The following is a 72089-nucleotide window of genomic DNA, read 5'->3' on the forward strand; positions in this document are numbered from 1 at the left end:
CAGGAAATGATGGCTGAAAACCTCCCAAATCTACTGAAAGAGACAGATGTACATATCCAAAAAGCACAGCACACCCTAATCGTCATAAACTCCAACAGGCCCACCCCAAGACAAATACTTGTCAAATTATCCAACACTCAAGAAAGAGAAAATTCTAAAAGCACCAAGAGAAAAGAAAACCATCACATACAAGGGAAGCTCCATAAGATTAAGTGTTGATTTCTCATCTGAAACCATGGAGGCAAGAAGGCAGTGGTATGATATAGTCAAGGTACTAAAAGAAAAAATTTCCAACCAAGAATACTCTATCAAGCTAAACTAGCATTCAAAAATGATGGAGAGTTCAAAATATTCACAGATAAACAGAAACTGAAAGAGTATGCTAACAAGAAACCTCCCCTTCAAGGAACACTAAACAGAGTTCTGCAGGAAGAAAGGAAAAAACAGGGCAGGCAGAGTTGGAGGAGAGTGTAAGAGCAACAAAAAAGACAAAAAGAGAAGAAAAAACAAACAAAGAAAATATGACAAACACAAGTCAAATCAAAATATGGCTAGCATAAATAATTCCTTGAAAGTAATAACACTGAGTGTCAATGGATTAAACTCACCTATCAAAAGATTCAGACTGGGACATTGGATAAGGAAATATGACCCATCTATATGCTGTCTACAAGAAACACATCTTAGACCCAGAGACCCATGGAGGCTGAAAGGGAATGGTTGGAAAACAATCTTACAAGGAAACAATAACCTAAAAAAGGCAGAAGTAGTTATACTAATATCAGACAAAATAGACTTTAAATGCAAAACAATTGTGAGAGACAAAGAAGGATAGTACATATTAGTGAAAGGGACAATCTGTAAAGAAGAACAAACAATCATAAATATTTATGCTCCTAACAAGGGCGCCTCTAAATACGTGAGGCAAATGCTGGAAAAACTAAGTGAAAGAATAGATGCATCTACAATTATAGTGGGGGATTTTAATACACTATCAACTCTGGACAGAACATCTCAAAAAAGAATCATTAAAGAAATGAAATATTTGAACAGTATATTAGAGGAGCTGGATCTAATAGACATACACAGATCATTACACCCAAACACAGCAGGATATACATTTTTCTCAAGTGCACATGGATCATTCTCTGAGATAGACCATATGCTAGAACACAAAGAAAGGCTTAATGAATTCAGAAAGATCGAAATCATACAAAATAATATCTCTGACCACAGGGGAGTGAAACTGGAAATCTGCAAGGGCCAGAGGCCCAAATGTCACACCAAAATATGGAATTAAACAGCACACTCTTAGAAAAATAGTAGGTCAAAGAGGAAATCTCAAAAGAAATATTGATTACCATGAAACAAATGATAATGATAACACAACATACCAAAATTTATGGGATGCAGCAAAAGCGGTAATGAGAGGGAAATTTATAGCCATAAATTCATACATCAAAAAAGAAGGAAGAGCAAAAATTGAAGAACTAACTGCACATTTGAAGGAATTAGGAAAAAAACAACAAAGTAATCCCACAGGAAGAAGAAGGAAGGAAATAACAAAGATAAGAGCAGAACTAAATGAAATAGAAAATAAGAAAGCACTTGAAAAGATAAACAAAAACAAGAGCTGGTTTTTTGAGAAGATCAATAAAATTGACAAACCTTTAGCTAGACTAACAAAGAAAAAAAGAGAGAAGATGCAAATACACAAAATAAGAAATGAGAAAGAAGATATCATAACTGACCCCACAGAAATAAAGACTATCATAAGAGGATACTTTGAAAACCTATATTCCAACAAAAATGACAATTCAGAGGAAATGAACAAATTCCTAGAAACATATAAGCAGGCTATATTGATGAAAGAAGAAATTGATGATCTCAAAAAACCAATCACAAGTAAAGAGAAAGAATCAGTCATTAAAAACCTCCCAACTAAGAGGAGCCCAGGGCCAGATGGCTTCACAGGTGAATTCTACAAAATACTCCAGAAAGAACTAACACCAATCCTGCTGAAACTCTTCCAAAAAATTGAAACAGAAGGAACATTGCCTAACTCCTTCTATGATGCCAACATTACGCTAGTACCAAAGCCAAAGACACCAAAAGAAAGGAAAATTACAAACCAATTTCTATAATGAACTGAAACACAAAAATACTTAACAAACAACTTGCTAATCGTATTCAACAACACATTAAACGAATTATACACCATGACCAAGTGGGATTCATTCCAGGTATGCAAGGATGGTTCAACATAAGAAAATCAATCAATGTAATACACCATATAAACAGATTGAAGGAAAAAAATCACATGATTATATCTATAGATGCAGAAAAAGTATTTGACAAAATACAGCACCGTTTCTTGATAAAAACATTCCAAAAGATTGGAATACAAGGGAATTTTTTCAACATGATAAAGAGTATATATCAAAAACATACAGCCAACATCGTTTACAAGGAGAAATTCTAAAATCCTTCCCTCTAAAGTCAGGAACAAGACAAGGATGCCCACTCTCTCCCCTTCTATTTATCATTGTCTTAGAAGTACTTACTCGAACACTGAGGCAAGAACTAGATATAAAAGGCATTCAAATTGGAAAGGAAGAAGTCAAAATTTCATTATTTGCAGATGACATGATCCTATAGATAGAAAACCCTGAGAGGTCTACAACACAGCTTCTAGAACTCATAAATGAGTTTAGTAAAGTCGCAGGTTATAAGATCAATGCACAAAAATCAGTAGCATTTCTGTACACCAAGAATGAGCACGATCAGGAGGAAATCAAGAAACAAATACCATTCACAATAGTAAATTAAAAAATCAAGTATTTAGGAATAAATTTAAATAAAGCTGTAAAAAACTTATACACCGAGAACTATATAAGACTGTTCAAGGAAATCAAAGAAGACCTAAATAAATGGAAGAATATTCCCTGTTCATGGATAGGAAGACTAAATATTATTAAGATGTCTATCCTACCAAAACTGATCTACACATTCAATGCAGTCCCTAAAAAAAATCAACACAGCCTTCTTTAAGGAACTAGAAAAACTAACTATGAAATTTATTTGGAAAGGAAAGAGGCTCTGAATAGCCAAAGACATATTGAAAAAGAAAAACGAAATTGGAGGAATCACAATACCTGACTTCAAAACGTACTACAAAGCTACAGTAGTGAAAACAGCATGGTATTGGCATAAGGAGAAGCACACAGACCAATGGTATCGAATCAAAATTTCTGATATAGAACCTCATATATATATCCATATAATATTTGATAAAGCCACCAACCCTCTCAACTGGGAGAGAATGGCCTATTCCACAAATAGTGCCTGGAGAACTGGATATCCATATGTAGAAGAATGAAAGAGGATTACCATCTCACACCTTATACAAAGATCAACTCAAGATGGATCAAAGACCTAAATATAAGAGCCAAGACCATAAAGACCTTGGAAAGCAGTGTAGGGAAACATTTACAAGAACTTGTAATAGGAAATGGCTTCATGAGCATCACACCAAAAGCACGAGCAACAAAAGAACAATTAGATAAATGGGACTTCCTCAAAATTAAAGCCTTCTGCACCTCAAAGGAGTTTGTCAAGAAAGTAAAACGGGAACCTACACAATGGGAGAAAATATTTGGCAACCATATATCCGATAAGAGACTTATAACTTGTATATATAAAGAATTCCTATATCTTGAAAATGAAAAGATAAACAACTCATTTAAAAAATGGGAAAAAGATTTAAACAGACACTTCTCCAAAGAAGAAATACAAATGGCTACAAAGCACATGAAAAAATGCTCCAAATCTTTAGCTATCAGGGAAATGCAAATCAAAACTACAATGAGATACCATCTTACTCCCATAAGATTGGCAGCTATGAAAAAAACAGAAGAATACAAATGCTGGAGAGGATGTGAAGAAATGGGAACACTCATCCACTGCTGGTGGGAATGCAGAAGGATCCAACCATTCTGGAGGACATTTTGGCAGTTTCTCAAAAAACTAACCATAGATTTGCCATATGACCCAGCAATTCCACTGCTGGGTATATACCCAACAGAAATGAAAACAAGCACACGAACTGATATATGCACACCAATGTTCATAGCAGCATTGTTCACCAAAAGTTGGAAGCAACCCAAATGCCCATCAACAGATGAGTGGATCAATAAAATGTGGCATATACATACAATGGAATATTACTTGGTTTTAAGAACAAATACACTACAAACACACGTGATAGCATGGATGAATCTTGAGAACCTTATGTTGAGTGAAACATTGGCATTGTCCAGGCATTGAAGGACAAATACTACATGACCTCAATGATATGAAATAAGCAAGCTGCCTCATAGAGCTAGAGACTGGAAGATAGGCTTACAGGAAATCGGGGGGTAGAGGAAACATGTAAGCTGACATCTACATGGGTGAAATCTATGATAAGCTGGCGGTAAGTATGTGCACAAGGAAGAGATAAAATGGGGGCATAGGGTTACCTTTGGGTGGAGCTTTGGGGATTTGAGGAGAGCTAGCGATAGGCGGATGGGTAATATTGCCCAAAAAATTGGGGGGAGGGAGGGGCAACATACGAACATAGGAGATTCTCTGGTGTCGGTGTTGGTTGAAAGTAAAATGCTGAGAAAAGCTTTTCAAAATATAATTAGAAAAGTTACCTGTTTAAGATACTCAAAGGGGATAATCTGACACAGGACAGACTCCTAGGGAATATCTGAATGCTCATTTTGCCAGAGTGGGTTATACCACTGGGTAGAGACCCATATAATGAGAGTGAAGGTAGACCCACATCCTGGGGAGGACTAATGCCATCAAATAGAGGGAACTGTATCTCTCAAGAGAAAGGGTGGCTCCCAGGGCATTAGGGCAGTTGAGCAAGTCAAGCCCTCAACACTGTTACAAGTATCTCTGAACATGGCTCCTTAAGAAATGAAGATTGACTGTCACTGTGGGCCCCAAGGGGAGGGGGAAATAGATATTGAATAGATGGAACCAAAGTAAATGTGAGGGCAAAAGAAGTGTTTCACCAGAGTACACAAGGATGGATATAAAACATGTAATATTACACCAAAAACATATAGGGGATGACAGACTAATAATGTAAACCATAATGTAAAACATAGGATAACTAAAAAATTTAGAAAACTGTATAGCCTAAAGTATAAACCACAATGTAAATACAAATGTCACCTTGTTTGAAAGCTATTGTCTCAATATCTGTACATCAGTTTCAGTAAATATGATATGAATAAGTTAAAATATTATCGTTGTGGAAGGGAAAAGGTTTTATAATGGATATGTGGGAGTACTGTATATTGTATATATGAATTACTGTGATCTAGGGCTCTTGTGAAGAGAAGCTCAATAATTAGGAAAAGAAAAAAGAAAAAAATAGGATGTAGAATTTTTCCAAATCAATATGTATTCTATATCTAACCTTTAAATTCATCACAGTATTCCATTTTACCAGTAAGGGAACCTGACATTATATTGGGCTTCACTTTTCAGGAAGTTTTGGATCACAGATGGTTCGACAATGGCAGCAGAGGAATACTGGTATGGGATGTTATTGACAGGCAATTATGGTTGACAGGGCATGTGTCCAGGGTGCAAGGAAATGTTTGGATATACTCATAGTGAAAACATTAAGAACAACAGCTGGGGGGGTCCTGGGTTCCTGGCCAAGGAGGGCTCTGTCATGGTCCCTTGGGGAGCAGCATCAGTTCCCCAGGTGCAACGGTAAGGACCAGGAAGGAATGAGGGTCCAACAGTGAGCTCCTGATACTAATGACTATGCTTGTGAGCCTATACACCTGAATAAGAACAAGGCCTAGAGCAGCACTGTGCCTAATAGTTCCCTCCTGATAGCCTCTGTGTTACTCAAATGTGGCCAGTCTTGAAGCCAAACTCAGCATGTAAATGCAATGCCTTCCCCCCAGCGTGGGATGTGACACCCGGGGATGAGCCTCCCTGGCACTGAGGGATCACTACAAAGTACCAGTAGATGATGTAACTAGAAAATGACCTTGAATTAAAGGTTCAATGTGGACCAGCAGAATATCCCTGTCTACATATAACAGGAGTTAAAAATGCTGATTGACCTAAAGTAAGAGGGAAATGGAAAAGACAAATGAGTTCATATGGCTATGAGTCTCTAAAAAAGAGTCTGGAGGTTGTCAGAAGGATTGCCCTTATGCATACCTGAGCAGAGTCTCAGAGACAGATAAAGTAGATACAACCCCAGATATTGGTCCTTTTGAGGGCTAAAGAGACCCACTGGTTCTATGGTCATGGCAGATGGGGTTCACTGCCATGTCAGTTGGCCTTTGGAGCTGGTGTTTCTGTGTGATGGAGCTGGGCTCAGATGGGATCTCTTTTCACAAGCCTTTCATGCTACTTTACTGGAATTGTATTTGGTGCTGTGGTTTAAGATATATCTAGGGGATTTGAATCTCTGGACTGACAATATGACAGCCAGGCCCTGAGCCTCAACAGACTTCAGCTCCTACATTCTGATTTATTGGACTTATCCCACTCAGCTAACATGGAGTTGAAGAATGTCAACCACCACACAATGGAGCCTAGAGTGCCTACAACTGAAAGCAGGAGGATTGAATCCAATATCCATGTGGAATCTAAGCCCCCTCTTGACATAGATGTGGAATGGACACAACCAAGCCAAGGTCCACAGGAAGGAGGAATACAGTAAGGATCAGAGTGGACTTAATGATATCCTATTCATGAACTATTGTGGTTAATAATCGAGAAAATGTGGCATTGGTGTGGAAAAAGTGGCCATGGTGGCTGCTGGGGGTGGGGAATGGGAGGAAGAGATGAGATGTGGAGGCATTTTCCGGACTGGAGTTGTCCTGGGTGGTACTCCAGGGACAATTGCCGGACATTGTATGTCCTCCCATGGCCCACTGGATGGAATGTGGGAGAGTGTGGGCTATGGTGTAGAACACGGGACATGGGGTGCAGTGATGCCCGGAGATGTACTCACCAGACGCAATGGATGTGTCATGATGATGGGGGAGAGTGTTACTGTGGGGGGAGTGGTGGGGTAGGGGCGGTGGGAGTGAATGGGGACCTCATATTTTTTTAATGTAATATCTTTTAAAAAATGAATAAATTGAGTAGAATTTGGAAAAAAAAATAAGAAAGAAAGAAAAGGCTACAGGGTCCACCATTATTGTTCTCTGACCAAAAGGATGCCCAATGAGTAAAAAAAATGATTCCCTCCCCAAGGAATATACACTCCAGTTTCCACAATGTCTTTGGATAACCAAGAAGTAATAACCGTGTTAGTAAACATTCATCTAATCCCGTTTTAGTAGAAATGGGGCCAAGTGCAAATGCAGCAACCATGGTTCAACAAAGAAACAGTAACAATAAACAGCGCTCAGAATCATCCTGGATGAAGATCTGGGTTACTGCATTGGAAAAGCCAGTTAGACCAGAACTGCTGGCCAAGAGAGCTATATGAAAGATGGACAAATTACAATGCTGCCAAATGGCAATGCTATTGATTCTTCTTCTACCCTTGGTTGGTACTCTCAGTCTGACTGCACTTTCCTGAAAGACATTTCATGTGAGGCCTGAGGCTTTTAAACAGCATGTATCTAACTCTTAGGGCAGGTCAGACCATGTGCTAGTCCACTATTTCTGATATGATCATTACCTATTTCTTTTACTTGATTTTTTGTCTCTGTACATCTATCAGACAGCCAGTTGAACTCTTTAATTATTGAGAAGTCTGTGCACAAAGAATTCCAAGATTTTTAGTGTGAGAGGCTATGACTCAAACAGAGGCATTAAGAATTGGAATACATGGGGTAGAAACCCAAGTAGTGAGAGTGGGGGTGGACCCACATCCTGGGGAGGACTAATGCCATCCAATAGAGGGAACTGTATCCCTCGAGAGAAAGGGTGGCTCCCAGGGCATTGGGGCAGTTGAGTAAGTTAGGCCCTGAACACTATTCCATCTATCTCTGGAAGTGGCTCCTCAGGAAACGGAGGTTGGCTATCACTGAGGGCACCAAGGTGGAAGGGAAAATGGACGTTAAATGTGTGGAACCAAAGTAAATGGGGGGTAAGAGAGGAGTTTCTTGAGAGTACACAAGGATGGATATAAAACATGTAATATTACACCATAACATATAGGAGATGACAGACTGATAATGTAAACCATAATGTAAAACATAGGATAACTAAAAATGTAAAGAACTGTGTATCCTAAAGTATGCACCATAATGTAAGCACAGATGTCACCTTGTTAGAAAGCTAATGTCTCAGACTCTGTACATCACTTTAAGTAAATATGATATGAATAGGGCGTAAGAGTATCACTGTGGAAGGGAAAAGGTTTTCTGGTGGATGTGTGGGAGTGCTGTATATTATATATATACATTGCTGTGGTCTAGGACTCCTGTGAAGAAAAGCTGAATAATTAGGGGGGGGGGGGGAAAAGAAAAAAATAGGATGTGGAATTTTTTCAAGTCAACATTCTTTATCTAAGTTCTTTATCTAACTTTATCCAAGTTCTTTATCTATCCTTTAAACTCATCGCTATATGCCATTCCCTAGTAAGGGACCATGACATTATATTTGGCTTCAAATTTCGGGGAGTTCTGGATCACAGAGTGTTTCAACAATGGCAATGGAGGGATACTGGTATGGGATACCAATGACAGGTGATATATGACTGACAGGGAGCTGTACAGAACATATGTCCAGGGTGCATGGTAATGTTTGGATATACTCATAGTGGCAAAAATTAAAAACCACAGTAGGGGGGGGTACTGGGTTCCTGGCCAGTGGTGCTCTGTCGTGGTCCCTAGGGGAGCAGCGACAGTCTCCCAGGTACAGTGGCGGGGACCGGGAGGGAGTGAGGGTTCAACAGTGAGCCCCTGATGCTAATGACTATGCTTGTGAGCTGATAAACCCAAAATAAGAACAAGGCCTAGAGCAACTTTGTGCCTGGGAATTTCCTTCTGTCAGCCTTCACGTTACTCAAATGTGGCCAGTCTCGAAGCCAAACTCAGCATGTAAATGCAATGCCTTCCCCCCAGCGTGGGACATGACACCCAGGGATGAGCCTCCCTGGCAACAAGGGACCACTATCAACTACCAACTGATGATGCAACTGGAAAATGACCTTATACGGAAGGTTCAATGCGGATCAGCAGAATATCCATGTCTACATAAAATACCATGACTTTAAAATGCTGTTTGACCTAAAGTAAGGGGGAAATGGAAAGGAGAAATGAGTTTATATGGCTACGAGTTTCTAAAAAAGAGTCTGGAGGCTGGCAGAAGGTTTGCCCTCATGCACAACTGAGCAGAGTCAGAGAGACAGATAAAGCAGATACAACCCCCAGATATTGGTTCCTTTGAGGGCTAAAGAGACCCATGGGAGTTATGGTCATGGCCGATGGGGTTAACTACCAGGGCAGATGGCCCCTCTTTGGAAATGGTGTTTATGTGTGATGAATCTGGACTCAGATGGGATCTCCCTTCATAAGACTTTCATGCTAAAGTGCTGGAGGTGCAGTTAATGTTGGGGTTTAAGATATATTTAGGGGATTTGAATCTCTGGACTGACAATGTGATAGCCAGATCCTGAGCCTCAACAGACTCCAGCACCTACAATCTGATTTATTGGACTTACCACACTCAGCTAAGATGGAGTTGAAGAAGGACAACCACCACACCATGGAGCCTAGAGTGATTACAACTGAAAATGGGAGGATTGCATCCAGCATCCAGGTGGAATCTGAGCCTCCTCTTGACATAGAGGTGCAATGGACACAACCAATCCAATGTCCACATAGAAGAGGTGGCATTGGATTGGGAAAAGTGGACATAATGGACAAAGGGTATGGGGAAAGGCAGGAAGAGATGAGAGGTGGAGGCATCTTCGGGACATGGAGCTGCCCTGGATGGTGCTTCAGAGGTAATCACCGGACATTGTAAATCCTCACAGGGCCCACTTGATGGAATAGAGGAGAGTATGGGCCATGATGTGAACCAATGTATATGAGGTGCAGAGGTGCCCAAAGATGTACTTACCAAATCCAATGGATGTGTCATGATGATGGGAACAAGTGTTGTTGGGGGGGGGAGAGGGGGGGTGGGGGGGTGGGGTTGAATGGGACCTCACATATATATTTTTAATGTAATATTATTACAAAGTCAATAAATAATAAAAAAATTTAAAAAAAAAAGAGAAAATCTCAAAAAAAAAAAAAAAAACACCAAAAAAAAAAAAAAGAATTGGTATAGATGAGGTGCAGAGGTGCCCAAAGATGTACTTACCAAATGCCATGGATGTGTCATGATGATGGGAACGAGTGTTGCTGGGGGGGGGGGGGGAGAGGTGGGGTGGGGGGTGGGGTTGAATGGGACCTCATATATATATTTTTAATGTAATATTATTACAAAGTCAATAAAAAATTTAAAAAAAACATAAGGGGAAGGATGCAACACTTGAAAAAGTAGATACTATTATTCTATAAGTGGAACAACTTGCATCATTTATATAAAGGCAGTGAAATGATGGATACAGGCCATTACACATTTTGTTAAAACTTATAAAAATGTGTGGTTGTTTTCGGGACGTGGAGTTGTCCTGGATAGTGCTTCACGGACAATTACGGGACACTGTAGATCCCCCCAGGGCCCACTGGATGGAACGTGAGAGAGTCTGGGCTATGATGTGGACCATTGACTATGGGGTGCAGTGATGCTCAGAGATGAACTTACCAGGTGCAATGGATGTATCACGATGATGGGAGAGAGTGTTGCTGTGGGGGAAGTGGGGGGCGGGGGCAGTGGGGTTGAATGGGACCTCATATATTTTTTTTAATGTAATTAAAAAAATAATAATAATAAATAAATATTAAAAAAAAAAAAAGAAAGTGTAAACTATAATGTAAACTATTGACCCTGGTTAATAGCAATGTTTATATGTGTTCATCAATGTTAACAAATGTACCACACTATTCAAAGATATTATTAATGGGAAAACTGTGGTAGGGGAATGGGGTGGTATATTCCACCCCTATATTGGGATTCCCCCTATATTGTCAATGCATGTAATCTAAAGCTTTTTTACGAGTAACAAAAATGAAATGTAAAGAGGCTATAGCATGATGGTTAATAATACATAAAATTGGATTATCAAAAAAAAAAAAAAAAGAATTGGTATAGCAGGACAGGCTCCTAGGGAATATGTGAATGCTCATTTTGCCATAGTGGGTTATATCATTGGATAGAGACCCATATAATGAGAGTGAAGGTATACCCACATCCTGGGGAGGACTAATGCCATCAAATAGAGGGAATTGTATCTCTCAAGAGAAATAGTAGCTCCCAGGTCATTAGGGCAGTAGAGCATGTCAAGTCCTCAACACTGTTGCAAGTATCTCTGAACATGGCCCTTCAAGCAATGAAGATTGACTGTCACTGTGGGCCCTAAGGGGAGGAGGAAATAGATATTGAATAGATGGAACCAATGTACCTGTGTGGGCAATAGAAGTGTTCCACAAGAGTGTGCAAGGATGGATATAAGACATGTAAAATTACACCAAAAATATATAGGGCTGATAGGCTAAAATGTAAATCATAATATAAAACATAAGATAACTAAAAATTTAGAAAATTGTATAGTCTAAAATATAAACCACAATGTAAACAGAAATGTTACCTTGTTTGAAAGCTATTGTCTCAATATCTGTATATCAGTTTCAGTAAATATAGTATGAATATGCAAAAAGATTATTGCTGTGGAAGGGGAAAGGTTTTATGTTCATATGTGGGAGTACTGTATATTGTATATATGAATTACTGTGATCTAAAACTCTTGTGAAGATAAGCTTAATAATTAGGAAAAAGAAAAGAAAAAGATAGGATGTAGAATTTTTCCAAATTAATATGTATTCTATATGTAACCTTTAAACTCATCACTATATTCCATTTTACTATTAGGGAACCTGGCAATATATTGGGCTTCACTTTTGAAGAAGTTTTAGATCACAAAGAGGTTGAACAATGGCAGCGGAGGAATACTGGTGTGGGATGTTATTGACAGGGGACACATGGTTGGCAGGGAGTTCTCCAGGGCATATATCCAGGGTGCATAAAAATGTTTGGGTGTTTTCATAGTGGAAATAATTAAAAACAACAACTGAGGGAGTGCTGAGTTCCTAGCCAGGGGAGCTCTATCACAGTCCCTAAAGGAACAGCAACAATCCCCCAAGTGCAAGAGCAAAGACCAAAAAAAAATGAAGGTCCAACCATGAGTCCCTGATACTAATGACTATGCTTGTGAGCCTGTGCACCTGAAATAAGATCAAGGCCTAGAACAGCAGTGTGCATAAGAGTTACCTCCTGAGAGCCCCTGTGTTGCTCAAATGTGGCCACTCTCAAAGCCAAATTCAGCATGTAAATTCATTGCGTTCCCTTCATCATGGGACATGACTCCCGGGAATGAGCTTCCCTGGTGCCAAGGGATTACTACCAAGTATCAGCTGATGATGTAACTAGAAAATGACCTTGAATAAAAGGTTCAACTCAGACCAGCAGAATATCTCTGTCTACATATAATAACAGGAGTTAAAAATGCTTTTTGACCTAAATAAAGGGGGAAATGGAAAGAACAAATGAGTTTATATGGCTATTAGTCTCTAAAAAAGAGTCGTGAGGTTTTCAGAGGGGTTGCCCTTATGCACACCTAAACAGAGTCCCAGAGACAGATAAAGTAGATACAACCACAGGTATTGGTTCTTCTGAGGGCTACAGAGACCCACAGGTTTTATGGTCATGCCAGAGGGAGTTCACTGCCATGTCAGTTGGCCCTTCTTTGGAGTTGGTGTTTCTCTGTGATTGAGCTGCACTCAGATGTGATCTCTTTTCACAAGACTTTCCTGTTACTTTACTAGAATTGTAGTTGATGCTGGGGTTTAATATATACCCAGGGAATCTGAATCTCTGGACTGACCATATGATAGCCAGGCTCTGAGCCTCAACAGACTTCAGCTCCTACACTCTGCTTTATTGGACTTACCCCACTCAGCTAACATGGAGTTGACAAATATCAACCACCACACCATGGAGCCAAGAGTGCCTACAACTGAAAGCAGGAGGATTGCATCCAGCATCCATGTGGAATCTAAGCCCCCTCTTGACATAGATGTGGAATGGACACAACCAATCCAAGGTCCACAGGAAGGAGGAAAAGAATATCGACTAGAGTGGACTTTCTGATATTCTATTCATGGACTACTGTGATTAGTAATCAAAGAAAATGTGGCATTGGTGTGGAGAAAGTGGCCATGGTGGCTGCTGGGTGTGGAGAATGGGAGGAAGAGATGAGATGTGGATGCATTTTCAGGACTTGGAGTTGTTCTGGTGGTGCTGCAGGGACAATTACTGGACATTTTATGTCCTCCCATGGCCCACTGAATGGAACGTGGGAGAGTGTGGGCTATAATGTGGACCATTGACCATGAGGTGCAGCGATGCTCAGAGATGTATTCACGAAATGCAATGAATGTCTCATGATGATGGAGGAGAATTTGCTATGGGAGGAGTAGTGGGGTGAGGGGGCTGGGGGGTAAATGAGTACCTCATATTTTTTTAATGTAATATTTAAAAAAGGAATTTAAAAAAGATGAGCAATTTAAAAAAATAAAATAAAATAATAAAATAAAATAAAATAAATGCTTAAGCCCAGGATGCATGCCCAGAAATTTGAATTTTTCACCATAATGAAAATGCTAATAACATTTTACAATTAAATAAGAAATAAATTGTATTGTAATGAATTGTATTGTAACAATATATTGAATCAATTGCATTATAAAGGATAGGAGCTCTCCATTTCAATACCTTTACCATGAACAAAAATTATGATTAGTTTGGTAATTATTCTTATATGCTTCTTTTTATAACTTTCAACAGCAGAAGCACTGACACAAATATTCCATAAAATAAATAATATTTTATCCATGATGGTTTGGAGGTTTATGTACCCCAGAAAGACATGTATAAAGTTAATCTATTCCTGTGGGAATGGACCCATTATAAGTAGGGTCTTTGATGAGCTTACTTCAGTTTAGGTGTGACCGCCCTCATTCAGGAAGGGACACAATCCTCTTACTGGAGTCCTTTATAAATGGAATGAATACACAGAGAGAAGAAGCTATGGAAGCATGAAACTGAAAGCAATGAATCCCAGAAAAGAAGGGAGAGAATAGCAGATGTCTCTACATCCTTGGCTATATGGCAAAGGAGGCAAGGATTGGTGGTCGCCAGTCTACAGAAAGAAGGTATTGCCTCGATGATGCTTTGACTTGGGCGTTTTCCCAGTCTGAAAACTCAAGCAAATAAATTCCCATTGTTTAGGCTGAAACCATTGCATGATATTGCTTTGAGCAGCCAGATATACTAGATATACGGCTTTCCTGAATTGGAATACCTAATATAGTAAAAATGATAATTCTCCCCAAATTGATCTAGAGGTTTAATGTGATTTCTATCAAATCCCAGGATGCATCTTGGAAGAGATAGGCAATCTCATCCTAAATTGATGCAGAAAGTCAAAGCAACTATAATAGTCAAAAAATTTTTGAAGAAGAATAAGTTGAATAAATCATACTACCGACTTTAAGACTTGCTGTTAAGCTTCAGGAATTAGGACTCTGTGATATTAGTGAAATGAATCCACACAAGAAGATATGACTGAATTTTACAAAATTGGAAACACAAACCTATGAAGGAAGGGGAGACATAGACTTTTCAGCACATGATGTCAGCATAACAGTACATTCATAAACTCAAGGAAAGAAACTCAGTGCGAACTTCATATATGGTAAAAAAAATTAACTCAAAATGTTTCATAGATCTAAATGTTAAAGTAAAATTATAAAACATTTAGAGGTAAATATAGAAGAAATCTTTGTGTGACAGAGTTAGATTTAGAGTTCTGAGACATGGCACAAAGGCATGGTTTTTACAAGAAAAAATTGATAAATTGAACCTTCTAACATTTAAAATACCTTTGGTGCACTCACACAAAAACCTATATGCAAATGTTCATTTCAGGTTAGTTTGCATTAGCTCAAAACTAGAAATGATTCAAATGTCTTTCAATGGGTAAGTAAATAAACAAAGACTAATATATCCATAATACTCAGTTGCACAGAAAAACAAACTATTGCTTGATTGGTTGGATTTCATGGACATAGTGAATGAAAAAAGACCTAACACAAAAGTTTACATAGTGTGCGATTCCCTTTATTTAACATTCTCTGGGTGATGAAATTATAGTGGAGAACAGAACAGAGTTTACCAGGCATTATGTTGGAGGAGGTTGTGAGAAAACATATTTTTTGTGTGTGGTCATGTAACAGTTACATAGCATTGTGGCAATGGTTACACAAATCTTTACACGTGATTAAATTTTGTAGAACAATATACCTCATAAAATTTACCTCATAAATATTAAATAAACAAACTATACAAATACACAAATACCTGGCAAGTCAAACTCATATAAAAAGTTATATAAGGCTAGGTATAACATAAGGAAGGAGAGATCAAGGGAAAATATGGAAATCTTGAGGAGGAATGTTCCCTATTCTAAGCCTTTACCTCAAAGATAATCAATCACTCAAGAAAAAAACAGGAAACAACAAGAATGGGTATCCTCTAGGTTTTATGACTGACCCATAATATGGGCCTCTGAGTACAAAACAGGTATGAGAGGGGACTGGGCTTATTTGATCACTTCACTGCCTTATTTGGTAATCTTATCAGAATCTGAATCATTTCCTGTCTCTGTTTCTGAGCTTACTAAAGATGACTAATGGAAGATGTTCCTTCCTCTTATTGAGATCTCAAGAAGACAATAAAGATTTTCAGAAAACTGTGAAAAGGTGAACAAGCTCTGGATGTGTGCAACAACATGGATGAACCTCAAAAATTTTATGCCAAGTGAAATAGTCCAGACACATAATGGTAAATTCTGTATAATCCATTCATGTGAAATTCTAGAAAAGGCAAAGCTAATGTATTGTGGCCAACAGTAGGTCAGCAGTTTCCTGAATGAGGGCATGGAGGAGTTGGCTACAAAGTGGCACCAGGAAAATTTTTTTTGGCATCATTCAGAAACTTTTAATAAAAGCTTCATTATAAAACCTTTTCCTGAAATGTGATTCCATAAAACATTGAAAAATCTACTTTAACAAGATATGCCCTATGTATTTTCTAGTGACACTAGCATTTTATACTTATAAACCTTGTTTTATATAAAGAGAAATATACTCCAAGAGGTTATTCACTGTGTTTACAAAGTGCTGGGTTTTTGCCTCATATTTTTCTCTCTTTAAATAATCTGGCATTTTGAAATAGTGGCTGTATAAGAGGCCTAAGGAGGAGAGGTGTTTCCAGAGTTTCAGTGCCAGATACTAACAGGTGGAGGTGTGTGTACACAGAAAATCAGCTAAGGAAGTAAGCTGGCACCTGAAGAGATGGGGTTGGGAATGATTTTCCCACCCCTTCCATAGAGACAGTAGATGATCATGTTGAATGGATCGTGCTTTCGATGGGACCTGAGCACCCATTTCCATGCCAGAGATCCTCCTTATGCTCCAGTGGTAAAGGTCACAGCCAATTTCTTCCACTGCAGGTTCAGAGCTCCAGGAGAGGCTAAAGGTGAGGTCTCAGAGGAATCTGGATTTTTCTAGCCAACACATGCTTAAGGGAACATTTATTACATGAATATATTATTAAAAAGTAAATTATTGATCTTGTACAATTAACTTTTATTAAAAATCATGCTTAAAAACAGCTTCTAGAAAGAGGTGAGGTAGAGAAGGGTTAAAGAAAACAGCTACCAAAAGAGAGGGAGTGGATTTAAAGGGCTACTAGAGAAAGTTTGAGGCCGCTGGAGAACTTCAACTTCAGACAATATCTATGAGCTAAAAAGTAATCACTTCTGCTTACTGGCTTTCCATTTTAAAAAATGACATTTGTAGAGATTATACAATTCAACAATAAAAAGACTAACTATCCAAATGGGCAAGCAAGAATCTGCTGAGTACATGGGCAGTGCCTAACAAAGGAGGACTGACCATTACATCAGGCCCTTGATATTAACAGTTGACTTATGAACCTTTTCTAAAAATTGAAACTTAGTCTAGTATTATATATTGCCTAAGAGTTACTTCCTGAAAGCCTCCTTTTGCTCAAATGTGGCCCCTCTCTAAGCCAAACTCAGCATATAAACATTGTCTTAGGTGTGGGACATGACTCCCAGGGATTAGCCTCCCTTGGCACTGAGGGATTATTATCCAGAATCAGCTAGTGATGAATCTGGAAAAAGACCTTGACCAAAAAGGGAAAATATTAAATACGAATGAGTATGTGTGGCTAAGAGATCTTCAGGGTGAGTCAGGAGGTAATTTCAGAGGTGATGCTTATGCATGTCATAGCAGAATCTCATTGATTGCCATAGTAAACATTGCCTCAAATAGCAGAGCTCCTTAGGGCTATAGAGACATCTAGCCACTATAGGCAGGGCATACAATCTCATAGGAATTCAGCACCTTACTGTCAATGAGCCTTACTTTCAAATATATGATCCCCAATGTAAAAGAGTGAGACTCATTTATAATTTCCCTACACATGGCTCTTCTGTTCCTTTTACTTGAACCTACAATTAGCATGATACTTGTTAAATATATGTCCCAGAAACTAAAACTCTTGGGTCTGTTCACATGTTCATTGAGGCTTGAATCTCAGCCAGTCCACTGGACTCACCCAGGAGGACTAGCAAAAGGGTGATGATGCACAATGCCCATCCAAGGAAGCAAAGAATGCCTGCAACTGCAAACAATACAGTTCCATCCATTTGCCACATGGGATCTAAATCCTCTATCATTCGGAGACAGGGTGGCATCATGATCCTAAAATCCTCAAGACTGAGGAATGAACAAAAATAAAGGTGGAAAGCAACCATGGGCTAAAGTAGACTTATGATTATTCTAGGAATGGAAGAACTTGCATACTGATATAAAGGCAGTGGTCACCCCAAGTTCTGAGGGGAGGGAGAGAGAAGAACAGGTACAATATGGGGGCATTTGGGTAACACTGGAATTGTCCTGCATGACATTGCAATGACTGATAGTCTATTATACATTATGTCAAAACCTGTCAAATTATATAAGGCAAGGTGTAAACTGTAATGTAAACTACAGTCCTTGGCTAGTACAATGCTTCAATATGTGTTCATCAATTGTAACAAATGTACCACTACAATGAAAGATGTTGTTAATGTGGGAAAACATGGGGAGGGGAGGGAGTGGGGTAGATGAGAATCCCCTACATTTTTTATGTACCATTTATATGATCTAAAGTTTCTTTAAAAACAAAAATTTTAAAAAAATTGTCTAAAATAAAGTGTAAAATAAATCTCACTTATAGACAGTTCCCACAAGGAGGAGAAGGGGTGAAGAAAATAGCTACTGTAAAGTGAGGGTGTGGATTTAAAGGGCTACTAGAGAAAGTCCTAAGAAGGTGAAGAATTTCAACTTAACCAAAAAGTTATCACACTGTTTCCTGGATTTCCATTAACAAAATGACATTTGTAGAAGGTTGAAGAGAAAAAACTTATTGGTGCTCCTCTCCCTGCCTCTCACCCCTTGAAGATGGTGCAGAGAATCTCTGAGCCTGACCTCAAAGGAATGTACCTGCCCTTGACCAGTTACTGTGCATGGTGGGAGGCACGCCTGCCCCTTTAGGGGCAGCTCATGACTGACAGAGGCTGGGGATGTTGGGGGAAAGGGGTTGTCACCCCTTTTATCTGGTCCTTGTTTGGTATTCACCATGTTCCATGGCTTCTATCTTGGGCAAGTACCTTCAGGCTCTCATGGCCTCAGTAAGGGTTTGAAAGTGGGATTGGGTACTGAGTATAAGGTAAAGCTATTCTTATCCCTTGAAAACCAAGGCCAAAAAGGGCTTTAGTTTTTGTTTTTGTTTTTGCTTTTCTTAATTTAAGTTTGGAAGGGAGGTTTAAGAAATGGCTGGGTTTAGCCATGGTCCAAATGAAGGTGAAGCCTGATGTTCCTCTGAATTAACTAAGTTCACAGTGGGAGGACCATTGCTAGTGGATAGTGAGGACATTAAGGGAAAATGAAGGAAGAGGTATAATAGAAGGGGGGCAGTTAGGAGAAAGGAAGGGAAGGAGAAAAGCTGGGCAGAGGTAGAAGGGATGAAACAAATGCCTCAGTTACAAAGCTTTAAATATTTGCTTTGTTTGTCTTTTGACTTTATTAACATCGGGGCTGGGAGCAGAGAATTCAAGGACAGAATAGCAAAGAGCAGGCAGAGTGGCAAGGACTATTCTAACAGCAGCCTGGGACCTTATATAGTCTGTGACCAGACGCCCATTTGACTGTGAACAAAAGGTACAAAGAGGGTGCAGGGAGTGGGAGAAGGTGGCTGGGTCTAGTGAAGAAGGCCAGCAACAATAAGGAAAATGGCAGCAAGGAATCCTTGTTGGATTCTCATACTATTTCTTATAATACGAGTTCCAATAACATGCACAGCATTCAGGAGGTGGCTGCATCCAAGGTAGATTCTTTTTAAAAATAAAAATAAATGTAATAGTCCCTGAGACTCATTGAAGTTAATTTTTAGAAGCAAATCACTTTGTTGTGACTCTAAACTTGCTAGACATGTATATATCTTTTTTAAAAGTTACATCAAGCTACTTGCCTAAATCAAAACATGCTTGTTCATTCTATTGCTTCAAATAAGGGGCCAGGAGAGCTAAATTTTTAGGCTTTAACCTCTAACAAGGAATGCTAGCCCAGGCTGGAGAAGAAACCTGAGTTTTGGACCTTCTCATTTCCTGACATAAACCAAAGTGATTTGTTGAAGGAAGGGAGGTGGCAAAACTGGGAGTTCCCTGGCAGTTTTTACTGAAACCCTAGTGGAGAAGTCAGCATGAGTCACCTGTTGAGACATATGTCCAGAATCTCCTTGCTGCATTTGTAGGAGTTGACATTAAAGAGGTAGAAGTGTGTTTCTGAATCAGAGGAGGTGACCCCTGAGCTCCCTCCTACAAATGGGAAAAGAAAAGCCATTTTCTTTGTTTGACCTGAGATGAAGCAGGGATGGTGTTGGGCTGGGTTCTGGGCAATGGTTCTGCTGTCCATGGCAGGAGAATCCCACAAATCAGAAGAAAACTAATCATTTGGAGTGAAAAACCTTGTTGGGCTGTGGAGGACAAAACCAAGGGGGCCACAAGAGGAGGGTGGAAGGTCTTTGAGGGAGAGCAGGGAGGAGCCTGTGCAGTGGTTCTGAGTCCAAGGGACTGAAACATGGTGGGGATACAAGTGACAATATGGACAAGAAAAAATTAAGTACTGATGGAAACAAAGTACCCATATGTTAGAACTCAACTAGCTGCCCAGCTCTAATTTTCTGAAAGCTCTTTTTCCAGCAATTCCATCTTCCTAGAAAAGGGACAGATAGGAAGACACAATTGAAGGGATCACATCCTCTCCTTTGCTTCCGCACCAGACTATACCCAGGGCTTCTCCTTCCAAGACTAATAATTAAAGCTCATGATGTTCACAGTGGGGTCAAGGAATGGGGTGGTGATGGTAGAGGACATGCCTGTCATTTCTTCTCCTTACCAGTTCAAAAGAGGGATGAAAGGGTCATAATGTACTTGGAGAAAAACAGAATTGCAGTCCTGTGAACAAAACTGCTCCCAGAAATTCAAGTCTCCTGAGTATACTCCAACACTAGTGCCACCACGGGTTCAGTAAAAGTGACAGAAGAGTCATGCAACTCCTACTCTGTGGTTCATTGGACTTACCCAGGTCAGCTAACAGGGAGTTGAATATGGTCAACCACACACCAGGGAAGTGAGATTCCCTACAACTTCAAGCAGGAGAATTGCATCCATCATCCATGTGGGATCTAAGTTCCCTTTCAATATAGAGTGGAGTGGACATCACCATTGCAGGGTCCACAGGATGGACGAATAAAATATGGATTAGAGTGGACTTACTGGTATTTTAGTATAGAACTATTGTGACTAGTAATGGAAGAAATTGTAGCATTGATGTGGAGAAAGTCGCCACGGTAATTGCTGAGGGCAGGGAGAGGGAAGAAGAAATGTGATGTGGGGGTATTTTTGGGATTTGAAGTTGTCCTAATGATATTGCAGGGACAGATGCTGAACATTATATATCCTGCCATAACCCACTGAATGTACTGGGGGAGAGTGTAAACTACAATGTAAACTCTTATTCATGTGGTACAGCAGGCTCCAAAATGTATTCACCAAATGCAATGAATGTGCCACAATGATGAAAGAGTTTGCTGATGTGGGAGGAGTGGGTGGGGGCAGGTGGGGTATATGGAAACCTCATATTTTTTAATGTAACATTTTTGTGATCTAAGTATCTTCAAAAAAATACAAGTATAAAATGATGGGGGGGATGGAGAGTGGGGTATGTGGGAACCTCTTATGTTTCTTAATGTAATGTTTTGTGTGATCTATTAATTTTAAAAAATAATAATTAAATTAAATTTTTTTAAAAAATGCTCTTGTCTTTTTTCCTGTCTCCTGAGGATGCTCCTGCGGAAGCATGGAAGCAGTCATAGAGGATGGCAGAGACTGAAGCAGTCCAAAGAATTTATTTCCCCACGGGGGAAAACTGTGTCCTCAAGTAAGGAGAAGTCAGTGAGACATGGCTCCACCTTGGAAACAGGGTGCCAGTTAAAACCAGGTACCAGATGGTTCACTAGTGTCAACCTGAATGGACAGGTGGGAATGGATGCACAGTGTGTGAACAAGTATCACTGCAATCATGCTAAGGCTAACAGTTCAGCAAGGGAGGTAAGATAGTGTGTCTGAGGCAACAGTATAAATGGTGTTGTTGCTGGAAGACACTGACTGAAAATGGAGGTGTTGGTACAGAAGGGAGAGAGGTGGTAGGGAGGAAGAGAGACCCAATCTCCTGCCCATACGTTGGATACAGGTGACATAGCCAAGTGACCCTCTGCAGCCAGGCCTGACCAAATACTTCTGTCAGATCTGCAGGTCAGTATCTGACAGCTGGCTTCTTGGCTATTTCTCTTGAGGACATCAAGATGAAACCTTCACGTTTCTGGATCTCCAAGAGGCCTCCCTCTTCCCCAAAGAGAAGGAGGTTCTGATGCTTCTCAGTGTGGCGCCTGATACAGATTTTTTTAAAAAGTAAAAATACTTGAAATCATTTGATATGTGAGCTTTTCATGGGGTTGGGACTCAAGTCTCTTCCTGGATTTGATCCTGGAGACTGAATGCCCAAGCCAAAAATTCAGACACTGGAATTTTGTCTCTTTGAACCCAGCTCTGATAGCTCAGCTGCTTTCCTAGGGGATGCAGATGGAGTGGGTACTAAGGCTTCCTACAGAGCCAAGGCAGGAGTTGAGGAGCCAGCTGGGGGTCCTCCTTGGGGATTTCTGGAATGCCTGGTGGAAACAAGGTGTTAGGGTGGTGCTCAGGCCGAAGGTGAAGAGGTGGGGCAAGGAGGATAGGGGCCCAAATTCAGCAGAGCCCCAACCCCTGGGAGAATCTTGAGGCTGAGCTTGCAAAGTGGGAAGCAGGGGCTGTGCCTCTTCTTGGGGTAGCCCATGGCCAAACTTCCCGTGGCCCTAGGTGGTTTATACAGTTTGAGTGAAAGAAAGCCCAGTAAGTGAGAAAAGTTCACATTAGTAGAGCAGAGGGTCTCAGAGAGGTTGGCAGGGCGTTTAGTGAGCAATGTTTCATGTTGGAGAGCCACAGCTGTGCCAGCTGAGGTGAGGCAGGATGGGGTTTGACAGAAGAGAGAGACAGGTTTCCAGGAAGCTTAGCCAGAAAACCATCCACCTCTACTTTGGGCAGTTTGTCAGTCAAATATGAGGTAGGTCCAAGCCGGTATTTTGGACAGAGTTAAGCTGGGGGGCAGATAATTGAAGATTCCAGAGGGTAGTTCATACCTATGGGCAGTGTGTTATGCACCAGTGATGTGGCATGCCAGTGCTGGGTATGCTAGTGATGTGGGGACCATACATGCCCTGGGGGAACATGCTAAGAAAGTCCTTGGCCCCCATCTTGTCCTTTACATTGACGGTGGAGCTGCAGCTGAGCAGGCCTAACATGTCAATGGGTTCTGTCTTAATCTTGAACAGCTCATGCTGGTGGCCCTTCTCCACATGCCTAATCAGGAGGTCCTTGCTGCCGAACTGCTGGGCACATTACTGACACAGGAAGTCCTTCCAGCTGTATGTACCTCCAGGTGTCCCTGCACATCGTTATGAGTATATTACCATTGGTCGCAGTAGTCACAGGAGTGCTGTTTCTTCTGATACCCAGCATGAGTGTGCCTTCATCTAGCAGGCCTGGGTACTTTGAAATGTCTGTGGGTACCACTTGCAAGTGATGTCACCAGAGCTGTTGGCATGCATGGCCAGGTGGAGCTGTTAGCCCAGCTTTGTTTTGTGATTCTTACTGTGCTCAGATTAGTGGAGAGCCTCTTCATAGGGGTAATGGATATACAGTTGGTCCTTGCAATGAAAGATGTCATCACAGTACAAGACCACAAGCACTGGTGGGTTTTCTGGCCTGAGTACAGGGCCATGTGCTTGTACTTCGGGACGAAAGTCTTGCCACAGTGCATCTGAGGACAGCTATAGGGTCTCTGCTCAGGGTGGGGAAGTTCTGAGGCCTCAGCTTCTCCCCATTTGTGATGGATGTCCCTACGATTTACACTGGCACTTCACTTGACTCTCACCTCCCAGCCCAGAGGGATTGGAACTAATTTCTAGTCCACTACCTCCTCCCTGCCTTGCATCTTGAATCAGGGGAGAGCAGGAATAGGAGACGCTGGTGAAAAATGTAATGAGGGCAAGGCAAATCGCGAAGGGCCACGGTATTCAGAAGGCCTTCCAATTTACTCTACATAGACTCTCTGCTCTGTTCCAGCCTCCAACACAGCCATCAGAAAACAATCTCTTCACTGCTCTCTGGACCCCATGTTGCAGGTCGGAGCAAGCTGAGCCTGCCAGGCCTTTTCAGGCAGGGATGCTGGTGACAGTCAGACCATTGTGCAGAGCATTGGGGGATATCTGGGAAACTTCTCTGTCAATGAAAATACTCTGCATTTTGGTTGAGGTGGTGATCATAACCCAAATTTATTGAACTGTATATTATCAATGAGTGGATTTTATTTTAGCTATGTTATAATGTGTTAAAACTGAGGATAATATAGGACTTAAAGACATTTTTAGAGAAATAAAAACTAGGTATTTGTCACTAGGAAATCAGCACACTGAGATAGGCCAAAAATTTTTCAGACTGAAGTGAAATGATAACCAGGAATGAATAGAGTATAAGAAATGGTAAATAGGATGATTTTGTGTTTTCATCTTTTAAAATTTGTTTTAGTATTCAAAGAAATATTAATAGCATATTGTGGGGCTTATGAAGTGTGAAGAAAAAAATACATAACCACAGTCACACAAATGAATTTAATTCAAGAATTTATATTGTTGTAATTTTCCTCCATTTTGAGTGGAGCAGCACAATGTTCATTCTAAATATACTGTAATAAATTAAGGATGTATGAAGGAGGAAAACATCCTGAAGTTTTTCCTCATACAGGAAAAAATTTTAAGCATAAATTCAGTAAAGTGTATGACAAATTACAGAACTAGGCATGACTGAAAGAAGAATTCAGCAAGCTAATAAACATCTATCTTCATAGTAAAAGATAACATATCGAATGCTTTCTCTCTAAGACTGTAAATAGTAAGAATTAAAGGATGTCATATATGATGACATCTATTCAACACTTTACTGAGGTAGTTGTCAGTGCAATAAGGCAGGAAAAAGAAATTAAAAATGTAACATTTGGAAAGAAGTAATTGACTTTGTTGTTTTGCTGCTTTTATATACTGACAGCATGACACTTTTCTTGGGAAATCCTAGGATTTCTATACAAATATTTCTAGAGCTGATAAGTAAATTTTGCAGAGGCTATGAGTGAAATACCAAAAAAAAACAATTGTATTTCCATATGCTCTCAGTATATATTTGGAAAATTAAATGAATAAACAATACCATTTAAATTATCCATGCCATAGATTGTTTGCAAGGATGGTAACAATAACCCCTTATATTCATAGTTCCCGATTGAAGTACTAGTAAGTCTTTAATACATTGATCAAGGTCACATATATTTTCATAAGTGTTCATGCAGATTAAATGAAAAAATTAAATTTTGAAAGGGCAAGTAGAATAATGATCCTGCAGCCATGCCAGTGTCCTAATTTCAGGACACTGTGAAGGTGTTAATTTCATGGCAAAAGGGACTTTGCAGATATGATTGAAGTAAAGGATTTGGAGATAAGGTGATTATCCCGGATTATTCAAATAAACCCAATCTTAAAACATGAATCCTTAAAGAAGAGAAGTTTACCTGGTTCTGGTCAGAGGAAGATGTGACATACAGTGCAGTTGTCAGAGATATGCAATGTTGCTTGATTTGAAGAAGTAGGAAAGGCTCCATGAGTCAAGGAATATGGGTGATCTCAAGAAGCTGCAAAAGGCATGGAAATGGATTCCACTTAGAACCTCCGGAAGTAATATGGCCTTGCTAAGCCCATGGGTTTTTTGTTGTTGTTGATGTTATTTTTTACTTTCTGAAATTTATTTATTTGTATTAGAGAAGATGTAGGTTCACAGAAAGAGCATGAACTAAAGAAAGTTCCCTTATACCTACCCATATACCTTTCCCCACTTTTAAATTTTGCATTAGTGGGCCCCTTTTTTACAATGGATGAGAAAATATTATTATAATTGTACTATTAACTATAATCCATAGTTTGTATTAGCATTCACTGTGTTGTAAAGTACTATAGAGGCAGGGCAAGATGGCGTCTGAGTGAGTGCACCTTATAATCTCTCCTGCAAAGAAGCGGCTGAGTAGGGTTGGACTCCTGCTGAACCGGGCTGTTTCAGGTGTTTGCAGGGCAGGAGGTGTCTGTACGTCAATTTGGTGGGACGGTGACAGAGGAGATTCTTGTAAGAGGTAGAATTTTGGGTCTCTTTCACGGAGGTGGAGCTGCATGCAGCACCCATCCCCCTGTGACTGGCGGCCCGGCTGCGGCAATTCCTGGAGGCTTTGCTGCGCTGGGGAGTTCCCAAGCCCTGAGCAGGCTGCTTCAGGGACTTGCAGGGTGGGAGGTGTCTGGTAGTCGATTTGGTGAGACAGTGACAGAGGAGATTCTTGCGAGACGTGAAATTTTGGGTTTCTGACATGGAGGTCAGAGCTTCTGGCTAGAGGCCCTCCCCCTAGGGCTGGCAGGCCATCTGTGGTGATCCCTGAACTCTTTGTAGTACAGCAGCGCCCCCAGCAGGCTGTTTCGGGGGCTTGTAGAGCGGAATGTGTCTGGAAGTCGATTTGGTGAGACAGTGACAGAAGAGATTCTTATGAGAGGTGGAATTTTGGGTTTCTGACATGGAGGTCAGAGTTTGCTGGCGTGACCCCTTCCCCTAGGGCTGGCGCCCAGCAGTGGGGATCCCTGAAGGCTGTGTTGCACAGCGGTGCACGCAGGCTCCCTGTTAACCGGATGCGTGGTTCCCAGGTCTGTGTCCCCTAAACCCTGGTACCCATACTCCAGAGACTCACACCTCTTGAGCCTGCAATATCACAGACTTCCCATCCCTGAATCCACCGTGCCCTAAAGTCCAACTGAGGTCCTTGATTATCCTAGCCCTCGGTGTTTTTGGGTTTTTTTTTCTCTCTTTTTTCTTTTTTTTATTGTCTTGGTTGCTAATATTGCATTAACTCTTGATCTTTTCCCCATTTTATCCCCCAAGGTCGTTTTTTGTTTATTTAAGGTTTTTTTCCTTCCTTTTTTTCTTGCCTGTTTCCCTCCCTTTTCTTTGCCCACCACCTTTTCTTCATCTTTTTTTTCCTTTACTCTCTTATTCTTATTATTTTATTTTATTTTCTTTATATAATAGGTGCTGAAGGCAGCGCTTCACACTTGCTGAGTTTCCTCATCCCCCATTTCCTCTTTTATGTGTGAATTGATGTTGACCACCTACACTATCCCCTTGCCCCCACATCTTGCTATCCTCCATCATCTACTGTCTCTCTTACATTCCACCTCCCTTTCTTTGGCCCCCGAATTGTCTAACTTTTAATTTCTAATACCTTTGTTCTGTTATAGCTCTTCTATCCACTCTTGATATTATTGTCTTTCTTTTCTCTTTCCCTCTCTCATGAAAACACTAGCTTTTAATTCATACTATATTCCTCCCCATATTCAGTTGACTATATCACTATAGGTACTCTACTTACTGCTATAAATCTACACAACTTACATGAGTCTAATATCCATTCTCCCAGATCACATTGTGTTGGTCTGTTAACATTTATTACCGATACTACTTTACACGTTTTCTTTCCTTACACATTGTCCTTTCCCTGGCCCTAATATTTTCCTTCAAAGTGAACTTAGCCAGCAACAAGAAATTAGAGTAAGAAGAACAAAATGACAAAGAGAAGGCATAACACTTACACATGAACAACAATTAATTAATCCCCAAGACGAGAAAAAGAAGTTAAGGAACTGATTAAACCCATCAATATAAAATGATGACCAGACAGCAACAAAAAACTACAAACCAAACCAACAATCAGGAAAACATGGCAGAATCCAATGAACAAACTAAAAACCAGGAAGGGGAGCACAACTTCGGACAAGTAATTAAAGATCTCAAAACATATATTAGAGACCAACTTAATGAAGTAAAGGAAGAGATTAACAATATGAAGAAAACACTTGGAGAGGAAATTTAGACATACACAAAAAGATAACAGATATCATGGGAATGAACAACACAGTTCAAAAAATCAAAAATACACTCTCAGCAAATAGCAGCAGATTAGAAGAGGCAGAGGAGAGAATTAGTGACATGGAAGACAGTGCATCTGAAATCAAACAGATAGTAGAATTGATCGATAAAAAGATAGAAAAAATCCAGCTAGGAATTAGGGACCTGAATGACAATGCAAAATGCACAAACATACTTATTATAGGCATCCCAGATAAAAAGATAGAAAAAATCCAGCTAGGAATTAGGGACCTGAATGACAATGCAAAATGCACAAACATACTTATTATAGGCATCCCAGAAGGAGAAGAGAAGGGAAAGGGAACAGAAGGGGTGCTGCAGGAAATAATGGCTGAAAACTTCCCAGATCTACTGAGAGAGATGGATGTCCAGGAAGCACAATGCACCCCAAACACCATAAATCCCAACAGGCAACCCCAAGACATATACTTGTCAAATTATCCAGTGTGCTCAAGACAAAGAGAAAATTATAAAAGCAGCAAGAGAAAAGAGAAACATCACATACAAGGGAGTCTCCATAAAATTAAGTGCTAATTTCTCATCTGAAACCATGGAGATAAGAAGGCAGTGGTTTGATATAGTCAAGGTACTAAAAGAAAAAATTTTCCAACCAAGAATACTCTACCTAGCTAAACTAGCATTCAAAAATGATGGAGAGTTCAAAATATTCACAGAAAAACAGATATTAAAACACTATGCCAACAAGAACCATGCATTTCAAGAAATACTAAAGGGATTTCTGCAGGAAGAAAGGAAAAACCAGGAGAGGCAGAGTTGGAGGAAAGTTTAAGAGTAAAAAAAGTCAAAAAGAGAAGGAAAAAAACAAACAAAATATGACAAACAAAAGTCAAATCAAAATATGGCTAACATAAATAATTCCTTGAAAGTAATAACACTGAATGACAATGGATTAAAGTCACCTATCAAAAGATTCAGACTGGGATATTGGATAAGGAAATATGACCCATCTATATGCTGTCTACAAGAAACACATCTTAGACCCAGGGATTTGGGGAGGTTGAAAGTGAATGGTTGGAAAACAATCTTACAAGCAAAAAATAACCAAAAAAAAGGCAGGAGTAGTTATATTACTATCAGACAAAATAGACTTTAAATGCAAAACAATTGTGAGAGACAAAGAAGAATACTACATATTAGTGAAAGGGACAATCTCTCAAGAAGAAGGAACAATCATAAATACTTATGCTCCTAACAAGGGTGCCTCCAAATACATGAGGAAAACACTGGAAAAACTAAGTGAAAGAATAGATGCCTCTACAATTATAGTGGGAAATTTTAATACAACACTATCAACTTTGAACAGAACATCTCAAAAGAGAATCACTAAAGAAATACAAACTTTGAACAGTATATTAGAGGAGCTGGATCTAAAAGACATACACAGATCATTACACCCGAATACAGCAGGATATACACTTTTCTCAAGTGCACATGAATCATTCTCCAAGATAGACCATATGCTAGGCCACAAAGAAAGGCTCAATGAATTCAGAAAGATCAAAATCATATAAAATAATATCTCTGTCCACAGTTGAGTGAAGCTGGAAATCTGCAAGGGCCAGAGGCCCAGATTTCACACAAAGATATGGAAATTAAACAGCACACTCTTAGAAAAACAGTGGGTCAAAGAGGAAATCTCAAAAGAAAATAATAACTACCTTGAAAATAATGATAATCATAACACAATATAACAAAACTTATCAGATGCAGCAAAAGCAGTACTGAGAGGGAAATTTATAGCCATAAATTCATACATCAAAAAAGAAGAAAGAGCAAAATTTGAAGAACTAACTGCACATTTGGAGGAATTAGTAAAAAAACAACAAATTAACCCCACAGGAAAAAAGAAAGAAAGAAAGAACAAAGATAAGAGCAGAACTAAATGAAATAGAAAATAAGAAAGCATTTGAAAAGATAAACAAGACCAAGAGCTGGTTCTTTGAGAAAATCAATAAAATTGAAAAACCATTAGTGAGACTAACAAAGAAAAAAAGAGAGAAGATGCAAATACACAATATAAACAATGAGAAAGTAGATATCACCACTGACCCCACAGAAACAAAGACAATCATAAAAGGATATTTTGAAAAACTATATTCCAACAAGAGTGACAATTCAGAGGAAAGGGACAAATTCCTAGAAACTCATAAGCAGCCTATATTGACGAAAGAAGAAATTGATGATCTCAACAAACCAATCACAAATAAAGAGATAGATCATTAAAAACCTCCCAACGAAGAAGAGCCCAGGGCCATACGGCTTCACAGGTAAATTCTACAAAACATTCCAGAAAGAACTAACACCAATCCTGCTGAAACTCTACCAAAAAATAGAAATAGAAGGAACATTACCTAACTCATTTTATAATGCCAACATTACCCTAGTACCAAAGCCAAAGACACCACAAGAAAGAAAAATTACAGACCAATTTCTCTAATGAACCTAGATGCAAAAATCCTCAACAAAATACTTGCTAACCATATTCAACAACACATTAAATGAATTATACACCATGACCAAGTGGGATTCATCCCGGTATGCAAGGATGGTTCAACATAAGAAAATCAATCAATGTAATACACCATATAAACAGATTGAAGGAAAAAAATCATATGATTATATGTATAGATGCAGAAATATCATTTGACAAAATACAGAGCCCTTTCTTGATAAAAACACTACAAAAAGATTGTAATACAAGGAAATTTTCTGAACATGAAAAAGAGTAACCCAAGTAGTGAGAGTGGGGGTGGACCCACATCCTGGGGAGGACTAATGCCATCCAATAGAGGGAACTGTATCCCTCGAGAGAAAGGGTGGCTCCCAGGGCATTGGGGCAGTTGAGCAAGTTAGGCCCTGAACACTATTCCATCTATCTCTGGAAGTGGCTCCTCAGGAAACGGAGGTTGGCTGTCACTGAGGGCACCAAGGTGGAAGGGAAAATGGACGTTAAATGTGTGGAACCAAAGTAAATGGGGGGTAAGAGAGGAGTTTCTTGAGAGTACACAAGGATGGATATAAAACATGTAATATTACACCATAACATATAGGAGATGACAGACTGATAATGTAAACCATAATGTAAAACATAGGATAACTAAAAATGTAAAGAACTGTGTATCCTAAAGTATGCACCATAATGTAAACACAGATGTCACCTTGTTAGAAAGCTAATGTCTCAGACTCTGTACATCACTTTAAGTAAATATGATATGAATAGGGCGTAAGAGTATCACTGTGGAAGGGAAAAGGTTTTCTGGTGGATGTGTGGGAGTGCTGTATATTATATATATACATTGCTGTGGTCTAGGACTCCTGTGAAGAAAAGCTGAATAATTAGGGGGGGGGGGGGGGAAAGAAAAAAATAGGATGTGGAATTTTTTCAAGTCAACATTCTTTATCTAAGTTCTTTATCTAACTTTATCCAAGTTCTTTATCTATCCTTTAAACTCATCGCTATATGCCATTCCCTAGTAAGGGACCATGACATTATATTGGGCTTCAAATTTCGGGGAGTTCTGGATCACAGAGTGTTTCAACAATGGCAATGGAGGGATACTGGTATGGGATACCAATGACAGGTGATATATGACTGACAGGGAGCGGTACAGAACATATGTCCAGGGTGCATGGTAATGTTTGGATATACTCATAGTGGCAACAATTAAAAACCACAGTAGGGGGGGTACTGGGTTCCTGGCCAGTGGTGCTCTGTCGTGGTCCCTAGGGGAGCAGCGACAGTCTCCCAGGTACAGTGGTGGGGACCAGGAGGGAGTGAGGTTCAACAGTGAGCCCCTGATACTAATGACTATGCTTGTGAGCTGATAAACCCAAAATAATAACAAGGCCTAGAGCAACTTTGTGCCTGGGAATTTCCTTCTGTCAGCCTTCATGTTACTCAAATGTGGCCAGTCTCGAAGCCAAACTCAGCATGTAAATGCAATGCCTTCCCCCCAGCGTGGGACATGACACCCGGGGATGAGCCTCCCTGGCAACGAGGGACCACTATCAACTACCAACTGATGATGCAACTGGAAAATGACCTTATACGGAAGGTTCAATGCGGATCAGCAGAATATCCATGTCTACATAAAATACCATGACTTTAAAATGCTGTTTGACCTAAAGTAAGGGGGAAATGGAAAGGAGAAATGAGTTTATATGGCTACGAGTTTCTAAAAAAGAGTCTGGAGGCTGGCAGAAGGTTTGCCCTCATGCACAACTGAGCAGAGTCAGAGAGACAGATAAAGCAGATACAACCCCCAGATATTGGTTCCTTTGAGGGCTAAAGAGACCCATGGGAGTTATGGTCATGGCCGATGGGGTTAACTACCAGGGCAGATGGCCCCTCTTTGGAAATGGTGTTTATGTGTGATGAATCTGGACTCAGATGGGATCTCCCTTCATAAGACTTTCATGCTAATGTGCTGGAGGTGCAGTTAATGTTGGGGTTTAAGATATATTTAGGGGATTTGAATCTCTGGACTGACAATGTGATAGCCAGATCCTGAGCCTCAACAGACTCCAGCACCTACAATCTGATTTATTGGACTTACCACACTCAGCTAAGATGGAGGTGAAGAAGGACAACCACCACACCATGGAGCCTAGAGTGATTACAACTGAAAATGGGAGGATTGCATCCAGCATCCAGGTGGAATCTGAGCCTCCTCTTGACATAAAGGTGCAATGGACACAACCAATCCAGTGTCCACATAGAAGAGGTGGCATTGGATTGGGAAAAGTGGACATAATGGACAAAGGGTATGGGGAAAGGCAGGAAGAGATGAGAGGTGGAGGCATCTTCGGGACATGGAGCTGCCCTGGATGGTGCTTCAGAGGTAATCACCGGACATTGTAAATCCTCACAGGGCCTACATGATGGAATAGAGGAGAGTATGGGCCATGATGTGAACCAATGTATATGAGGTGCAGAGGTGCCCAAAGATGTACTTACCAAATCCAATGGATGTGTCATGATGATGGGAACGAGTGTTGTTGGGGGGGGGGGAGAGGGGGGGTGGGGGGGTGGGGTTGAATGGGACCTCACATATATATTTTTAATGTAATATTATTACAAAGTCAATAAAAAATAAAAAAATTAAAAAAAAAAAAAAAAAAAAAGAAAAGACAAATAGTGTCTTAGAATTATGGAAAAAAAAAAAAAAAAGAGTATATGTGAAAAACCCACAGCCAACATTGTTTACAGTGGTGAAATCCTAAAATCCTTCCCTCTAAGATCAGGAACAAGACGAGGCCCACTCTCTCCCCTTCTATTTATCATTGTCTTAGAAATACTTGCTCGAGCACTGAGGCAAGAACTAGATATAAAAGGCATTCAAATTTGGAAAAGAAGAAGTCAAAATTTCATTATATGCAGATGACAAGATCCTATACATAGAAAACCCTGAGAGGACTACAACAAAGCTTCTAGAACTCATAAATGAGTTTAGTAAAGTCACAGGTTATAAGATCAATGCACAGAAATTAGTGGCATTTCTGTACACCAATAATGAGCAAGCTCAGGAGGAAATCAAGAAAAAAAAACCATTTACATAGTAAATAAAAAAATCAAATACATCACAATAAATTTAACTAAAGATTTAAAATATTTATACACAGGGAACTACAAAAGATTGTTCACAGAAATCAAAGAAGACCTAAATAAATGGAAGAATATTCCTTGTTCATGGATAGGAAGACTAAATATTATTAAGATGTCTATCCTACCAAAACTGATCTACACATTCAATGCAATGCCAATAAAAATCAACGCAGCATTCTTTAAAGAGCTAGAAAACTGACTATGAAATTTATTTGGAAAGGAAAGAGGCCCCAAATAGCCAAAGACATATTGAAAAAGAAAAACGGAATTGGAGGAATCACACTTCCTGACTTCAAAACATACTACAAATCTACAGTAGTGAAAGCAGCATGGTATTGGCATAAAGAAAGACACACAGACCAATGGAATCAAATTGAAAGTTCTGATATAGAACCTCATATATATAGCCATATAATATTCAATAAAGCCACCAAACCCTCTCAACTGGGAGAGAATGGCCTATTCCACAAATGGTGCCTGGAGAACTGGATAACCATATGTAGAAGAATGAAAGAGAATTACCATCTCACAAATTATACAAAGATCAACTCAAGATGGATCAAAGACCTAAATATAAGAGCCAAGACTATAAATACCTTGGAAAGCAGTGTAGGGAAACATCTACAAGAACTTGTAGTAGGAAATGGCTTCAAGAACTTCACACCAAAAGCACGGGCAGCAAAAGAACAAATAGATAAATGGGACTTCCTCAAAATTAAAACCTTCTGCACCTCAAAGGAGTTTGTCAAGAAAGTAAAAAGGGAACCTACACAATGGGAGAAAATATTTGGCAAGCATATATCCAATAAGAGACTTATAACTTGCATATAAAAAGAATTGCTATATCTTGAAAATAAAAAGATAAACAACCCATTTAAAAAATGGGAAAAAGATTTAAACAGACACTTCTCCAAAGAAGAAATACAAATGGCTAAAAAGCACATGAAAAAATGCTCCAAATCTTTAGCTATCAGGGAAATGCAAATCAAAACTACAATGAGATACCATCTTACTCCCATAAGATTGGCAGCTATGAAAAAAACAGAATACAAATGCTGGAGAGGATGTGAAGAAATGGGAACACTCATCCACTGCTGGTGGGAATGCAGAAAGATCCAACCATTCTGCAGGACAGTTTGGCAGTTTCTCAAATAACTAACCATAGATTTGCCATATGACCCAGCAATTCCACTACTGGGTATGTACCCAGCAGAACTGAACGTAGGGACACAAACCGATATATGCATACCAATGTTCATAGCAGCATTGTTCTCTATCGCCAAAAGCTGGAGTCAACCCAAATGCCCATCAACAGATGAGTGGATCAATAAAATGTGGTATATACATACAATGGAATACTACTCAGCTTTAAGAACAAATACACTGCAAACACACATGATAACATGGATGAATCTTGAGAACCTTATGTTGAGTGAAGCAACCCAGGCATTGAAGGACAAATACTACATGACCTCGATGATATGAAATAAGCAAGCTGCCTCAGAGAGCTAGAGACTGGAAGATAGGCTTACAGGAAATCAGGGGGTAGGGGAAGAATGTAAGCTGACATCTACATGGGTGAAACCTATGATAAGCTGGAGGTAAGTATGTGTACAAGGAAGGCATAAAATGGGGGCATAGGGTTACCATTGGGTGGGGCTTTGGGGGTTTGAGGGGGGCTAGGGATGGACGCATGGGTAATATTGCCCAAGAAATTGGGGGGAGGGTGGGGCAACACACAAACATAGGAGATTGTCAGGAGTTGGTTGAGAGTATAATGCTGAGAAAACCTTTTCAAAATATAATTAGGAAAGTTACCTGTTTAAGATACTCAAAGGGGATAATCTGACACAGGACAGACTCCTAGGGAATATCTGAATGCTCATTTTGCCAGAGTGGGTTATACCATTGTGTAGAGACCTATATAATGAGAGGAAAGGTAGTCCCACAACCTGGGGAGGACTAATGCCATCAAACAGAGGGAACTGAATCTCTCAAGAGAAATGGTGGCTCCCAGGGCATTAGGGCAGTTGAGCGGGTCAGGCCCTCAGCACGTTGCAAGTATCTCTGAACATGGCTCCTCAAGAAATGAAGATTGACTGTCACTGTGGGCCCCAAGGGGAGGGGGAAATAGATATTGAATAGATGGAACCAGAGTAAATGTGAGGGCAAGGGAAGTGTTTCACAAGTGTACAGAAGGATGGATATAAAATATGTAATATTAAACCAAAAACATATAGGGGATGACAGACTAATAATGTAAACCATAATGTAAAACATAGGATAACTAAAAAATTTAGAAAACTGTATAGCCTAGAGTATAAACCACAATATAAACACAAATGTTACCTTGTTTGAAAGCTATTGTCTCAATATCTGTACATCAGTTTCAGTAAATATGATATGAACAAGTTAAAAGATTATCGCTGTGGAACGGAAAAGGTTTTATAATGGATATGTGGGAGTACTGTCTATTGTATATATAAATTACTGTGATCTAAGGCTCTTGTGAAGAGAAGCTCAATAATTAGGGAAAAAAGAAAAGAAAAAGATAGGATGTAGAATTTTTCCAAATCTATATGTATTCTATATCTAACCTTTAAACTAATCACTATATTCCATTTTACTAATAAGGGAACCTGACATTATAGTGGGCTTCACTTTTCAGGAAGTTTTGGATCACAGAATGGTTCAACAATGGCAGCAGAGGAATACTGGTATGGGATGTTATTGACAGGGGACATATGGTTGACAGGGAGTTATACAGGGCATGTGTCCAGGGTGCATGGAAATGTTTGGATATACTCATAGTGGAAACAATTAAAAACAATAGCTGGGGGAGTACTGGGTTCCTGACTGGGTGGGGGGGGGCTCTGTCATGGTCCCTAGGGGAGCAGCGGCAGTCCCCCAAGTGCAACAGCAAGGACCAGGAAGGAATGAGGGTCCAACAGTGAGCCCCTGATACTAGTGACTATGCTTGTGAGCCTACACACCTGAAATAAGAACAAGGCCTAGAGCAGCACTGTGCCTAAGGGTTCCCTCCTGACAGCCTCCGTGTTACTCAAATGTGGCCAGTCTCAAAGCCAAACTCAGCATGTAAATGCACTGCCTTCCCCCCAGTGTGGGACTTGACACCCGGGGATGAGCCTCTCTGGCACCGAGGGATCACTACCAAGTACCAGCTGATGACGTAACTAGAAAATGACCTTGAATTAAAGGTTCAATGTGGATCAGCAGACTATCCCAGTCTATATATAATAACAGGAGTTAAAAATGCTCTTTGACCTAAAGTAAGGGGGAAATGGAAAGGACAAATGAGTTTATATGGCTATGAGTCTCTAAAAAAGAGTCTGGAGTTGTCAGAGGAATTGCCCTTATGCACACCTGAGCAGAGTCCCAGAGACAGATAAAGTAGATACAACCCCAGGTATTGGTTCTTTTGAGGGCTAAAGAGACCCACAGGTTCTATGGTCATGGCAGATGGAGTTCACTGCCATGTCGGTTGGCCCTTCTTTGGAGCTGGTGTTTCTGCATGATGGAGCTGGACTCAGATGTGATCTCCTTTCACAAGCCTTTCATGCTACTTTACTGGAATTGTATTTGGTGCTGGGGTTTAAGATATATCTAGGGGATTTGAATCTCTGGCCTGACAATGTGATAGCCAGGTCCTGAGCCTCAACAGACTTCAGCTCCTACACTCTGATTTATTGGACTTACCCCACTCAGCTAACATGGAGTTGAAGAATGTCAACCACCACACCATGGAGCCTAGAGTGCCTACAACTGAAAGCAGGAGGATTGCATCCAGTATCCATGTGGAATCTAAACCCCCTCTTGACATAGATGTGGAATGGACGCAACCAAGCCAAGGTCCACAGGAAGGAGGAATACAGTAAGGATCAGAGTGGACTTAATGATATTCTATTCATGAACTATTGTGGTTAATAATCGAGAAAATGTGGCATTGGTGTGGAAAAAGTGGCCATGGTGGCTGCTGAGGGTGGGGAATGGGAGGAAGAGATGAGATGTGGAGGCATTTTCGAACTGGGGTTGTCCTGAGTGGTTCTGCAGGGGCAATTGCCAGACATTGTATGTCCTCCCATGGCCCACTGGATGGAATGTGAGAGAGTGTGGGCAATGGTGTGGACCATAGGCCATGGGTTGCAGCAATGCCCAGAGATGTACTCACCAGATGCAATGGAAGTGTCATGATGATGGGGGAGAGTGTTACTGTGGGGGTAGTGGTGGGGTGGGGGAGGTGGGGGTGAATGGGGACCTCATATTTTTTTAATGTAATATTTTTTTTAAATGAATAAATAAAATTAAAAAAAAAAAGAAAACTAACATAAAACTGCTACAAATATCCTGAAAAAGATGAGTCAAAGGGTGAGGAGAGCCATGTATACCATATCTTAATATCAGACAGGGCTCTCTTGTCCTTCAAGCAGTGAAGCTTGGTTGTCACTGTGGGTGCCAAGGGGAAGGGGAAAGAGGAATAGAATAGATTGGAGAGGGGTTAACTGGGGGGCAATGGAAGTGTTCCACAAGATTGTGCAATGATGGATATAGGCCATGTTAAATTTCACCAAAAACCTATAAAAGTATATAGTCTAAAATGTAAACCATAATGTAAACCATAATGTAACCAAAAATTTAGAAAATTGTCCAGTCTAAATATAAACCATAATGTAAATTATAATGGAACCATGGTTAGTAGCTATGTTTCAATATCTGTACATCAGCTGTAGCAAGTAAAACTCCACATGTAAAAAGACCATTGCTAGGGAAGGGGGAAAAGGGTTTGATGTTGGGTATATGGGAGTCCCCTATATTGTATATGTGACTTTACTGTGATCTAAAACTTTTTTGAAGACATAGTAAAAAAAAATTTTTTTTAAGATGTAGACACTGAGAAAGGAATGGAAGAAATTGCCTTGCCACTGTACCTACAGACAAGACCTATTACAGTGATGACAGGCAAAATGTCAAAAACAAAGTTTTATGGTATTTTTCATTTTTAAAACCTCAATTCATTTTTACTTTATTTTAGTTTTTCTAAATTAGTATGTATTCTATTTGTAATCTGTAAATCTATCATCACTATTTAATTTTCCTATTAATTGAATTTGGCAATATATTAGGCTTCATTTTTTAAGAAGTTTTGGATCACAGCTATGGCAGGGGAGAAACACTGGTGTGGGGTGACATTGATGGGGGATGAATGGGTGGGAGGGAGTTCTCCAGGGAATGTATATAGAGTATATAAATATGTTTGGATATTCCTTGGGTATTGTCATAATAGATAGAGTTACATATGACAACTGAGGGAGTGCTGAGTTCCCATCTGATGGAGCTCAGTCGCATTCCCTAATAGAACAGCAACAATCCCCCAAGTGTAAGGGCAAAGGCCAGTGAAGAAGGATGGTCCAATGATGGGCCTTTCATACTATGAAATTACTATGCTTATGAGCCTGTGTGCTTCAAATTTCAACTAGGCCAAGAGCTGCGGGGTGACTAAGAGTTACCTCCTGGGAGCCTCCATGTTACTCAAATGTGGCCACTCTCTAAGCCAAGCTCAGCATATAAATGCATTACCTTCCCCCCAGTGTGGGACATGATTCACAGGGATGAGGCTCCCTGGCACTGAGGGATTACTACCAAGCACCAGCTGGTGATGCAAATAGATAAAGACTTTGAATAAAAGGGGGAAATGGTAAAGACAAATGAGTTTATATGGCTAAGAGACTTCAAAGTTAGTTGGGAGGTCATAAAAGGGGTTGCACTTATGCACGTCTCAGCAGGATCTCAGAGACAGCCAAAGTAGATACAACCCCAGGTAGTGATGCTCCTGAGGTACCAAGACACTCAGGTCCTACAGTCATGACAGATGGCTCTGATGTCCAGTGTCTTGCCAGTGGGCTCTACTTTGGAATTTGTGTTCCTGAGTGTGATTGAGCTGGACTCAGATGTGACTTCTCTACACATGCCTCTTCTGTCATTTTATTGAACATGTGGTTGGCATTGGGGTTGCTGTATGCTCAGGAGACTTGAATCTCTGGACTATCCATGTGCCAGGTGGACCCTGAGCCTCAGCAGAGTTGCAACACCTACTCTGTCAAGTTCACTGGACTAATCCAGGTTAGCTAACAGGGAGGTGAGGATGGTCAACCACCACATCAGGAAACTGAGCGAGTCTACAACTGCAAGCAGGAGAATCCCATCCATCAGCCATGTGGCATCTAAGCCCCCTCTCAATTTAGAGTGGAGTGGACATTGCCATCCCAGGGTCCTCAGGATGGAGGAATAAAATATGGATTAGAGTGGACTTACTGATATTTTATGATAGAACTATTGTGACTCTAGCAATGGAAGAAATTGTATCATTGATGTGGAGACAGTGGCCACAGGAGTTGCTGAGGGTAGGGAGAGGAAAGTAGAGATGCGATATGGGTGCACTGGGGGACTTGGAGTTGTCCAGAATGATACTGCAGGGACAGATGCAGGACATTATATATCCTGCCATAACCCATTGAATGGACTGGCGGACAGTGTAAACTACAATGTAAACTATAATCCATGCAGTGTAGCAATGCTCCAAAATGTATACATCAAGTGCAATGAATGTGCCACACTGATGAAAGAAGTTGTTGATGTGGGAGGAGTAGGGGTTGGTGAGTGGGGTATATGGGGACCTCTTATATTTTTTAATGTAACATTTTGTGTGCTCTATGTATCTTTTTTTAAAAAGACAATAAAAAATTTCATTTTCAAAAAAAAAGGTATACTCTAAGTAAAGCATTTGTGATTTAAACATTGTAGAACATATTTAGAGAGATAGTGAATGTAACAGTGTAGGAAATTAGAAACTGATTCAAGTACATAAGGAAATTTTACATATTGTAATGGTGATATCCAAATCAGTAGACCCTTGCCTCATTCCTAGACTCTTCTCCCTCACGTTTCCAGAACATGAACATCTTGCTCTAGCTCTTGGTATGAGGTCTTCATTATAGCCACATAAGAGTCCTCAATTTGCATGAGAGGCAGGCTGGCAAGTTCTAGGATTTTAATGCCACCAGGAGTAAACTTCAACAACTGAAAGATAGCTAGCTATTCATGAACAAGTATTCTGGTTCCTCTCTCCTCATATTGGACAATTCTAATGCATGTTCCACACCGTTTCTCAGAGATCTTCAGCATGAATGAGCTCCAGGTACTCAGAGCAATTACATTCTCATTAATAAACATTGTGTTGCTTTGTTTCTGTTTACTTTTTTATTTCTCCATTTCTTTACCAGAGCTTCCTGGAATCACCTTTTAAATGAACTGCTTGAAATCAAACCTTTTTCTCCAGGTTTGCATCAGAAGGAAGCTGACCTAAGAGGGTTGATATCAGAAGTGATGCTAAGAGATAGTCTAAGAACAGCATTTTGGCATTGGGTCATTCACTATCCATATGGCAAAAAGGACCCCTTGACGGTATGAAGTAAATAAGTAGGGTGATCATCATATAGTCAAAATTATTTTGTGCTGCCTCAGAGTCCATCTTACTTTAGCTAATCCACTTGCCTCTACACTGACCTTTAATTTTAAAGAGTTTTCCAATTCCAAGGCCCAGGTTCCCCAGAGCTCAAACCCACTACCCACATGACAGACAACATACACAGCCCAACCCAAAACACACAGGTGGCTCAAGATGATAAGTTAACATTCCCCACTGCTCTGGGAATCCAGTCCCTTTCCATTTTGATTGTGTCTTGTTTTGAACTAACTAATCCTGGACACCTGTATGAAGTCTAGTGACCTTCACCAGTGGGCAACAATAAATCTACCGGCCCATGGGTCTTTCTCACTCTGCTTGTGTGCTTAGTTGAGGCACCCGAGCATACCAAGCTTCCTCTTGTACTCTCGTGGCACCTATGAGTAACACATCTTTTCTCATGCATCATGTTCTTGATTTTCCACGCTGTCACACTTAAATTCTAGCCTGACACAAATCTAAAAGAATGCAGAGGGCTTTAGATAAGGGACAAGGAGAACTTACTACAGTGGCATTGTAAGTCATTCAGTTAACGTAAGGTAACATCTACAATAAGAAGTAAAAGAAAAGCTAAAATACTTACAATTATAAGTATAACCACTGTTTTCAGTAGTTACAATTTCCTGTTATTTTTGTTATTTCTCAATTCCAAGGGATTAGGAGCAATGGCTAGTCTGGCTGCTTCAGGCTTTGGAGGGATATAGATATGATGGGGCAGAAAATGGCATTGTTTTGCTTGTAATTGAAGATAGTCACAATTTCCTGGTCATCATTCTTGGAGGGACTGGTACCCCAGGGTCAGGGTCCACCTGGCATAGGAATAACCAGGAGGCTTGAAGTCTCTGAGAAACAAACTCAATAAGTAAATTGAAAATTATAGGATTAAATCAAAGAAAGAAATGGATGATGATTCAGGGACTTACAAGTGAATATAACTATGTCACCTTGGTGGAATAGCTTTTCTTAGATTCCCAGATAGAGCCTACTGAGGAGGTATTGATTCTATGTAGCCATGTAGCTTGTTTATGGTATCCAGATATGCCTAGGTTTTTCAGGAGCATTGTACTTAAGGTTCTGTACACTGTGGTAGTTTGTAATAAGTGGCATACACTTGCATAAGAGTAATCTTGAGAATATCCTTGCAACTCCAGATAAAATATTTTAGCCGTAGAAACTCATTTTGTTCTATTTCTTTTAATATATCCGCCTTTCGATCAAGTTCTTTATCTGGAAGCATAGTGGATTAATCCCTCAGTGTCAGGGAGGCTCACCCTAGGAGTCATGTTCCATGTAGGGGGGAGGGTACTGAGTTTATTTGCAGAGTTTGACTCTCAGAGAGGACACATTTGGGTATGACTCCTGGGCATCAATTATAATTTGGCTTTGCTTCAGCATTACAGAAATGTTTTATTTGTGCAAGCTTTAAAATAGAGAGCTAGACTCAAAAGCTTAGTTCCTTAATGAGAGAAGGTTCATGAGTTTTTTTCCCCACAGGTTTCTCCATTATAAGTTCAAATGGTTTTCAAAAGCAGTGTATTTTAGATTTAATAAGACTATAGGTAAGGCTTTTGATCTTGGTATTAATATATTGAATGATTTTTAAATTAATTGAGTTTTTTCTTAATAAATCAATTTTATTATTACATATTAATAAAGCATTAATCCATTCAAAATATACAATCAGTGGTATATTTGTCTGCCAAAGGGATGCTGATACAAAATACCAGTAATCATTTGGTTTTTATATAGGGTATTTATTTAGGGTAGAAGCTTACAGTTACCAGGTCATAAAGCATAAGTTACTTTCCTCACCAAAATTTTTTGCCACATGTTGGAGCAAGATGGCTGCCAAAGTCTGCCAGGGTTCAGGCTTCCTGAGTTCCTCTCTCCCTGGGGTTCATTCCTCTCCAGGCTCAGCTTTTCTGTTTTCTCCTCATCAGCTGTAGACTATGAGGCTCTCTAGGCTTTGCCCCTCTCCACAAGGCCAGCTGTAGACATCAGGTGACCAGCTCTGTCTCTTTCCCCGGGGCTTGATTCTCTGATGCTCTCCTCCTCTGTGTGCTTACTTCCTGGGCTACAGCTCAAAACTCTAACATTGCAACTCCAACTAATATCTCTGCTCTGCTATGTAATTTTATTGTGGTGGGTAAGGATTCAACATCCTAATGACTTGGCCCAATCAAGCCCTAATCATAATTTAATCAATTAAAAGTGATACCTCTAACAGACCAATTTACAAACATAATCCAGTAACAATTTTGGAATTCATAAACAATGCCAAACTACTACAAATGGTATTCAGTGTAATCACATATCTGTGCATTCATCACTTCAGTCATTCTGAGAACACTTTCATTATTCCAGTGGTAATAATAATAATAGACAAGAAATAAACCAACAAACAAAACTCATCACCTTTCAATCTCTCTATGCTTCCCCTGCTCTACATACCTGCTATTCATTTTCCTTTTCTCTAGTATATTTGTATTTATATTTTGTAAAAACAGTTTTGTATACGCAATATCACCTACATTTGTATTTTACATAAGGTTTTACCATTTTATACAGTCCCATGTTATAGTTTTTAGCTTCCTTCTAGTAATATACATGACTTCAGAATTTCCCTTTCAACCACCGTCATACCCACATAATAGCTCTGCTAGTCACAAACACTATGATATGCTTGCAGCATTTCTATTCATTTCTACAGATTTACAATCAACACTTTTACCAATTCAGTACAGATTACCTTTCAGCTTTCCAACCTCTACCCTCCTTCTATTTTTTGGTCACCTATATTCTAATTATTAACTCCATGAGTTTCCACAATATATTTAGTTTATAATAGCAGTAGTATACAATATTTGTCTTTTCATGCCTGCCTTCCTCCACTCAACAGAATGTCCTCCAGGTTAACCCATGTTGTCATATGCTTTACAAATTCATTTCTTCTTCCTGTTGCATAATATTCCATTGTGTGTATAAACCACAATTTGTTTATTCATTCATCAGTTAATGAACACCTGGGCTGTTTCCAACTTTTAGCAATTGTAAATAATGCAGATATGAACATCAATGTGCAGCTGTCTGTGTCTCTGCTCTAAGTTCTTCTGGGTATATACCTAGTAATGGTATTGCCAGGTCACATGACAAGTCTATGTTCAACTTCCTTAGAAACTGTCAAACGGTCCTCAACAGTGGCTGTACCATTCTACATTCCCACTGACAGTGAATAAGTGTTCCTATCTCACCACATTCTCTTAAAGTTTACCGCTTTCTGACTTTTTAACAGTGGCCATTCTAATAGGTGTGGAATGATATCTCGTTGTAGTTTTGATTTCCATCTCCCCATTCACTAGGGATATTAAACATTTTTCATGTGTTTCTTTGCCATTTGTATTTCTTCTTTGGACAATTGTCATTTCAAGTCTTTTGCCAATGTTTTAATTGGGTAGTTGGTCTTTTTATTGTTGAGTTGTATAATCTCTTTGTATATCATGGATATTAAGCCCTTATGGGATATGTGATTTCCAAATATTTTCTGCCATTGGGTTGGCTGCCTTTCCACCGTTTGACAAAGTCCTTTGAAGTGCAAAGGTTTTTAATTTTGAGGAGGTCCTATTTATCTAATTTTTCTTTTGTTGCTTGTGCTTTGGGTGTAAGGTTTAAGAAACTACCACCTACCACAAGATCTTGAAGATGTTTTCCTACATTTTCTTCCAGGAGTTTTATGATTGTCACTTTTATATTTAGGTCCTTGATCCATTTTGAGTTAATTTTTGTATAAAGTGTGAGAGAGGAGACCCCTTCCTTTCATTTGGATATGGATATCCAGTTCTCCCAACATCTTTTGTTGAATAGACTGTTCTGGCCCAGCTGGGAGATGTTGACAGCCTTGTCAACAGTCACTTGACAGTAGATGCGGGGGTCTACTTCTGAGTTATTAACTCCATTCCATTGGTCAATAGCCTGTCTTTATGCCAGTACCATGCTGTTTTTATCTCTGCAACTAATAATATGCTTTAAAGTCCAGAAGTGAGAGTCCTCCAATTCCTTCTTCTTTTCTAAGATCTTTTTGGCTATTTTGGGCCCCTTACCATTCCAAGTAATTTTGGCAATCAGTTTTTCTATTTAAAAAAAAAAAGGTTGCTGGGATTTTTATAAGAATTGCATTGAATCTATAACTCATTTTGGGTAGAATTGACATCTTATGATATTTAGTTGTCCAGTCCATGCACATGAAATGTCCTTCCATTTATTTAAATATTCTTCAGTTTCTTTTAGCAATGTTTTGTAGTTTTCTGATACAGGTCCTTTGTGTATTTAGTTAAGTTTATTCCTAATTTTTTATTGTTTTAGTTGCTATTATAAATGGAATTTTTTTTTTTATTTCTTCCTCACATTGCACATTATTAGTACATAGAAATGCTATTGATTTTTGTATCCCCCCACTTTGCTGCTATTAGTTCGAGTAGCCTTGTTGTGGATTTTTCAGGCGATTCTAGATATAGGATCATATCATCAGTGTACAGTGAAAGTTTTATTTGTTTATTTCCTATTTAGGTGCCTTTTATTTCTTTAACTAACCTAAGTGCTCTCACTAGAACCTCTAGCACAATATTGAATAACAATGGTGACAGTGGGCATCCTTATCTTGTTCCTGATCTTGGTGGGAAAGCTTTCAGTCTTTCACCATTGAGTACAATGCTACCTGTAGGATTTTGTATATACCTTCCCATATTGGGAAAGCTACCATCTATTCCTATCTTTTGGAGGTTTATTTAACAAGAAAGGGCACTCTATTTTGTCAAATGTCTTTTTGCATCAATTGAGAGGATCACATAATTTTTCTTCTTCAATTTATCAATCTGATTTATTACACTAATCGATTTTCTTGTGTTGAACCATCCTTGCATACTGGCATAAAACCCTACTTGATCATGGTGTACAATTATTTAAATGTGCTTTTGGATTCTGTTTGCAAGTATTTTGTTGAGGATTTTCCTACCTATATTCACTAGTGGTAATGGTCTGTAATTTTTTTTTGTTCATAGTATCTTTACCTGGTTTTGATATTAGAGTACTGTTGGCTTCATAGAATGAGTTTGGTTATGTTCTTTTCTGTTGGATTTTTTGGAAGAGCTCGAGCATGATTGGTATGATTGGTGAAGCCATCTGGTCCTGGGCTTTTCTCTTTGGAAGGTTTTCATGACTGTTTCAATCTCTTCACTTTTGATTGATTTTTTGAGGTGTCCTATTTCTCCTAGGGTCAGTATAGGTGGTTCATGTGTTTCTAGGAATTTGTCCATCTCCTCTACATTGTCCAGATTTTTGGCATACAGTTGTTCTTACAATCCTCTTACGATCTCTCCTATTTCTGTGGCATCAGTAGTAACGTTTCCACACTCATTTCTGATTTTATTTATTGTGTCTTCTCTTTTTTTCTTTGTCAGTCTAACTAAGGGCTGTCAATTTTATTGATCTTCTCTAAGAAACAACTTTTGGCTTTGTTGATTCTTTCTATTTTTTGTTGTTGTTGTTGTTGTTGTTGCTGTTGTTCTCTATTTCATTTATGTCTGCTCTGATCTTTACTATTTCTTTCTGTTGTCTTGGTTTGGGATTAGTTTGCAGTTCTTTTTCTAGTTCCTCCAGGTGTGCAGTTAGATCTTCGTTTTAGCTATTTCTTCTTTTTTAATGTAAACATTGAGGGCTGTAAATCCCTCTCAGTGCTACCTTTGCAGTGTCCATAAGTTTTGATATGTTGTGTTCTCATTTTTATTCATCTCAAGATATTTGCTGAATTCTCTTGCAATTTCTTTGACCCACTAATTATTTAAGATTGTGTTGTTTAATCTCCATATATTTATGAATTTTCCCTTTTTCTGTCTTTTTCTGGTCTGGTGTTCTGTCTTTGAAATCACTAATTCTGTCTTTGAACAGTTCAAATCTGCTTTTTTGTGTCTCTAATGTACTTTTTTTTACTTTTAAAGCATTTTATTTTTTTTTATTTTTTTATTTCTTTATTTATTTTTGGCTTTACTTATTTTTAATATTACATTCAAAAAATATGAGGTCCCCATATACTCCCCACCCCCTTCACCCCACTCCTCCCCCCATAGCAACAATCTCCTCCATCATCATGAGACATTCCTTGCATTTCGTGAATACATCTCTGAGCACCGCTGTACCTCATGGTCAATGGTCCACATCATAGCCCACACTCTCCCACGTTCCATCCAGTGGGCCATGGGAGGACATACAATGTCTGGTAACTGTCCCTGCAGCATCGCCCAGGACAACTCCAAGTCCCAAAAATGCCTCCACATCTCATCTCTTCCTCCCATTCCCCACACCCAGCAGCCACCATGGCCACTTTCTCCACACCAATGCCACATTTTCTTCGATTTCTAATCACGATAGTTCATGAATAGAATATCAGTAATTCCTCTCTAATGTGTTTTTAATCTCAACCATTGTGTTTTTCATTCCCTAAGGTCTTACTTTTCTTAGCAGGCCTTCAAATTGTTCTCTATTCTCACCCAGTGTCTTCTTAATATCCTTTATTTCTTTATTCATATTTTCTTTAAATTTTTTTGAATTGATATAGGAGAATTGTATGATTATCATTTATTAATTGCCTTAAATCCTGTATCTCTTCAGGATATTTGGTTTGTTCCTTTGTCTGTCCCATCTCTTCCTTTTTCTTAGTATGAATGTAATTTTTTGCTGATGTCTAGGCCCATGAATATGTTAGTGAATTTATTCTGATGGCCAATTTCTCACCCTCGACTATTTTTTTTCCACAGTTGTTCTTTGATATTTGGTTCAATTTATTCTAAGTCTTTAAAATTGCCCAGATTAAGTTATGCAAATCAGGGCAGGGACTCACTAACGGGGTGCAAAATTTTCTCCAGGGATTAGGAAACAGATAACTTTAAAGTTTTTGTCCATGTAATTTCCAGATTGACCAGCAGGTGGTGCTTGTTACAGCAGTCTCACCTTTCTTCTGTTCCTGTGTTGAATCTCCAGAGTAGAGATTCAAAATGGTTTCTGCTGGCCGAATTCACTGAAGAAAAGCCCCCAGACTCCCCTTCCTTTCTCCCTTGAAACAGCTGACAAGGAGGAAGATGTCTGGTCCCATTTCAGTCAGCGGTAGTGAGCCAGGGGGTTTACCCCAGCTTAAGATCTTGGGGGTGAAGGAGGGGAGCCCTTCCTGGCTGCTGTGGGGGCTTGGTAACTCAAATTTTTTATTTCTGGTTCTTCTTTCTGTCCCTCACCCTCCAGGGAGTTCTGTAGCACTGTCCTGGTCTGCTGGCCCACAAAGCAGGCCGCTTGGTCAACTTTTGGCTCTTTCTTTGTTGTTTTGGTGAGAGTATTGAGCCGTGCCTGTAAGTTGGATACCATCTTCCCACCTAATTGAGTTCTAATTGTACCACTCATTTAATTTGTCTTTCCTGACTATTGAGGACAGTAGGGACCAGGAAACCCCTGTTTGATGGGTGAGATCCCACAATGTTTTCTGAACAGTTTCAGTAAACTGGGAGCCTGTACTGCTTGCAAGAATAGCAGGAATTCTCTAGGTGGGTGGTTTAAGTTATTTTTAACTACTTTGAGGGCAGTAGCCTTGTAATAGGAATAACCTCTGTCCATCCAGAAAACAGACATATGTAAACAAGGATAAATTCATATCCTATGGTAGTATGTAGCTGTATAAAGTCTATTTGCAGAGGTCCAAAAGGTGTCAGTCAAGGCACCTTACTCTGTCCCATGTTTACATTTTTATCATGATTATATTAATTAACAGGTAAGACATAATTCCTATATTCACCTTGCTTTTCATTCAAAGTCCCTTTTCACTGAAAATGAAGCTCAGACTTGCAGCTGACCACTTGCACTTTCAGAGAATCGTCAAAAAAACACTGTAACTGATAAGGAATTTTGGTCATTTTTGTGACATGTAATATTTTTCTAAGAATAATTAAAATCATGACCAATATCACTGTACTGTTGTCTAAATTGCTGGTCAGTATCACTACATATCATGGACAATGAAAACACTGTTAATCTGTAGGAATTCTATATAATCTCTAAATAAAGATCTATATGAATAACAACTTTACCCATACAAATTCAACAAACAGAAGTTTAGAAAATCCTTCAAATTTGAGAACACTTCTCATGCTGCTGGTAACATATCAAATAAACCATTTTTAGCACTTCTTTTTATAAGGTGAACAAATCATTTGTGATTCTCAGGGGCCCCCTGAAAAATCCCAAAGATAGTTTGAAATGAAAAAGACATTCTTAAGGTTGGACCTTGAGAAGGCAAATTGTCACTGGTTACCAGATTTGATCATTATGTTAAAACAGGAAAATGGGTCCCAGTGAAACAATATTTGGTTTCCCTATTTAACCAAATTTTTAAAAAAGACTTAGTTCTTTCAAAAGTGCGAAGACTTGTTTTCTTTTAAACAATAAAGGATGATGAGGTCAACATAAACATTAAACGTGATATTATTCTGATATGACATAGAATTTTTGTCTTCTAGGTAGAATACTCAGATGGTTAAGAACACTTATAACCTTTCATTAAGAGAGACTAATAAGGTAAGAACATTTTACCATTTTAACTGAGAGAAAACTGAACTCTAGTTTTGCATGAATACAGTGTTTGATATGAAAGCACTTAAAATATTATAAATAGGCTTATCATATCTTAGCATTGACCATAGCAAATAAAATTCATTTTAATGAGCTTTATATAATTTCTTATATTCATCTTAAGTTTTGTCCTACATATTTCTGCTTTTCATTCTGTGAAAACTAGTTTTTTTACTTTAGGACAAAACTATACCCTTTTTCCTTATCAAAGCATATCCTGTTTATTTTGCATACCTGTGCAAATTAAGTTACCGAAACGGTTTTCAAAATATCTTCAAGCAGCATACAAAACAAAATTATTCTCAAAATAAAGTTTGTAAAAATAATAACTCAATTTCTTAAATACAAATTAACATTTTTCATCTTCTTATATATCTAACAGATATAATGCTAGCTTGTTTTATCAGCAAATGTGTGTAAATTTAGGGAGCATAAGTCTAAGTAGGATAAGATTGTACTTTATATTGTACTTAATACTGATAGCTCAGAAGACAACTATTTTAGGAGATTGTTTACAGAAATATCTCTTTTCTCTATTTACTATTTTATAGTGCTCCAGTGAGATATATTGTGAATAATTTCCAAAAGAGTTTTTTGGAGGCAAGCAGGGAGGACTTGTTTATCAATAGGCCAGTATTTTTCCAATTTTTTTTTTCTTAATTAGAATTGTTTGGTTCAAAAGTTATTATAAAAACAGGAATTGGACTAGAATTTGTCACTGCATTTTTGCAGTTGTATCTGCCAGTGCTTTCTTCCCTATTATGTAAGAATGACCATGAATATTAATTATAACCAAAACCCTTGAAAAAAGTATAGCATCTAGCAATTTCATTGTCCAAAGAAGTAAATCTAAATTGGGGGATTTCTTGGGAATGCCACAGTAACTGAAGGATCCACATGGCCCAACTTGAAGCATTTCCTTTGTGCTTATCATCTCCAATCCTCAAACTCAGTGGAAAGAACTCTAAATCAAACCTACAACTCTTCCATTTTCCTTTATCCTGCCCTTCACTCATAGCTTCTCTAACAGGTTCTTACACCCATCATTTGAATTGTTTCTGTACATCATGAGAAGGGTTAAACTGGGTGATGGGATTCAAGGCAGGTAGCTGAAGTGGCCCTGATAGCTGGAAAATGTGCTTACTAAAAATTTCTTCCCTTAACCCTGAAAATTCTAATTCTAATTAAGCTGGTTTTCTATTAATATAATTTTAGAAGGTTATTGTTTGCACTTAGTTCCCTGAAGGCTATTACCCAGACCTTCTCAGTTTTGTTTATAGGAATATGATAATATCTCAAAGAAAAACCAGACAGAATGGAGTAAATCTGTAACTTTTCTCAGAGGCAAAAGGCTTGATATCCTGAACAGTTGGCTGAGATAAGAACCATGTGGGCCTTGCATTTGCACTTGCACAACAATACCTAAACTGCAGTTTCTTACCACTGAAATCAAGGACAAATCTGATTGCTTCAGACAACACAGGACTGAGAAATTTCAAGTACCCTTCTCACAAGACCCCTGGCATCACTTCTTTTTCTTCTCCCCTACCCCTCTCCTTTGCCTCTAAAAACCCTAACTCAGTGTCTCACCCTGTAGTATGCTTGCACACGTATCTGGAGTGTGAAATGTTTTTTTCACTTGCTTCTTAATAATCCCTTTTCTCCCTTGCCTACCCTGTAGCCTGTTCTTAAATTCCATTATGCAACATATACAGGAAACTAAAACTGAGAAACCAAAGCATTTTGTTACCATTTTTGGTGAGCTATGGCTGGAGGCACAGAGGCAAGTAACACTCCCCAGAAGTTGGGAACAGAGAGACCCAAGAACTGGTTTTGTCCGTGGAATTTCCAGACCAGCCAACAAATAGCACTCATTCATGCATCTTTCTAAGGAGGTGTATCTCTCTGTTTTCCTTTTTTTTAATCTGGCCAGAGTGAGGTTGGGCTATGCTGGCCAAATTCACTGAAAAAAAACCCCAAATTCCCCTTCCTTTTCCCTTGTAACAGCTAACAGGGAGGAAGATGTCTGCTACCCTCTCATTCAGCTGCAATGAGCCAGGGGTTTTACCCCTGTTTAATATCTTGGGGGTAGGGGAAAGGAGCCCTTCCCAGGAGCCAGGAGGTTTAGTAAAACAATTTGTTGTTTCAGATTCTTTGTCTCTCTGTCCCTCACCCTTCTGGAAGTTGTGAAGCACGGACTTGGTTTTCTGACCCCCAAAGCAAGTCCCTTGGCCAGTGTTTTGCTTTTTCACCATTGTTTTTGTGACAGAGCAGAGCCTTGTTTGCCTAATCCAAAGCCATCTTCCCACAATCCCAAAAGCCTTTTCGGCAAAAATGGAAAAACTAACTATCAGATTTGTTTGAAAGGGTAAGGGCCCTGAATAGCCAAAAATGTCTTTTTTTTAAAGATTTATTTATTTATTTGTTTGTTTGTTTCTCTCCCCTTAGTGCCCCTCCCCTCCGTTGTCTGTTCTCTGGTTGTCAATTTGTGTCTTCTTCTTTGTCGGCTTCTGTTGTCAGCGGCACAAGAATCTGTGTTTCTTTTGTTGCGTAATCTTGTTGTGTCAGCGCTCTGTGTGTGTGGCACCATTCCTGGGCAGGCTGCATTTTCTTTCGTGCTGGGCAGCTCTCCTTACAGGGCGTGCTCCTTGTGCGTGGGGCTCCCTTACACGTGGGGCTCCTTTACGCAGGGACACCCCTGCATGGCAGGGCAATCCTTGTGCGCATCAGCACTGCGCATGGGCCAGCTCCACATGGGTCAAGGAGGTCCGAGGTTTGAACTGTGGACCTCCCATGCGGTAGATGAATGCCCTAACCACTGGGCCAAGTCTGCCGCCCAAAAATGTCTTTAAAAAGAAGAACGAAGTTGGAGGATACTCAATTTCTAACTTTAAAATATTACTTAACTACAATGGTAAAAATAGCATGTTACTGGCTTAAAGATAGACAGATTGAACAGCCTGCTTGTTGCTCAAAAGTGGCCTTTCTCTAAGTCTAACTCAAAACATAAATGCATTACCTTCCCCCCAATGTGGGACATGACTCCCAGAGATGAGCCTTCCTGGCACCAAGGGATTATTACCAAGCACCTGCTGCCGAAGCAACTAGAAAAAGACCTTGAATAAAAGGGTGAAATGGTAAAGACAAATGAGTTTATATGGCTAAGAGACTTCAAAATGAGCCGAGAGTTCATTAGAGGGGCTGCCCTTATGCATGTCTCAGCAGAATCCCAGAGATAGCCAAAATAGATACAACCTCAGGTAGAGGTGCTCCTAAGGGCTATAAAGACACCCAGGTCCTATGGTCATGGCAGATGGCTCTGGAGTCCAGTGTCTTGCCAGTGGATCCTACTTTGGAATTTGTGCTCCTGCATTTGATGGAATTGGACTCAGATGTGACCTCTCTACACATGCCTCTTCTGTCACTTTTACTGAACATGTGGTTGGCATTGGGGTTGCTGTATGCTCAGGAGACTTGAATCTCTGGACTGTCCATGTGCCAGGTGGACCCTGAGCCTCAGCAGAATTGCAACACCTACTTTCTCAAGTTAGCTGGACTTACCCGGGTCAGCTAACAGGGAGGTAAGGATGGTCAACCACCACACCAGGGAACTGAGAGAGTCTACAGCTGCAACCAGGAGAATCCCATCCATCAACCATGTGGGATCTAAGCCCACTCTCAATTTAGAGTTGGAGTACATCACCATCCTAAAGGCCTCAGAATGGAGGAATAAAATACAGATTAGAGTGGACTTACTGGTATTCTACTATAGAATTATTGTGACTCTAGCAATGAAAGAAACAGGAGTTTCTAAGGGCAGGGAGAGGGAAGAAGAGGTGTGATATGGGGGCATTTTTGGGAGTGTTAGTTGTCCTGAATGATATTGCTGGGACAGATGCAGAACTTTATGTATCCTGCCACAACACACTCAGTGGCCTGGGGGAAAGTGTAAATTACAATGTAAGCTATAATCTATGCTATGTAGTAGTGCTCCAAAATGTATTCATCAAATGCAATGAATCTGCCACACTGTTGAAGAGGTTGTTGATGTGGGAGGCATGGGGGTGTGGTGGGGAGTGGGGTATATGGGAGCCTCATGTTTTTAATGTAACTTCTTGTGTGATCTATGTATCTTTAAAAAAAGACAATAAAATATAAAATTAAAAAATTAAAACATATCACTTATGTACAGTGGTAAAAAAAAAAAAAAAAAAAAAGTAAAACCAGAATGGTAGTAGCATAAAGATATATAGGTTGGCCAATGGAATAAAATTGAGTGCCCAGAAATAGATCCTCAAATTTTTGACAGTGTTTTATACTTTCAATATGCTTTTGGGTTAGTTTTGTAAGTATTTTGTTGAAGACTTTTGCATCTAAACTCTTTAAAGATGTTGGTCTGTAATTTTCCTTTTTTGTAGTATCTTTATCTGATTTTGGTATTAGGGTGTGATGCTGGCTTCATATAATGAGTTTGGTGGCATTCCTTCCAATTCAATTCTTTTGGAAGAGATTGAACAAATTGATATTAGATCATCTTTGAATGATTCGTAGAATTCACCTGTGAAGCCATGTGGTCCTGGGTTTTTCATGTTTGGGAGGTTTTTAATGGGTCTTTCAATCTCTTTGTGTGTGATTGGATTGTTGAGGTCTTCTATTTTTTTTCTAAGGTCAGTGTAGGTATTTGTTGTGTTTGGAATTTGTCCATTTCAATCTACATTGTCATATTTTTTGGTGCAGTTTTTCATAGTATCCTCTCATGAGCTCACGCATTTCTAAGGGGTCAGTGGTAATATCCTCCCTCTCCATTCTTATTTTATTCATTTGTATCTTCTCTCTTTTTCTCCTTTGTCACTCTATCAAAGTGTTTGTTGATTGTGTTGATATTCCTGAAGAACCAAATTTTGGGTTTATACGGTCTCTCTATTGATTTATTGTTCTCAATTTCATTTATTTCCCCTCAGATCTTTATTCTTTCTTTCCTTTGGCTTGGTTCAGGATTAATTTGCTGTTTTTCTATTTTCTCCAAGTTTACAGATAGATCATTGATTTTAACTCTTTTTTTTTAATGTTAGCATTGAGGACTATGAAGTTCCTTTTCACCAATGTCACTGCTGGATCCCATAGATTTTTTAAAAACATTTATTTATTCCGCCCCCACAAGATAGCTCCCTCATCTGTTTGCTCATTGTTTGTTCTCACTGTCTGCTCTCTGTTTCTGCTCATTGTGTGCTCACGTGTCTGCTTGCTGTGTCTGGTCATTGTGTGCTCACTGTGTCTGCTAGTCTTCTTTAGGAGGCACTAGGAACCAAACCTGGGACCTGCCATGTGGGAGGCAGGTGCCCAAACTCTCAAGCCACATCCACTCCCTGCTCGTTGTGTTTCCGTGTTGCATCAGCTCATTGTGTCAGCTCACTATCTGCTCATCTTATTAAGGATGCACCGGAAACTGAACCCAGGATCTCCCATGTGGCAGCCAGGTGCCCATCTACTTGAGCCACATCCACTCTTCCCATAGATTTTTATATATTGCATTCTCCTTTTTAAATTTATTGAGACCTATATTGGACCCAACAGATAATCTATCTTGGAGAAGGATCCATGAGCAATTGAAAAGAATGTATATCCTGCTGTTTTTGTGTGCAATGCTCAATAAATGCCTGTTAGTTCCAGTTCATTTATATATTACTCAAACACTCTGTTTCTTTACTTATCCTCTGTCCAGATCTTGTAGCCAATACTGAGAGTGGTCTATGGAAGCCTCCAACTATTATTGTAGAGGTGTCTATTTCTTCCTTCAGTTTTGCAAGTGTTTGTCTCGTGTATCTTGGAATGCCCAGGGTAGATGCATAAATACTTATTCCATTTATTTCTTCTTGGTGAATTTCTCCTTTCATTAATATATAATGACCTTCTTCATCTCTTATAATAATTTTGCATTTAAAATCTATTCTGTCTGATACTAATTTCACTACTTCAGATTTTATAATTACTGTTTGCATAGAATATCATTTTCCAATCTTTTTCTTTCAGTCTGATTATGTCCTTACATCTGAGGTGAGTCTCTTGTAAACAGTGTAGAGATGGCTCATATTTTTTTTAATCCATTTGATCCATCTATGTCTTTTGATTGGGGAACTCAATTCATAATGTTCAATTTTATTACTGTAAAGGCATTACTTACTTCATCCATTTTATCCTTGGCTTTCTGTTGTCATATCTTACTATTGTCTGTCTTGTTACCCTTTAAGTTAACTTTCCTAGTGTTCTTTCTTTCTACAGTCTTCTCCTAGTCTCCCACCATTGTTTTTTCCACTCAGGCTGTACCACTCCCTTTGGTTTGGTAATATACACTCTTAGTTTTTGTTTGTCTGTGAAGAATTTAAATTCCTCCTCATTTCTGAAGGACAACTTTGCCAGATAAAGAATTTTTGTCTGGCTGTTTTGCTTTCAGGAACTTAAATACATCATACTAATTTCTTCTCACCTCCACGGTTTCTGATGAAAGATCAGCACTTAGTCTTACTGAGGTTCATTATATGTGATGCATTGCTTTCCTCTCAGTGCTTTCAGAATCCTCCCTTTATCTCTGGGATTTGTCATTCTGAATAGTAGTTGACTCAGAGAAGGTCTGTTTGGAATTATGCTGTTTGGCATGCATTGTCATGGATATTGATATTTATGCCTTTCATAAGAGTTGGGAAGCTTTTGGTTATTATTTCCTCAAATATTGTTTCTGCCCCGTTTCAGTTTTCTTCCCTTCTGGGACACCGATAATGCATGTGCTTGTGCATTTCATGTTGTCATTCACTTCCCTGAGACCTGTTTCATGTTTTCCATTCTTTTTTCTTTCTGTTCTTCTGTCTTTTCCAGTTCAGATGTTCTGCCCTCCATTTTGCTAATTCTGTCCTCCTTCAATTCAAATTAATTTTTATGCATCTAATGTATTTTTAATCCCATCCACTGTGTCTTTCATTCTCATGAGCTCTATTATTTTCATTTTCAGGCTTTCAATTATCTCTTATGTTCACCCAGTGTCTTCCTAAAATCCTTTATCTTTTTAATCATATTTTCTTTCTACTCCTAGAGTTGATTTAGGTGATGCATGTGATTACCATTGATTAGTTGTCTTAAACCCTGTGTCTCATCAGTATTTTTGTTTTCTTCCATAGCCTGGATCATCTCTTCCTGTTTCTAGTAAGTTTTTACCAATATCTAGGCATCAGAACATGTTGGTGAATTTACTGTGATGGTCAATTTCTCTCTCTGCCTAGTGGTTTTGTTTTATGGCTCTTTTTTTAAATTTTCATTCAACTTATTCTGAGTCTTTAAATTTACCCAGCTTAAGATATCAAAATGGGACCAGGGATTCACTAATGGAGCACAGATCTGTGACCAAGATTCTGAGAAAAGAGAAGCCTAATAGCAGTTTTTTCATGCAATTTTCCAGCCAGCCAGCCTATGGAAAATGTCAGCGAATCTTTCCACAGAGGTTACTCTTTCATCTCCACTTGGCCAGTGTTTCTGGTATGGCCAGAGCTGAGATTCAAAGCATGCTCTGTTGGCCAAATTCACTGAAGAGAAACCACTCTCCACCCTCCACCTCACCCTCCCTCTTCCTAGGGAGGAAGATATCTGTACCCCTTTCAGTTGGCTGCAGTGAGCCATGGATTTTATCCAAGCTGTTTGCTTTGAGGGTTGGGGAAAAGGTGTGCCATTCCCAGCTTCAAAGGGTTAGCAGCTCCCCATTTTCATTTCTGCTGCTTCTCTCTGTCCCTGATCCTTCCTGGAGATGTGCACAGCACTCTCCTGGTCTGCACAGCCACAAAGCAGGTCCCTCAGTCAGCTTTTTAAACTTCCTGCATTGTTTTTATGAGAGAGTTGAATGCTGCCTATCTATTCTGATGCCATCTTCCCAGAATTCTCCTTTGTAAGTCTTATGCATTTTTTGTCACTCACTCTGTTAAAGCCTAATCAATATTTCTTTTTTTTCCCCCATTGTACCTTAATAAGTGCCTTCTCATTTCTGTCTGGAGATATTTCTCATCTGTTTTCCTTGTGGTCACTGTGGAGTTAAAATTTAACCTCCTAAATATGTATCAATCATATTTTGTTTAAAACCAACTTAACTTCAATAGCATGCTCATATGTTTTTTCTAAGCTCCTCTGATCCCTGACGTTTTTTGGACTTGTTACCACTTATAATTTTGTATAATTATATGCCCAAAAACCTGTTTTTATCATTACTCTTTATTCATTTTCAGTTTAGCATCTATAATTTGCAAGAAGTGGAGTCATATACCAAAGAATGCAATACAATAATATTGGCATTTATAATTACCCAAGTGGCTGCCTTTATGTAGTTCTTTATTTCTTTATGCCACTTTGAATCAGTCTAGGGTCCTTTCCTAAGATTGAAGAATTTCATTTAGCATTGCTTGTAAGGGAGGTCTAATTTTTATCAACTCTCTCAGTCATTTTTTAATCTGGTATGTTCTAATCTCTCCATCATTTTTGAAAGATTCTATCACTAGGTATAAAATTCTTGGCTGGCAGTTGTTTTCCTTCAGCCCTTTATTTTAATCCACTGCCTTCTTGCCTCCATTCTTTCTGGTGAGAAATCAACATTCAATATATTTGAGACTCCTTTGTATGTAACACATTTTCTCTTGCAGAAATTCCAAAACATTCTCTTTGTATTTTGCATTTTATACTGTAATCAGTAATGGGCAATGTGTATTTTTCTTCATGTGTATCTTGTTTGTGTTCTCTCAACTTCTTGAATGTGTGTACTCATGTCTTTCACTAATTTGGAAAAGTCTCTGTCATTCTTTCCTTCTGACACTTTCTCTCTTCTTCTTCTTCTGGGATTTGCATAATGCATGTATTCGTGCTCTTGATGGTGTCCCATAGCTGTCTTAGGCTATTTTGGCTTTTTATATTTCTTTTTCTTCTGCTCCTAAGCCTTACTCTATTCAAGTGTCTTGTCCTCAAGTTAAATGATTCTTCCTTCTCTCATCTCCAATATGCTCTTGAAAGCCTTCTGTGAATTTTTCATTTCAAATTATTGTGGTTTTCAACTCCAATAGTCCTGTTTCTCTCCTTTTCTAGAAATTCTCTTTATTTTGATTCTCATCTTATTCATTGTTTTCTAAATGTCCTTTCCTTTTTTCTCTGTACTTTATTCACCTCATCAAGCATTTTTAAGATCATTTTAAAAAGACTTTATTTGTCATATCCACATTCTCATCTCCCTTGCTTGTGCTTTCTGGAGTTTTATCCTCTTCCTATGGATGGGCCATCATTACCAGTTTCTTTGTTTGTCTTGTGCTCTTTCTTGTATAGTGTACATTTTAATGTTCTAAGATGTTAATACTGGGATTTACTCCATAACTTGTCTCTTTCTTGGTTTTGTAAACAGTTGGGGATGAAACAGAGATTTTTGAGCTTCAGCCTTCATATTAGGAAGGTGTGCCAAGGGAAATACAGTTTTCAGGGTTTTCCTTGACTTTCTGGGCCTCTATCTTTTCCTGGGCTTTTGCTTGCTAGTTTTGTTTTGTTTTTTTAGGTCCCTTATTTATAGGAGTTTTATTGTCCCCTTTGTTTCCCAGGAGACAGACCACCCTCTCCCAAGCATTTGAAGCTGGCAGGTCTTTTTTCCCAGCCTGTTCACCTCCATAGTTTTTTACATTCCTTTCATTTTCTCATGCTGCCTTTGCCTGTGGGGCAAATTATCAGAGGAGATTCATTCCCAAGTTGGTCCTTTCCAATCCAAACAAGACAAGGGTCTTATAAAGGGGGCACAAATCGGTTCCAAAACACTGTGAGGAAGGGACTTGGAAGGTCACCAAAAGTTTCTCCAATAACTTTCCAAAGCTGAGCTTTTCTGGCCTGCTCAGGAAGTGTAGTGCTTCAGCTAACTTTCTCCTGGAAGCCCTTGGAAGCACTCCACCACCTCTTTCCCATCAGGGGAATTTTAAATGTATGGCTGCTGCTGCATTTGTCTGGGTCATCTTGGAATAATAGCTGCCCTCAAAGCTGAGACCCAGCTATTGGAATTCTCTAATAAAAGCTGTGACCAGTGATTGGCCATGCCAACCTTTGTTCTCAGGTAAGAAGATTGCTACTTCCCCTTCTACCACCAGCAGGTAGCAAAGGAATTGACTCCACAGCAGTTGGCAGTGAACATTGGGGGTGGGCATTCGTAGCCACCATTCGAAGAGAGCAATTTACAGTCTTTTACCATAATTTATCAGCCTCTTCGTCCTGTTCCTCCTTGGATGTTATACAGAGTTCTTCTGGCACTGGAGTTTCAAAGTAATGTATCAGACAGTTCCTGTCTGTTTAAGAGCTGTTTTGGTGGAAGTACTGAGTCCTGGAACTCCCTCCTCTGCCATCTTCCACAGACTTCCTCTTTGGCTTTTGCTGTAAATATTTCGCACTTAAAGATATCACTCTTGCCCATATCCTAGGTGATATTGAAGGTGGCCAGCTTTCAGTAGGGCCCTAAGCCAAGGAATGATATTGCTACAGGTTCAGCCTATGATGCAAGCATAAGACACCATTCCTGCCATAATGTCTGGCACACCCTAGGTTTTAAATCCCTGTGGAGGTGTTACTTGCAGGAAAAAATGCACTGTAGAATCTTGGCAAGCCCTAGAAGGAGAAATACTGAGCAGGTTTTTGTGGTTTTTAAGCAAGGCCATGCTGTATGCCTATGTGCTACTGTGCCCTGTGTGAAATAGAATTATTGACCATGGATCTCCAAATAAGTACGTGCCCTGAATTTCCTGATATGAGCTGGGTTCTGCTGGACATGCCAAGTCACAAAATCAGATAGGCTGTCAGCAACCCACTTAAGATAAAAAATATATATCCAGTGCAAGACCATACAAGAGTAGAAGGCATAGGAAAGTTGTATGAGCAGGTACTTAAGACATTCATGCTAGTCATCATTGTTTCATAAGTGTCCACCATGCAGCTTGCATCTGTGATCATATGGGGGTATGACCCAACAAACTTAAGGAGAGATAAAAATGCTCAAATGTGGTTTAAGGATGGGTAGGATTGGTATGTGTGAAAACCTAAAATGGATTGTGGCTACATGACATTCCCTGTGATGGTTAAATTCATGTATCACCTTGGTCAGATTTTGGTGATCAGTTCTTTGGTAAAGGATGCAGTGGCCTGATTGTTACTGTGAGGACATTTTGTTGACTTAAATCATCAGTAACTTGATTGCATCTATGGGTAATTACATCTATATTCAATTGAGGTGACTGCCTTCAACAATGAAAGAAGACTCATCTAAAGCCAGTTGAAGGATTTGAAAGGAAAAATGATGATTTCTATAGTCAGAAGAGAAAATTTCCATTTCTACTGCAGCCAGCCAGCTTCTCCTGGTGTCTTAAGTTTGTAAAAGCTGCAAAGGCTATATATCAGAAATGGGTTGTCTTTTACAATGGGTATTTATTAACTTCTAATCTTACAATTCTTAGGCTGAGAAAAATGTCCAAATCAATGCATGAGGCAAAACTCTATCCCTAAAATTGGTTGCTGGTGACCCTGGGCTCCTTTCATGGGTCATGGTGCAAAGGCAGTGTTTGCCAGTTATATTAGTCAGCCAAAGGGATGCTGATGCAAAGTACTAGAAATCTGTTGGCATTTATAAAGGGTATTTATTTGGGTTAGAAGCTTACAGTCCCAAGGCCATGAAGTGTAAGTTACTCCCCTCACCAAAGTCTGTTGCTATGTGTTGGAGCAAAATGACTGCCAGTCTCTGTGAGGATTCAGCCTTCCTCTACCTCCTAAGGCTCCATGGTACCAGCTCCTTCTCTTCTCAGCTGTAGGCTAGCATAAGTATTGTCTCTCTTCCCCAGGCTCATCTCTTTCTGGGCTCAGCTGTTCTGATCTCTTTACAAGATTAGCTGTAGGCTATCAGGCTCATCTCTCATCCCAGAGCAGCAGGATTCTATCTAATGAGATGTCTCTCTTCCCCTGTATTCTCCTTCTCCCTGCCATTTTCTCTGAGTCCCCACCCATGATTAACCTATCATATGACACTGATCATAATTTAATCAAGTAAAGTGTATCCTCTGAATCTAATACAATCTAATATGCCCGGAAGAACAGAACAGCTTACAAACATAATTCAGTATCTACGTTTGGAATTCATAAACAATGCCAAACTCCTACGCCAGTCTTTGTCTTCTCCTCTGGGCTCCATTGCTTTCAGCTGCTGATACCTCTGCCTTTGGCTTTTTCTTTCAGCTTCTATGAGTTCATCTCTCCATGCCTCTGCACACTGCCTTCTCCAACCTCCAGCCTTTGGTGCCCTCTCATAAGTCTCTGGGGTTTTCTCTTTATTTCTGTGGCCCTCTTCCTTTGTATATTCATCCCATTTATAAAGGACTCCAGTGAGAGGATTAAGACCCAACCTGGGGGAAACGGACTTGGCCCAGTGGTTAGGGCGTCCATCTACCACATGGGAGGTCCGTGGTTCAAACTCCGGGCCTCCTTGACCCATGTGGAGCTGGCCCATGTACAGTGCTGATGCACACAAGGAGTGCCGTGCCACGCAGGGGTGTCCCCCGCGTAGGGGATCCCCACGCGCAAGGACTGCGTCCGGTAAGGAGAGCCGCCCAGCACAAAAGAAAGTGCAGCCTGCCTAAGAATTGTGCCACCCACATGGAGAGCTGACACAACAAGATGAAGCAACAAAAAGAGACACAGATTCCCGTGCTGCTGACAACAACAGAAGGGGACGAAGAAACAAGGCACAGCAAACAGACACAGAGAACAGACAACTGGGGTGGAGGGGGAGGGGAGAGAAATAAATAAATAAATAAATAAATAAATAAATCTTAAAAAAAAAAAAAGACCCACCCTGGGCTATGCCTTACTGAAGTAATCTAGTTAAATGGCCATTAAGTGAATCTAATCTAATCATAGGGCACCACCTAAATAGGTTCATACACACAGAAGAATAGATTTAATTAAGAACATAATTTTCTGGGGCACACAAAAGACTCAGGCTACCACATTTCACTCCCTAGTCCCCAAAATTACATATTCTATCCATATGCAAATTACATTCACTAAATCACATTTCAGTAAAAATATTAAGAACCAAGTCTCATCAAATTAGTTGTAGGTGTGTAATCTGTCCTTTGGCACAATTCTCCTCAGACTGTGGACCTTTGAAACTTAGAGCAGATTCTCTGCTTCCAATATATAAGAAGGGGCAGTCACAGAGTAAATGTTCCCATTGCCATAGGGAGAAATTGGAAGGAAAACAGGGATCATGGGTCCAAAACAGTTCTGAAAACTTCAGGACATACTCCATTAGATTTCAAGTTCTGAGAGTCATCTATAGAAGAATATTTTCTCCTTCAGACCTGAGGAGCAGCACCCCACCCTTTGCAAGTGTTTGCCCAACAGGCATGCTCTTGGTTCCACCCCCATCAAGCATCTGGGTGGGAAGGAACTCTAGACCCCACCCTCTGAGATCAGCCACACTCTTTCCAATCTCCAATACACAATCCCCTTAAAACATTGGGGTGCTGGCCACACACAATGCCCCACCCTCTGAGAACACTAGGGTGATGGGCAGACTCTCCCTAATTGCTAGTACATAGTCTAAACTCCCTCAGAAGAGTGAGATGGTGGCTAAACTCTCCTCAAACTCTGGGGATTGTGCCTCACCTTCTCTGGAGCCTGGGGTGACAACACTCTCCCTGAACATAGGGGTGGAAGATCTGCCCTCAAGAGCTGGGGTATACTCAACCTTTGCACACTGATAGGTGGATTTACTCTCTGGGCTGAGAAAATGTCTTCAGTCTAGACCTCAGCTTCTATGGAATGGTCTTTGAAGTCATTTTTCCTTCAATCTGTTATTTTCTGTCCCTTTTAGTCCAGGCTGACAGTGCTTCCATTCACACAGATCTGACACACACAAAAAAAACTTGTTGGTTTCAGCAAATAGGGATCTCAATCATAAGATAGCAGGACTTTGACAGATCCTTCCTGGATAACTGCATTTCCAATTCTGACTAGCAAGGAAATGGCTGGCTGTTTTCAAATTCAGCTAAATCCTTACATGGGGCACTATTTTCTGTGGATTCACTTTACAGAAGCTCAGAACTTTCCAAACCATCAACTTTAGGTTTCTTTGTGCCCAGGAATTTATTTCTCAGCTCATACATTTCCTCTCCCATTTTACAATAAGCTACAAAAATTAGGCAAGCTTCACCTTCTACATTTAGTTTGGAAATTTCCTTAGCTAAAAATCCAAGCTCATCATTTTCAAATTCTGCCCTCCTTCTAGCATGAAAACACAGTTTTGCAAAGTTTTCTACCACCATAAAACAAGGATTGCTTTTCTTCTTGTTTGCAATGACACATACACCATTTCTGTCTAAGGCCTCATCAGAAGTGTCTTTATCATCCATATTTGTACCAACAATCTCTTCAAAGCATTCTAGGACTTTTCTATCAAGCATCTCACAATTCTCACTTATTCTACCCTATACCCATTTTAAGAGCCATTCTCACATGTTTGGAATTTGCAACCACAACACTCCAATTTTCTAGTACCAATTTCTGTCTTAGTTTGTTGAAGGCTGCCAAGGCAATGGAAGACTTTCACAGGTTAACTCTGAAGATTTCAGCCCTCATGTTGACTAGGAATAATACATTCACATTGACAAATGCATGATGAATCTGTCTCAAATGTCTAGCATGGATTTAACACCACTTTTAAGGAATATTCAGAGTTAGGCCTTAATACTGATACCTTCACCTATTTTTGTTAATAGTTTAAAATCTGAGCTATCAGATATTGTTCAGGAGCAAAATAGGCGGAAGGGCACAGCCATCCTCAAGGTACAACACTTAGTTCGACATTTCGACAAAAGATGATAAAGAGAAAACCACGTGCATTCACACTTATGATTCTACAAGTTAAACAACTCAAGGGAAACAGAATTTCCTTCATAAATACAAAACAGATCAATAAGGATACATGCAGATATTGAATTTAAAAATAAGAAAGAATGAAAAGGCTACAGCCATTTTTGTTCTCTATTGAGAGCCATTACAGTTCTCTGTCCAAAAGGCTGCCCAAACAGTAAATAAATGATTCCCTCCCCAAGGAAGGTAAACTCTAGTTTCCACAATGTCTTTTTTTTTTTCTTCTTTATTTTCTTTTAATGTTACATTCAAAAAATATGAGGTCACCATATCCCCCCGCCCCACCCACACCACCCCTCCCACGTCAACAACCTCTTCCATCATCACAGCACATTCACTGCAACTGGCGAATGCATTCTGAAGCTCTACTTCACCACATGGTGACCAAGAAGTAAAAACTGTTTATAAATAATCATACACCCCCTTTTTACTACAACTGGGGCCAAGTGCCAATGCAACAACCGTGGTTCAGCAAAGAAACAGAAACAGTAAACAATGCTCAGAATCGTCCTGATGAAGATCTGAGTTACTCTATTGGATAAGCCACTTAGACCAGAACTGCAGGCCATGAAACCTATATAAAAGATGGATAAATTACAATGTTGCTGAGTGGCAATACTATTGATTCTCTGCTTCTACATTCTTCTTCTACCCTTGGTTCAGTGTATTACTCAGGCTAAGGGATACTGATGCAAAATATCAGAAATCTATTGGCTTTTATAAAGGGAATATATTTGAGGAAGAAGCTTACGATGCCCTAAAGAGTTCAACTCAAGGTACCATAAGAGGAGTTGGACTCAGATGTGACCTCCCTATACATGCCTCTTCTGTCATTTTTACTGAGCTTGGGTTGGTGCTGGGGTTGGTGTATGCTCAGGAGAGTTGAATCTCTGGACTGTCCATGTGCCAGCTGGGCCCTGAGCCTCAGCAGAGTTGCAACACCTACTCTCTGGTTCATTGGACTTACCCAGGTCACCTAATAGGGAGGTGAGGATGTTTCCATTTCACCAGGGAACCAAGAGAGTCTACAGCTGCAAGCAGGAGAATCCCATCCATCAGTCATGTGGTATCTAAGACCCCTCTTGATTTAGAGGTTGTGCGGACATCACCATCCCAGGGTCCTCAGGATGGAGGAATAAAATATGGATTAGTGTGGACTTACTGGTATTCTACATTAGAACTATTGTGACTCTAGCAATGGAAGAAATTGTTTCATTGATGTGGAGGCAGTGGCCATGGGAGTTGCTGAGGGCAGGGAAAGGGAATAAGAGATACATTTTGGGGGCATTTATGGGACTTAGAGATGTCCTGAATGATATTGCAGGGACAGATGTAGGACATTATATATCCTGCCATAACCCACTGAATGGACTGGGAGAGAGTATAAACTACAACGTAAACTATAATCCATGCTGTGTGGCAGTTCTCCAAAATGTATTCATCAGATGCAATGAATGTACCAATCATGAAAGAGGTTGTTGATGTGGGAGGAGTGGGGTGGAGGGGCTAGGGAGAAGGGTATATGGGAACCTCTTATATTTTTTAATGTAACATTGTGTGTGATCTATGTATGCTTAAAAAAAGAGAGAGAATAATTTTAAAATTTTAAAATTTATAAAAGGTACCATAAGATTTACTTTCCCAACCAGAGTCTTTTGCCAATGTGTTGATGCAAGATGGTGGGCAATGTCTGCAAGGGTTCAGTCTTCCTCCTCCTGCCAAGGCTCCATGGTCCCAGTTTCTGCCAATCTCAGCAGCAGGCTGGGATGAGTCTCATATCTCTCCCAGGCCTCATTTCTCTCTGGGCTCAATTGCTCTGCTCTCTCCACAAGGCCAGTTGTAAACTATGAGATGAATCAATTGGCTCTCCTCTCGGGTCCTCCGCCATATCTAATGGAGTCTTCTCTCTTTCCTTACCTATCTGCTTCTCTGCATGCTTACTTTCTGGATCCAGGATCAAAAAACCCTAACTGTCTCCTCTGTCTCATAGTTTTTCTCTGTAAGTCCCCACCCACCAAGGGGGCGTGGACTCAATGTCCCACTGACATGGCCCAATCAAAGCCCTGGTCATAATTTAAGCAAGTAAAAGAGAAACCTCTGAATTCAATACAATCTAAGGGTATCACTAGCCCAGAGGAACAGACTAGTTTACAAGCATAATCAGTATTTCTTTTTGTAATTCATCAATAATATCAAACTGCCACAGTTGTTACCCTTAGCCTGACTCCAACTTTCCTGAAAGAGATTTGATCTGAGGTCAGAGGCCTTCAAGCAGCATGAATCTAACTCTTAGGTCAGGTCAGACAATGTTTTGGTACACCATTTCAGATGTGATCACTTCCTGTTTCTCTTATCTGAATTTTTGTCTCTCTACAAAAATTATACAGCTATGTCAGCTGAAGTCCATAATTATTAAGCAGGCTTTGCGTGAACAGTTCCCAAGATTTTTAGTGTGATATGCTGTGACTTAAACAGAGGTATTAAGAAGTGGTCAGTGTATACTTATGTGATGGTGGTACAGTAAAGATAAAAGGCCAAAGAATTATACTTGGGATACACCAGGTTTAATACAACTCAGGAATAATAACGCCAATAATGGAAATGAGCGCATCTAGCATATATTAAATGCCTAAAATGGTCCTGTCCCTCTTCAGGCGCTTTCTTTTGATCATCACTAAACCCTGAAAAAGTTATTTCATTCCCGAATATAAAATCTGGACCTTGCCCAAAATCATATACTTAGCAGGTGGTAAAATCACTGTTGAATTCACATACATCTAATACACAAGTTCATCATCTTCCTACCATATCACTGCCAAGTATTATTTTTATGTGCAATTGTTAAACTAACAAATTAAACAACTATCAAAAATCTAGTACTTAAACGATTGAGTTAAAAAATTTCTTGAAACTACTGAAATACCATCATGAATTATTTGATTTGCTAAGAGAGCATCTGTAAAAAGTAGGATCCAAATCTTCTGTAAGTGCAAGTGCTCTTTTTACTGAATTCAAGAATTTCTGTTGACACCTATAAAAGTGTGTATATTATGGCCAGACATAGAATGTTAACCAACTTTAAATACACAAAACCTTTTTAAATTGCCAAGTCATTTTATTTCAAGATGACAACCTTAGGATAGCTAAAAGATTGTATAATTGTCAGATTGATTATTGATCACTTTCCCAATAAGTGCCACTGTTAAGCCACCTTTCCCGGGAGGTCCTTTTTGGTTGTCTTGTCTTCAGCAGTTTTTTCCTATGTCCATACATATTTTAGTTGGCATAAGCTACCAACAAACAATGCACCCACAAAAAGACTTAAACGAACCAGTACTGTGAACAGTACCTTGTTTATACGTAAGACTATACTGGCTCGAATACCACGTTCTTTGTCAGGTGGAGAGCCACTATTTACACTGCCACCTACTCCTAACTGTGTACAATTTGGTGGTTTCCAACCACGCTGACAGTGGCAGTTTTTCTTGTTGTTGCATACCCCTCTGAAATTGCACGTCTTCACATTACAGTCAAAACCCAGGTCTTGATAATAAGTACAATTCTGGTGTAAACAGTATCTTCCCGGGCCACATGTTGCACCATCCACTACAACGGCCATGTATGGCGTTTCAGTCCCAAAGTGTGCATCATATCCAAAGCACTTTTCTTGTTTCATTCCTGGTACTATCATGTGACGAAACGTACTGTGCTCACCTCCACCAGGAATATGGTTGATATTATCACAGTGCAGCATTCCACAAAGAACATCATCCTCTTCACATTTAACAGGTTTTCCTCCCCCTCGTATGACCCTCACCCCACAGTTTCCAAAACGGTCCCCTATTATATTGAAAGTTTTATAGCATAGTGGTGAAGCATCTCTTATTTGGTAGCCAAAGAGGGATTGACACTGCATATCACGATCACTGCAGTTTCCTCTAATACAAACGGCTGATGGTGAGCATGGGGTTCCATCCTGGACATAAAAGTCTTCAGGGCACTCATGCGTTTTCCCATCACAGTATTCTGGTAGATCACAAATACCGAGTATTTTTCTGCAAATTGTTCCAGGAGGAGCATATTTACACCTACTGCAGCAATCTCCTATATCACAAGCACTGCCAAGGGTGAGGAGACAATTGGTTCCACAGCATTTATCTACCATACACTCTTTTAAGGAGCCACAGTCACATTCTTCATCCTGATTTACAATCTTGTCTCCACAACGAGGAGCTACATAAGGGAAATTATGGTATGGGACATTTTGTAGACTCAAACAAGGATCCCAAATAGATACCTTATTATGAAGAGCTTGATAAGAACAATTGCTCATCATATCTAGAAGACCAGGCCTAGGAGCCATCATACATTTGCTTCTTCGAAAACAGTAACAACTTTCTGCATCGTGTCGAAGACTCAACGAATGACCTAATGCATGTGCTGCAATCGTTGCGGCCAGAAATAAATGATACCTTTCTATATATACAAATGATGCTCCCCAGTTGGGATTGCATGTACCATCATGGAAGCCAAAATACGTGTCTCCTCCAATTTTATGTCCTGTAAGCAGAAGTGAAGTATCATGTGGAATTTGGGGATACCATCTATGCCACTTCCACAAACCAAAATCATCCATTACATTATATGAAGATCCACGATGAGATAGAGTCACCAAATCCCGGTTATTCCATAAGAAAAGAACACGTACATGAACATCTAAATGATTGTGTGAATAAATGGTATGGATTATGTTATTTATGATCACTACATTCTCTATTATCCTTGTCATGTTTCTGTTTTGGTTATATAATGAATTAGAAATGTGATAGTGAATTTTCAGGTATTTCCTATGTGGCCACCACTGAGAAATAGGGGCCGCTCTAGGAGTTTCAACAAATTTTGCCTCCTCGAATGCATGATTTATATCTTCCCCATCATTCCTACACCTTTCTCCCTGTCCTGATGTTCCTTCTGACACAAGATGAGACACCACATGCTCAAATTTGGAAGAAGACTCCAGGGGTTTGATTTCATAAGTAAAGTCGTCCACCTGCAGCATGCCACGCAGACCCCCATGGCAGGTGTCCAGTGTGGCCATGGACCCAGGAACCCCCTCCAGGAAGCTGTAGTAGTAGCAATCTCGGGGGACAAAGGGGTATTCCTCATGCATGGCACCTTGATCATTATTGGTAATAACTGGAAAATGTCTGGGCAGCAGCCTCTTTTTTACCTTCATACGAACAATGTGTCTTCGGCCATGGAAGCGCATGCTATAGGAGAGCTGGCCTGGCATCTCAGCTCCACCCACCCTGTGCGGCATCTTCCTGGGAATCACAACTTCAGAGGAAGCGAATCGCCATGCAGGCAGGTCACCACTGCAGCAGACGGAAGACAAAAGTGCCCAGAATATATGGAGCAAGAGAGCACCTCTCAGGAGGGTCTGGGCCCAGGCAGGCCCCATGAGTGTGGTGTCCTCAGACCAGAGAAGCGGGAGGAAGGTAGAGAGTCTGAAACAGCAACATTCCCAGCAGGGTTGTTATGAGATTTCATGGGGCTGGGCTCCCCTGAGTGAGGCAGGAGGAGAGGGAGGGGAGGGAGAAGGGGAAGTTATTACATAACAATGGAGGTGTCATTATGAGAGGTTTGGTGAGCTGAAGACCCTAAGGCAGGAGACCTTGAAGATGGAAAACCAGAGGGAGTTAAAAGTCCCATATTCTCTTGGGGAAGCCACAGAGGAAGAATATATGTGTTTGGTGTAATTTTGGGACAGTTATAATGAGGTGTTTTTTTAAAATCAGAATGAGGTAAAGGCTTGTCATCAAATTAAATTAAGGGCATGTCAACAATGGTGAGGAGAAAGGAAGCTGCTTCTTGCCACAATTTTGCAGGTAGAATTAATCTGACTCATACTTTATAGATACAGAGTTGCATTGGGGAGATTGATGGAAAAATTATATAAATAGATGACATGAGTTGAAAAAGTGACAAAGAATTATTTAATAGATTCCTGTTTTGTTTTGTTTTGTTTGGTTTGGTTCTACGATCTCTATTTTTTTTTAAATGTTACATTCAAAAATTATAAGATACACCCCCCACCGTACACCCCCCACCCCCGCTCAACCCGCTCCTCCCACATCAACAACCTCTTTCATCCTTGTGGTACATTCACTGCATTTGGTGAATACATTTTGGAGCACTGCTACACCCATGGATAATAGTTTACATTGTAGTTGACAATCTCCCCCAGTACATTCAGTGGGTTATGGCAGGATATATAATGTCCAACATCTGTCCCTGCAATATCATTTAGGACAACTCCAAGTCCCAAAAATGCCCTCACATCACATCTCTTCTTCCATCTCCCTGTCCTCAGCATTTACTGTGGCCACTTTCTCCATATCTATGATACAGTTTCTCCCATTACTAGTCACAATAGTTCTACAGTAGAATATCAGTAAATCCACTCTAATCCATACTCTATTCCTCCATCCTGTGGACCCTGGGATGGTTATGTCCACTCCACTGCTATAATGAGTGGGCTTAGATTCCACGTGGATGATGGATCCTGCTTGCAGTTGTAGGCACTCACAGCTCCCTGGTGTGGTGATTGACCTTCACCTCGCTGTTAGCTGGCCGGGGTAAGTCCAATGAACCAGAGGGTAGGAGTTGCAAGTCTCCTGAGGCTCAGGACCCAGCTGTCAGAAGGTCAGCCCAGAGATTCAGGTCTCCTGAGTATAGACCAACCCCAGCACTAACCACAAGTTCAGTAAAAGTGAGGGAAGAGGCATGTGTGTAGAAAGGTCACATCTAAGTCCAACTCCATCACACTCAGGAACACAAACTCCAAAGTAGGGCCTACTGACATGGCACTGAACTCCAGAGCCATCTGCCATGACTGTAGAACCTTTGGGTCTCTGTAGTCCTCAGGAGAACCAGTACTTAGGGTTGTATCTACTTTGGCTATCTCTGGGATCCTGCTGAGGCGTGCGTAAGCATGACCCCTCTGATGACCTCCCGACTCTTTTTTGGAGACTCGTAGCCATATAAACTAATTTGTCCTTTCCATTTCCCCTTTTTATTCAAGATCAAAAAGCAGTTTTTAACACCTGATCCTACATGTAGGCTGAGATATTCTGCTGGTCTAAGTTGACCCTTTTATTCAAGGTCTTTTTCTAGTTACATCACCAGCTGGTGCTTGGTAGTAATAACCTCAGCACCAGGGAGTCTCATCCCCAGGAGTCATGTCCCATGCTGGGGGGAAGGTAATGCATTTACATGCTGAATTT

General features: G+C 39.8%; 1 protein-coding gene and 1 pseudogene across 1 annotated transcript; both read right to left on the bottom strand.

The window, feature by feature from the left end:
- Positions 1-22476: 22476 nt before the first annotated feature.
- Positions 22477-48579, bottom strand: LOC101419322 (zinc finger protein PLAGL2-like; annotated as a pseudogene).
- Positions 48580-67903: 19324 nt separating this feature from the next.
- On the bottom strand, positions 67904-70369 carry LOC101419762 (disintegrin and metalloproteinase domain-containing protein 20-like). Its single transcript, XM_004473328.3, has one exon. The coding sequence runs from the start codon at positions 70262-70264 to the stop codon at positions 68063-68065; it is 2202 nt and encodes a 733-aa protein (XP_004473385.2). The 5' UTR covers positions 70265-70369; the 3' UTR covers positions 67904-68062.
- Between the last annotated feature and the right edge of the window lie 1720 nt (positions 70370-72089).

This window comes from Dasypus novemcinctus, chromosome 3 (genome assembly GCF_030445035.2).
Source record: "Dasypus novemcinctus isolate mDasNov1 chromosome 3, mDasNov1.1.hap2, whole genome shotgun sequence".
NCBI classification, from domain to species: domain Eukaryota; kingdom Metazoa; phylum Chordata; class Mammalia; order Cingulata; family Dasypodidae; genus Dasypus; species Dasypus novemcinctus.

Excerpts from the sequence above, each read along its gene's own strand:
- LOC101419762 (XM_004473328.3), bottom strand. The coding sequence starts at position 70,264 with ATGGGGCCTGCCTGGGCCCAGACCCTCCTGAGAGGTGCTCTCTTGCTC.